Source organism: Panthera onca, chromosome A1 (genome assembly GCF_046562875.1).
Source record: "Panthera onca isolate mPanOnc1 chromosome A1, mPanOnc1 haplotype 2, whole genome shotgun sequence".
Classification (NCBI taxonomy): domain Eukaryota; kingdom Metazoa; phylum Chordata; class Mammalia; order Carnivora; family Felidae; genus Panthera; species Panthera onca.
In genome coordinates this window covers 126875204-126945439 of record NC_138339.1, presented here as the reverse complement: position 1 = coordinate 126945439, position 70236 = coordinate 126875204, and the positions used below count along the sequence as shown (strand labels likewise).

The window sequence follows — 70236 nt, the reverse complement described above, 5'->3', positions numbered from 1 at the left end:
AAAAAATATTTTTTATTTACTTTTCCCTGTTGTAAACAACACTGTGCTAGATATGTTAAAAAGCCATATCTCTGTAAGTATCCTCAGTCATTTCCTTGGAAAAAAAATTCTGTGAGTAAAATAGCTGGCATCTTCTTGATTCTTATGTGTTTTTTGAGTTTTTAAAGAGAGCTTGAGAATGAGCAGGTCAGAGGGAGAGAGAGAGAGAGAGAGAGAGAGAGAGAATCTCAAGCAGGCTCCACACTCAGTGCAGAGCCTGGATGCAGGGCTGAATCCCACAACCCTGGGATGGTGACCTGGGCAGAAATCAAGAGTCAACACTCAGCCGACTGAGCCACCCAGTTCTTCGGTTTTTCTGATCACAGATGGAGATCCAGTTCCTTGAACTGAGTCTAATGTTCGGTTATTAGCTCAAAAAAGGCAAGCCACTTTCTGCCTCTGGCTTGCCTACCACCTGGGCTTGCCCTCACCCTCACCTGGACCAAAACTTGGGTGCAGGCATACTACAGATGGGAGATCCAAGTTCTCTTCTGCTTTTTAACTATCTTGGAGGCTCTCCCTGTGGTTGGGAGCTCTAAGGCCTGTTTCTAACCCCAGATGTAAAACAGATGGGAAATGGACCCTGTGCCCTGCTCTTAGGAGATTTCCCCCGCAACCCTACCTTTGCCTAGTGATTCTCTGAAAGCTGTTCTCCCTTTCTGGAAAAAGGTACATGGGGACTCATGGGGCCTTCCACCTCCACCATCGCTTAAAAAAGCCTCTCTCCTCCACCCTGAGTAGCGTGTGACTATTTTAAGAAAAATTCTTTAAGGGCTTCAAAGAGTAATAAGATAGTCTTCCGGGATGACTATTAAAATTCTTGAATACATTTAAGGGATTTACATTTTCAAAGAGAGAATGTTTTCTGTTTGATGTTGAAAAAAGATGATTTTTTTTTCCATCCCTGTGAATTTAAATTATTTGCTTGACTTTCTGGTGGAATAACCACAGTGTTCTTACATTCTGGATGCAGCATTTGTTAGGATTCTCCATGATTGACTGCAGGGAGATTGTGTGTATAAATGATTTTGAAATATGTTTTCAAACCAACAGCCATCTGTAAGTTGTCAGCTTAAAAAAAATGGCATCTTCCTCGCATAGGGAAATCTCATTTGAGAGAAATAGTCACACACACACACACACACACACACACACACACACACACCCCAGAAATACCAGTTTGAAATGATCTTTAATGATGAGCCAATGGAGACCTTTCAGAAGAAATGGAATCAGTCTTCCCCCTTGTGGATAACTAGGAAAATGCCTATTTTCCCTGCTAAAGGTTACATGTAAGAGTCTTGAGGGAACCATAGGGTATATGATGTTTTTCTATCTCATTTAAAAGTAATTTTAAGTGTATTTTATCTAAAATTTGTGTTAAAGTGACAAAATATCTCTGTAATAGGTAATTGGCTTTATGACTAGAATTTAATTTTTTTTAATTTTAAAAAATGTTTATTTCTTCATTTTGACAGAAAGAGAGAGAGAGAGAAGGCAGGGGAGGGGCAGAGAGAGAGGGAGACAGAGAATCCCAAGCAACCTCCACACTGTCAGCGCAGAGCCAACCCAGGGCTCGAACTCACGAACTTTGAGATCTTGACCTGAGCCAAAAATCAAGAGTCAGATGCTTAGCTGACTGAGCCACCCAGGCATCCCATGACTAGCATTTTAAAATGAAACACAGAAAATATAAGTACAAGGGGTAGTGTGAGACATATATATTTTTATATATAATAGAATGTTTATATTATATATATATTCATATATACATACACACACATATATACATATGTATATATGTATACATATATGTATACATATATACATATAAACAGGGAACTCTAAAATTTTATATATAAATATAAAATTTTACATATGTATACATATATGTATATATGTATATATATATGTATATATATATGTGTGTATATATATGTATGTATATATATATAAAATTTTAGAGTTCCCTGTTTCACATGCCCAGAGTATTGGCAACAGGTAAGTCAGTCTTTTTTTAAAGTTTTTATTATTATTTTTTAAATATTTTTTAAAGTGTATTTAATTTTGAGAAATTCGAGAGACAGAGTGCAAGCAACAGAGGGGCAGACAGAGGGAGACACAGAATCTGAAGCAGGCTCCAGGTTCTGAGCGGTCAGCCCAGAGCCGGACGCAGGGCTTGAACTCACGAACCGTGAGATCATGACCTGAGCCAAAGTCAGACGCTAAACGGACTGAGCCACTCAGGCGCCCCTAGTTTTGTTTTTTTTTTTTTTTCCTTAATGTTTATTTATTTTTGAGACAGTGTGTGTAAGTGCGGGAGAGGTGGAGAGAAAGGGAGACACAGTATCGGATGCAGGCTCCAGGCTCTGAGCTGTCAGCACAGAGCCCGAGGCAGGGCTGGATCTCATCAACCGTGAGATCATGACCTGAGCTGAAGTCGGACACTTAACCGACTGAGCCACCCAGGCATCCCATCAGGTAAGTCAGTCTTCATGTCTCTGTCTGGATCTTGGAAGCTGGGAAGTTTGGGAAGAGCTTTGGGGACTCATAGGAGAGGTGACAGTAATGATCACCATCATTTGGGAGCAGGCTACTATATGTCAGGCACTATTCTTACCCTTACTGTCTAAATTAAGAAGCGTATGCTGTTCTTGTCCACAAATGACAGCTGAGGGATTGGAGACTCGGGCTTTCTTCCCCAAAGTGGCACTGTCACGTCATAGAGCTGGGATATAAACACCCACATTTGGATGCATCCAGAGGGTGCAAGGCAAACTCCCTCCTGGGTACCAGGAGACACCAGAACAGCCCTGGCTGGTAGCTGAAGCAGGTGGCCTGGCTCCTGCCCCTGAGAGATCATGGCCCTTCTGTCTGTAACACAGCCTGAGGGGCGGGGACAGAAGAGGGCTGAACACCTCACAACCCAAACAAACAGAAAGCAAAGCAAGGTGAGAACCCCTCCAACCCTTGGCTGAGAGGAAGCCAAAGACTAAGTCTGAGGATGGAGAAGAGGATCTAGAATTTCTAGAGTCCACCTCAGAGGACTTTATAGGCTAAATTGTGTCCCCTAAAATCCGTGTGTTAAAGCCCTAACCCCTCGCACCTCAGAATGTAACCCTGTTTGGAGATAAGATTTCTTTACAGAGGTAACTAAGGTAAAATGAGGTCATTAGGATGGGCCCTATTCTAAGATGCTGGTGTGTTTATAAGAGAGAAGGACATACACACAGAGGGAAGACTGCGCACAGACCAGGGGGAGGCTCAGCCTCCAGAACTGTGAGAAAATAAAATTTCAGTGTTTAAGCCCCTCAGTCTGGGGTCTTGTGTTAGTTGGGCCTAGGAAGTGAATATAGCACCCGTGGCCACCTGGGCCGTGTCTTGGGAGAAGGCTGCGGGCTTGCTCAGGCGGGAGCGTTGCCCCACATCAAGAAAAGCACAATAGGGCAACGTGCCAGCTTTTAGGGGCTTTGCCAAATCCAGGGTGGCTGAGGGGAAATTTGCTTTGCATAGTAGAGAGGCAGCTAGATTGTAAAAGCCCTGGGGCACCAGACTGTATGGTTTGGATTTGCTTTCCTTTTTTTTTTTTTTTAAATTTTTTTTTTAACGTTTATTTATTTTTAAGACAGAGAGAGACAGAGCATGAATAGGGGAGGGGCAGAGAGAGAGGGAGACACAGAATCCGAAACAGGCTCCAGGCTCTGAGCAGTCAGCACAGAGCCCGATGCGGGGCTCCAACTCAAGGACCGCGAGATCATGACCCGAGCCGAAGTCGGACGCTCAACCGACCGAGCCACCCAGGCGCCCCTGGATTTTCTTTCTTAAACCAGAGGGACCCACCAAAGGTTTTTGAGCAATGAAGCGATAGGAAAAAATCAGAATTTTAGGAGGAGATGTCTGGCAACATGTGTGGTTGGCAGGGGAGCATCTGAAGGTCGGAACCAGCTGGAAGGGACTGCAATTGTCCAGGATCAGAGTTTTAAGTGTCAGAATGAGCGTGGCTGGAGGTCAGGGTCACATGTAGATCCTGGAGAAGAAATAGCTAATACGTGACATAGAGACCCTGGGGCGGGGGCGGGAGGGACAGGGGGTGCGGTGCAGATGATGCTGATAGGCAAAGAGGTGTGGAGACCAGAGTGGGCAGGGAGGTGAGGGTGGGAGAGAGCCAGGCTCTCCAGTAAGAGCTACAACACTCTCAGGTGGCCCTGGTACCATTCCTGGGACTGCTGTCTGTAAACGCATGTCTTTGGTTTGCCAGTGTTGTAAAGCAGACAGTCCTTGTAAGTGAAGTTCTGTCCTAACAACTGCAGACTTATCTGGATTGCACAGAAGGTGGGTGACCTGCTCACCTGGTGGCCTGGCCGAAAGGGGAAATTAAACACATCATCAATCCTTGTGGGAAGAGATAAACGACATAAAAAGTACTGGATGATTATTACATCTTGAAAAGGCCCTAGGAAACTTGGCCTGCTCCTGCCCTGAGGTGGCTTAGAATATCAACTGTACTGGAGCTTTTCCCTGGAAGACAAAAGAAGATGAGAACATCTTGAGAGAGGTCAGAAGACACTAGAAGCTTGGGGGAGGGCTTCCCAGAGGCAGGAGGCAAGTTCCACCCCTGGAGGGACCCTCAGGGCATCTATTTCCCCTCCCCTATCCCCCCCCCCCCCCCCAGAGCAGCAAACCCTGGGGGCAGCCTCCAGGTGATAAAGGTGTCACTCCTGGCCTGGCCTGAGGAGGAAAACACAAAGAGCCATTTTGGCAGCAGGAGCACCCAGGGAGTGGACGTTGTTTTTTCCCAGCGAAGAAAACAAGGTTGGCAGTTGACACAGAATCCGCCTAGTGGTTGAGCTCCAGATTTTAGTCTGACTTCTCATCAAGCGCGAGGTCCCCATGTGCCCTCTGCACCCTGGGCCCCCATGTGGCCTCTGCACCCTGGGCCTTGTCCATGCTTTGTGTCCTCAGCAGGGACATTGCAAGGGCATTTGTTCCTCATGTACATTCCCTGGTGGGACAGAGTCACTCTGCCTGCAACCTGGGCCCTTGTGCCTCCTGCGGGTGGCTTCGCTGGTCACCCCGCCTTCTCAAATCTCTGCTTCCTCATCTGGATTGCCCAGGCAGCGAGCGTACTCCTCCTGGACGACAGGGGCTAAAAGCTCAGGCTGAAGGGCCAAAGGGACCTGGAACAAGACACTCAGCCACACTGGCCTCACGTGCCACATCTCCAGAACAGAGATTTGAATCCCTGCCCCCGGGATTGTGAGGGTTACAGGGGAGGGTGTGTTCCAGGTGCTTCCTAGGCGCAGTGCTCGTTACCCGGTCCTCGCTCCACGTTCTGTGACTCCAGAAAAGTCAGTCCGCATCTCTGGGCCCCGTCGTACCAGCTGGTCCACGAGTGTGGGGATGGAGAGGGGATATGCAGTGAAGCCACAGAAGGCCCATGCCTCATGAACTGGCGGCAGCCCCCAGGGGATGGGTCCCCAGTGGTAGAGGCTCTGCTGAGCCAGACGCTTGAGCTACAGTTAGAGTAAGTGGCACAGCAGCTGTGAGGAGGGGGCCCTCTAGAAGTCGCCTGAAACTTCTTGCACCTGGGGAGGAGCACCAACCCCACGGAAAGGCCAGAGGGGCTGGCTTTAAACTATATGGAGGGGCACCTGGGCGGCTCAGTTGGTTGAGCGTCCGACTTGAGCTCAAATCATGATCTCAAAGGTTCGTGAGTTCGAGCCCCGCATCAGGCCCACTGCTCTGAGTGCAGAGCCCGCTTCGGATCATCTGTCCCTCTGTCTGTCTACCCCACCCTCACTAGTGCTCTCTCTCACACGCAAAAATAAAACATTAAAAAAAAGAAGACTATACTGAAGGGGACGGGCTAAGTCCAGCACATATGGAATGAAGAAAGCACATTGTGACGCCTGAGTCCTTTTATGTAAAATGAGTTACAGTCATCCACGTCTACAGAGGCACGTGGACACAGGGGCCAAACTGGAAGGGGTGAAGTGTAGTACGTGTGGCCTGGAGCGCAGGTGTTCTCACGTCACCTGTGTGTTTTTGCCGTACCTGATGACAGCCTGTGATCAGTATGCAAGGAGACTCAGCATTTTATTGAAAAACAGTCTACCTTAGTCTTGTCCCAGGCAGAAACACCTGAAAAATCATGGCTTTGATGGGACAATTATATTTTTTCTAATATACGGTAAATCAACTGTATTTGCTGTTAAAATAAAAACTGATCACATGGTCACCTAAAATAATTTTCTTTTTTTTTCTTTTTTTTAATATGAAATTTATTGTCAAATTGGTTTCCATACAACACCCAGTGCTCATCCCAGAAGGTGCCCTCCTCAATATAAAATAATTTTCAATGGCAAAGTGATTAAATACTTTGGCCTCAGCATCCGGCTGCCTAAATTTGAATTCCAGCCCTGCCATTTACTGGTGGCCTTTTATTGCCCTCTTTAAACCTCCTTTCCTTATGTTTACAAAAGGGTAATAATGGTACCTCGCTGATAGGATTCTTAAGAGGACATAAAGTAATCAACAAAAAATGACTAGCATGGATCCCGGCCTAGAGTGACCACTGAAATAAATGTGACTATTAAAAACTGGTTACAGCGATTTCTGCTTCTAATCACATCAATACTGCTGGTATTAGTTGTTCTCCCACTGTGAACAACTAGAAAACTGGATAAAATAGGAAGCCACTATTTGAAGACGGTGGAAAACAGAAAGTTCTGGACAGTGATCTAGGAGGGAAAGGGAACAAATGAAATGGGCCCTAAACCCCCCCCCCCCCGCCCCCGGCTTTCTGCCTGATTGAGAATGCAGCGAGAAGGGACACTGGTGCAGACTCCGTGGCCTCTGGTAGTCCAGAAGGCAGAGATCTATGTTCTAGAGGATGGGAGACTGGAACTTGCATCCGATTCTACTTATGTGAGTTTGGGGAAAGGCAAAACCACAGGGACAGAAAGATTGGAGGTTAAATAGAGGCGAGAAGGGTTTTCAACTGAAGGACAGAGTGAGTGGTGCCCTAAGAAGCAGCTTACAGGTGCCCAGTCCGCACCTCTCTTCCCAACTGCACATTTAGTGATGCCGTGTCAGCAGTTTGAAACTGGCCAGGGTGGGAGTGTTGACACCAGGGAAATGAGCCAACAGTCAAGGCTTAGTTGTGTTGTCTTCTTTGTTTGTTTTTGAGAATCGGTTTACCAGCACACCACTGGGCAAAAGGGAATTTGGGGAGTAATTGGACTGGTCTTTATCTTGATTAAGGTGGTGGTTACTTGATGGTATGATTGGTTAAAATTCATAGTTCTGCAAACTATCGAAGGGGTAGATTTTACTAACTAAAAAAAGAAAGTGCAAAAAGCTTGAAATTTAGAGATAAATTCAACATAAATTTCTATGAAAGTGTGGACATAGGCTTTTGAAAAGTATTTAATATGAATAATGTGTTAACATTAAATATTTAATATTATTTAATATTTATTTAAAATTTTTAAAATATTTAATGTATTTTTTTTGAAAATTTTTAATCTTTATTTTTGAGAGAGCGCACGCGCACACACAGAAGCGGGGAGGGGCAGAGAGCGAGGGAGACACAGAATCTGAAGCAGGCTCCAGGCTCCAGGCTCCAAGCTGTCAGCACAGAGTCCAACACAGGGCTCAAACCCAGGAACCGCGAGATCATGACCTGAGCTAAAGTCCGACAGACACTTAACTGACTGAGCCACCCAGGCACCAGTGAACTATTTAATGTATTTTTTAAATGTTAAAGTATATTTTGAAAAAAAACAAAATTGGCAAACTACTCTAGCTGATTTCAAGGCATAGAGTAAATTTGAGCTGTCCACAGGACAGCTCCCACATCAAAGAGTAATCTGGCTCAAACTGTCAATAGTGCCAAGATTGAGAAACACTGATCACAGTAATCAAGAAAATGCCACAGTATTGGTCAGTTGGACAGAGCAGAGAGGCCAGGATGAATGGACCTGTGTGTATAGTACTGATTATGAGAAACAGGAAAAGTCTTTAACCAATGACATTGACATAGTGGAGATCTAAATGGAAAAATAGATCCTGATGCCTACCTCATACCGTATCAATTAACTCAAAAACAATTATACGAGACCTAAACATAAAAGGTAAGGGTATAGAACATCTAGAAGAAAACATAGGAAGAAATCATCACAGTCTTAGGATAAGCACGTGTTTCTTCGGATACCAAAAGCCCAAATGAGAAATGCAAATTGGATTTCCTCAAAATGAAAAAAATTTCCTAGAAAGACATTGTTAACAAGATTGAAGTCAAGGCACAGCCCGGTAGAAAATATTCGCAATACATATTTCTGACAAAGGACTTGTATCCAGTATATATAAAGAGCTCTTACAACATAACAATAAGAAGACAAAAAACTTTATTAAAAGTGGGGGAAAGGAGCTTCCAGTGTTGGCATGGTAGCCTAAGCTCACTTAGTCAACTCCTCCCACTAATTATAACAAAAACTTTGAGCCATATTAAAAATCCAACTACCGGAGAACTCTAAAAAGTAAACAAAAACAGATTGTGGAGATGACGCTTCTAGACAAGTGATCCATGCAGGGGGAACTTTCCCATCTTCTCTCTCTCGGTCTCTCTCTGTCTCTGTCTTTGTCTCTGTCTCTCGCAGTCTCTTGGCTTTACCCAGAGGGCAGGCTCCACTTGCACAGCAACAATGCAGCAGTGGCAGAAGGGGGGCCCTGGGAGGACGCAGAGTGTGGAAGGAATCCAGGAGGAGAGCGAGCCAGGAAAGTGGTGTCTTAATTCTGTGAATCAGTGCACACGGATGGCCTAACCTCTGAGCTCTGCCTGAATGGGACAGACCCAAACCAGCACAGCCAAGCTTTGAAAACCAAACTGAGCTTTAAACCATGTGCACGTATCTTTTTAGCTCAATCACTAAATAATTCATGCTCAAGAACAGAGCCAAGCCAATACAGCACAGGCTTAGAGAACTGAACTGAGATTTGAGTCGTTAGGTACAGAAGGCAAGACAGAACATGCAGCTTGAACCTAACCCAGTTGATTGTCTGCTAGAACAAAAACATAGACTTCTCTGGAGGATTATTTACAGGACCCAAAGTCTACACAACATAACATTCACAATGTCTGGGACAATTCAAAATTAGCCAACATACAAAGAACCAGGAAAATGTGGCCACTTCTCCAAGGAAGAAACAATAAATGCCAATGCCAAGGTGGCCCATGCATTGCAATATCAAACCAAGAGTTCAAAGAAGCTATTATAACTGTGCTCCATTAGGTCAAGTAAAACACATTTGGAATGAATAAAAGGATAGAAGTTCTCAGCGTAGACACAGGACCTATAAAAAAGAACCAGATGGAAATGTTAGGACTGAAAAATACAAAATCGGAATTTAAAAAATTTACTGATTTCAATAGCAGCTTGGTGATGAAGAGAGGGCGAAAAAACCTATAAACTTCAAGATAGATGAATAGAAATTATGCAATCTGAAGAACAGAGAGAAAAGAAAATTAGAAAAAAATGAGCAGAGCACCAGGGACCTGTGGGAAAATATATTTAAATTTTTAAAGGTTAGTCAAATTTAATTTTTTTCTTTTTTTTTTTTTTTTTTTTAATTTTTTTTTTTCAACGTTTTTTATTTATTTTTGGGACAGAGAGAGACAGAGCATGAACGGGGGAGGGGCAGAGAGAGAGGGAGACACAGAATCGGAAACAGGGTCCAGGCTCCGAGCCATCAGCCCAGAGCCTGACGCGGGGCTCGAACTCACGGACCGCGAGATCGTGACCTGGCTGAAGTCGGACGCTTAACCGACTGCGCCACCCAGGCGCCCCAATTTTTTTCTTTTTTAATTTGATAGAGAAGGCATCAAGGATGTGTCATGGAGAAGAAAGGGGCAATGCTGAGGGACTGGGCACAGACAGGTCAGGAAGGGTAGGCATCTAGGTCTGACCCTACCATGGGAGGTCCTGGAGCCACTCCAGGGAGGGGAGAGCCCAAAGATCTTGTACCCAGTCTGCCCTGTGACTTCAGTGGGACACTGGCTTGGAGAGGGGCAGATGGTTCTTAGGGTCACAAACATCAGGAAGAGGCAAGAGCCATAAAAGGGATAGTTAGAAGGCCCAGGAAGAACTCCCAGCTCCAGAGATTCTCCAACAACCCCCACTGCCATTGCAGCTCGGTTCCTGTGCCCAGCCCCCACCCCATCCAAACAGCAAGGTTCTAGACCAGCCCCCACATGAGTCCATGCTCCTCAGGGTGGAAGCCCAGAAACAGGGGCTAGGTGGTCCCTCAGAGGTGTCACTGGAGTCCCAGCAGGAGAGGAAAAATCAACTGCAAAAAAACATTGGAAGAAATAAGCCTTCCAAGATTTGGTGAAAGATGTAAACTGATATATTCTGGAGGCTCTGCAAACCCCCAAAGGATAAGGTCATTGGAAACCATGCCTAGACACATTATAAATGGCTGAAAATGAAAGCTAAATACCATCAAAATAGCTGGAAAAACATGACACGCTACATATTGTGGAATAAGGATTGTGATACATCCATACAATGAAACAGCACTCTGTAAGAAAAAAGGAACAAACTATTGGTACATGCAAAAACATAAAGGAATCTCGCAAATATTATGCTGTGTAAGACAAGTCAAAGTAGGGGCATCTGGGTGGTTCATTCATTTGAGCGTCCAGCTCTCAATTTTGGCTCAGGTGATGATCCCAGGATCGTGGGATCAAGCCCCACATCATGTTCTGTGCTGAGTGTGGAGCCTGCTTAAAATTCTCTCTCTCCTCCCCTGTCCCCCTCTCCCCCATGTCCTCTCTCTCTTTCTCTTAAATTAAGAAAAAAGTTAAAGTATCTGGTGTATGATTCCATTTATGTAAATTTCTAGAAAATACAGAATAATCTATAGTGACAGAGAGCAGATCAAGTGGTTGCCTGGACATGGGAGGGACAGATTACAAAAGTGCATCAGGAAATTTGGGGGACTGATAAAAATACTTGGTATCCTGATTGTGGTGATGGTTTCCCAGGTGCGTACATATGTGAAAACTGGGCAAATTGCATACTTTGCATATATGCGGTTTGTTATACTTTATAACAATAAAGTTGTTAAATACGCAAAAGATTCAAACACTTAACAGATGAAGGTATATGAATTGACGATATGCACATGAAAAGATGCTCAACATCACGAGTCGTTATCGTAAACTAAAACCATAATGCTGTCCTTGTACATACCCACCAGAACGGCAGAACTTTTAAAGTGATGGAGAGAAACTCCATCTTTCACACACTGCCCCTGGGAACGTAAAAGGGCGCAACCTGGCTTGGGAATCAGTGCATCAGCTTCGTAAACACATGCTTACTGTGTGATCAAGCTATTCACATCCTAGGTGTATGATCAAGCTATTCACATCGTGAGTGCTTACTGAAGAGAAACGAAAACTTTGCCCCCACCGTCTCGTACACTACCATGCCCAGCAGCCTAATTGCTGATGGAAACAACCCAACGGTCCACCAATGAATCAACAAACACACTGTGGTGTAGAAAGGTGCAAACAGAATGCCGCCAACGTGGATGAATCTTAAAAACAAAATGCTGAAAACAAGGAAGCTGCGCACAAAACTACGTACTGTGTGATTTCATTTATTCTAGAACACTCAAAATGAATCTCTGGCATCAAAACGCAGATCAGTTGTTGCTTGGGGCTGGAAGGCCGGTGCAGGGGGTACTACGTGAAGAGAGGCATTTCTGTATATTAATTTTGGGGTTGCTACATGGATTTTTAGGTTGTGAATGATATGCTTTATAATGTATATAAACTAGACCTCAATAAAGCTGATTTTTTAAAATATGGCTGTATAAGGGGGCGCCTGGGCAGCTCAGTGGGTAGAGCATGTGACTCTTGATCTCAGAGTCATGAGTTCAAGCCCCGCATTGGGCACGGAGCCTACTTATTTTTTTTTTTAACGTTTATTTTTGAGAGAGGCAGAGACAGAGAGACAGAGCGCGAACAGGGGAGGGGCAGAGAGACAGGGAGACACAGAATCAGAAGCAGGCTCCAGGCTCCAAGCACAGAGCCTGACGTGGGGCTTGAACTCACAAACTGTGAGATAGTGACCTGGGCTGAAGTCGGATGCTCAACCGACTGAGCCACCCAGGCACCCCGGAGCCTACTTATTAATAAATAAGTAAATAGGGGTGCCTGGGTGGCTCAGTCGGTTAAGCATCTGACTTCAGCTTAGGTCATGATCTTGCAGTTCATGGGTTTGAGCCCTGCGTTGGGCTCTGTGCTGACAGCTCAGAGCCTGGAGCCTGCTTCGGATTCTGTGTCTCCCTCTCCTGTGTCTGCCCCTCCCCCGGTTACACTCTGTCTCTCTCTCTCTCTCAAAAACAAACAAACAAACAAACATAAATAAATAAATAAATAAATAAATAAATAAATAAATGTATAATGTATGGAATTGGTACCAAAAGAGACAAAGAGGGACAGAGCAATAAACAAATTAGAGAAACTGACTGGAGTTTAAAATAGTTACAATCTCAAATGTGGTTACTCTGGCTTTTCAAATCAGGTTGGTGGAGAGATCCATTATTCATAGATGATATTGAATCAACACATATAACTCATAAAATAAAATTAGAGCCTTATCTGTTACCACTTACAAAACATACATTCCATGTGGATTAAAGAGTTAATTCTATAAAACAAGAAAAGCAAGCTTTAATGGCCCCGGGGTAGGGGTGGGGGGTCCGGGGCCTTCCTGAGGAGCCCTGCTGGGTCACACTGTGCTTGGAATCCAGCAATGGAGAAGCTTGAGGTCCTGGAGATACCAGGGCCTTGTGGCCCTCGGCTGGGGTTCTCCAGTCTCCAGCCCTAAGGCTAAAGACTACCTCTGAAGGCCGTCCTAGCGGAGGCTCAGCTCTCCAGTCTGTAACACGGCACAACAGTGGTACTATTTCTAACTTGAAGGTCTGTAGAGAGGGCTGCATGTGGGGAAATGCCCAGTGCAGCAGCTGATTCTTGGGAGGTGACAACAAAGGCTGGTCTCTTCCCTCTGTGCGGGACCATCAGGCCTGGGACATAGCTGGGAAGGGTGGATCTGTGGGGGAAAGTGGGCATTAGGCTTTGTGTCTCACTCTGTGCTCTCAAGTGACTGGGAAAGACCCACAGAGGAGAGGGGGCTAAAGTCAAGTGGCAAGAGTAGAAACCCAAGGGGACTGAAGCACTCAGGTACGGAGCGGTCTAGACAGCCTGAGACAACAGCATGAATCCTTGGGGTGCCCCCTCACCTTCCTGGGGAGGCTGCTGAGGCGCTGAGGCACTGAGTCTCTGGGCACAAGTCCTTGAGTGAGCTCACTGGATCTGTCATGGAGAGCTGTTCTGATTCCAGAAGATGCCTGCCCTCCCTTTGTATCCCGCAAGTCCCAGGGGGGAGATCTGGATTAAGCTGAATTAAGAGGCAGGTGATGATCACAGGTGTTGGGTGCTTGGGCGGGGGTCTCCTTGGTAACGGTGCCATCTGGCTTTCTTGCCTGGAAGCAGGCCTTGTGACTTCATGGTGGAACCTTCTCTGACAGGCAGAGGGGGATTTGCCAGGGGGAAGAGCAGGCCAGGAGGAAGGGATCTGCCAAGGGCAGCTTTGTCTTTTCCATCAGAGTCTGAAGATTAACCTTGATCATGGCACGACGTGGGGCTACCACTGACTCCAGAACAGATGCCGAGACGGTGGCCGAGGGACAGCATAAGCCCCTCTGGAGAGTAGGTGGGGACATACCTGGCCTCCTTGAATCCAGAACCCACTGGTGAAGTGGAGCCAGGGCCCAGGCGGGCAAGACTCAGACATGGGAGAGCCTCTGGGCCAACACTTCTGGATGGCAGGAAGGGTAAGGTCTAGGGAGACCCAGCCCCTGCAGAGAGACTCTCCCCATAAACTGCTCATGAGGCTCCGCAAGCCTTCATTCTTGTGTCGACTCCCTTCACCCACACAATCAGCCATCCAACCCACCTGTATGTGTGAGTGTCCTGGGGCTGCTGAAACAAGTCACCATAAACTGGGTGGCTTAACACAACACCAGTGTATTCTGTCACAGTTCTGAAGGCAGGCTCCTTCTTGGGGGCTCAAGGAGAAGGTGTTCCTTGCCTCTCCTAGTTCCTGGTGGCTCCTGGCGATCCGTGGCATCTCTTGGCTTGGGCAGCATCCCTCCCATCTCCCCTTGTGTCTGTGTCCAAATTTCCCTCATAAAGGACACCAGTCATTGGATATAGGGCCATCCTAATCCAGTATGACCTCATTTTACCTTGACTGCATCTACAAAGACTCTCTTTCCAAATAAGATCCCTTTCCCAGGTACCAGGAGTTAGGACCTCAACATATCTTATGGGGGACACAGTTGAGACCACAATACCATGTAGGTCATTGTGAAAAGGGCACAGGCTTCAGAGCAGGGTGGGCTTGGCCTCCAACCCTGGCAGGGCCTCCACACCATCTTGTTCCCTAGGCCCAGCAAAGTTGGGAGGGGGCTCCCGTGGTCTACCTACAGAGGGGCCGTGGTGTGTCTGGGGAGGAGGAGGAGGTCTGGTCCCTGCTCTTCAGGAGCTCACAGTCTGTGGGGCCATGGGCCGTCACCAAGGGTTAGGACTTTCAAAAGGGACAGTGGTGGTCAAGCTGCACACAAGGAGTTAGGACAGGCATGACCACACATGTGGCTGGGGTGGGGAACTCAAGGCCCAGAGACCCCAGCAAGGATCAAAAAGGCCAGGGCCAGACCCTAAGTCCTTCCTATGGGACTCAGAATCCACGGGGTACCCCTGCACCCCACATGTACCCATGGGCTCTGGGTCTGACCCTGATGGGCAAAGGTGTAGAATGGGTTGTTTTTTCACTGACGGGTGCTCTGGGCTTCTGTGTCCCACTTTGGGCCTGGGAAGTAATTCCTTATTCCCCTTTCCAGCCTCCCCACAAGACCTGCCTTCCCCTTCCTATTGACAGGGAGTCTGGCAAGGACTTTGCTCCTGCACAAGCCCAGTTTAATATTCTCTTTCTTCCTCCTTCTCTCCCACCTTTCTTTCCTTTATTCCAATATTTGGTATCTGCCATATGCCAAGGCTGTTCTAGGCCTTGAGGATACAGAAGACAGATGGGCCTAGCCTCAGTGGAATTTATAACTGGAGAGATGAGAGATATTAATCAAGTCACCATGCAGATGAATGTTTCACAGCAGAGGTGTGGGTGCTCTGAATGAGGGGCATCAGGGTGGTGGGAGTCAGCAACAGAGTGAAGCAGCTAAACCGGGGAAGGATGGGAGCCTGGAGCCACGAGCTGAAGTTGTCAACCAGGAAAAAGGAGAAGGAAGAGATTCCAGGCAGGAGCATTAGCATGAGTGAAGGGCCTGTGGCAGGAGGCTGCTTGGCGAGTTGAGAAGGACTGAGAGGTCTGTGTGGATGGACTGGACAGTGCAGGGAATATGAGACGGCCTGAGAGTCAGCAAATTAGCCCCATCATTGTTGGAAAAGTATCAATATTGCATGCCCACAATGAGATGAGACCACCACACCCCAGAATAGGCAGACTCAGACCAAGAACGTTCCAGAGGGGGAGATGTGAGGCTGGAGTGATTGGGAGTCAGTGCAGGGATTGGGGGAGGCAGGGGCTGGGAAAGCTCCTTTGAACTGAGAGGGGAAGGGCAGATCTGGGCATAGGTTCTAAAGCAGGGCCAAGCTTTGTGTGACCAAGGAAGGGCAAGGAGGCCTGTGTATAGAGTGGAACCAGATGTGCGTGGGGGAAGGATGCAGGTGCTGGCAGGGCCAGGCCCTCCAAGGCTCTTGGGTAACCTGACTGTGGCTGGCAGCTGCCGCTGGGTTCTCCTGGAGGGGAGCACACTCAGGTTTATGCTTTGGAAAGACCCCTCTGGCCTCCAGTGTCAGCAGGAATGGGAGAGGGGGCTAGGGCGTGGGGACTTTGGGCTGCGGTAACAGGTGGAACACCATTCTCTTTCCAGTCATCCCAGAAGAGCTGTGAGCCTGAGCCCAGCGTCTCGGCTTCCCAGAGCCTCCTGGAGGCGGCCGGCCCAGAGCCCCTGTCCCAGCACCCACAGGCCAGCCATTCAAGGGGCAGTGAGCCCCTCAGCAGCCTTGACCTCTCCCATGGGTCTCCAGTGGCCTTAGAGTACCTGCCCTTCTTTCGCACCTATGGGACTCTCCTGGCTGTGGGGGAGCTGGTCCCACAGCCTGAGGCTTGCAGGGACCAAGAAGGAGACCAGACTGTCAGAGATCCAGCATTCCATGAGGACTCAGAACCGCCCAGCGGCTTCTTCCCTTTCTACCGCTCCAAGGAGGAGTGTTTTCCCAGGCTGGCCCTTCCTGGCAGGTCGTGCTGGGGCTCCCGAGACCCATGCACCAGGAAGGAGGCGCTGGCCGGCTGCGTCTGCAGGATGACCGTCAGCTGCGCCTGCTCTGTGAGTGGGCGTGGCCCCGGGGAATGTGTTTAAGCCCCTTGAGCTTCAAAGTCCTTACAAAGGGAGGCAATAGTGGAGCTACTGGGGGAGCCATTGTGAGAATTACGTACAGTAACGCGGTCATTACACCAGGCTTAGCCGGTGTTCCCCGACGGAAGCACCTGTGTAGTCCTTATGACTCGCTCGGCACCCCAGCCGATGCTCCAAGTACATCATCTCACCTGTCCTAATAATAGTCCGATGAGAGACGGCTGATTGCTGCTCCCACATGACAGGGGGGAGAAAAATGAGTCTCAGGGCAGTTAAGCGACTCGGTAGCAAGAGCAAACCTGGGCTCCGACCCCAAGCCGGTGCCCTGTCATGTCACTACCAGTCACAGAGCTGGGGGCCGTGCCGTGACCACAGAGACAGAGCAGGCGGGATGAGTGGATTGTGATCCCAGATGTGCTCCTTCCGGCCGGGAGGCCCAGGGGGCTGAATGATATTGCTCACTGTTCTCCAGTCTGCAGAGTAGTCATGCACCCTGCCTCCTTCCCTACCGCTGCTGGGGTGTTGCAGGCACAAGGCCAGCGCTGGGTTTCTAGCCAAACTTGGGAGCCTAGCTGACCGTCTTGTCTCCTTCCCACACAGGCTGCCTCGGCAAGCCCAGACCACCTCCCTGGGTCCTCTCGCTCGCCACCCTGCTGCCCCATCCTGCTGGTCCCAGAGGGGCACTGCCATGACAGCGGCCTGACTGCCCCTGCCTCCAGTGATGCTGCCTTCAAGGACCATGCCCTCGGTGCCTTGGGATTCGTGCCTTACTACAGAACCCTCGAGGAGGAGCTGCGCGCCAGCCCTGGGCCTCCAGTCTCTCCGCTGGGGAGCCAGGAGCCCACAGGGATGCTGCCCAGGCCTCGTGCAGCTACTTTGTGAAGGAGTGTGAGTTACTAGCAGCTGGAGCCGCTGAAGATTGGGCCCCAGCACCTGCTCATCTGCAAGAGGTGAACGTGGCTGGGGGTGAGGCTTCCAGAACTGGCCTGGGACCACAACTCTGCCTTACCTCCCCCTCTGCCTGGGTGCCTAGGAACCACGGAGCTGGCAGGAGGAGCCCAAACGCGGGCAGGCCTGTCCATCCCCTCTCAGTCTACTTGGGTGGGCCAACAAGAAGATCCTGTGCCCTGCCAGGGTGTACCTCCACACCAGTGTCCGACTGAGCAGGCCTGGGGCAGGAGCAGTCCTTCTCCTCGAGGACTGGAGGGGAGATGCTCAGCCTGTGCCCCCCGCAGCCACAGCCTCAGGGAGTGACCCCACAGCCCTGGGTGCTCCCTCGGGCCTCCTAGCTGGAAAAACTGCCCGAGGCCAAGGGGACAGCAGCAGCCCCCAAAGGCGCTCCACCAAGGAGATGTCTGCCCGGCCCAGCGCTCAGACCGTCCCACGGTCCTCCTCTGCGGTAGCCTGTTCCAAGCTCAGAGGAAGGGAGCAGGACCAGGGTCCTCTGAACAACTGAGGGATGCAGACCAGAGACTAAATAAATCACTTCACTACAAGGATTGGAGTTGGTGCGCTAACGTGGTGCTTTGGAGTAATGCGTGCAGCTTTGCATTAAGTGAGCATTTGCTATGTGCTAGGCACCTTACAGAGACCATCTCTCTATCCTCATGGGGGTAGACCCTTGCATCAGCTCCATTCTCCAGATGAAGAAACAGGCTCAGAGAGGTAAGTTGCCTGCCTGGGCTCACACAGCTCACAGACAGCAGAGCTGGGGTTCATAGCCAGGGCTGTGTGGGCTCAGGGCCTGAGTACTTAAAACCCTTCCCTACACACCCCTCCTCAGTGGGTCTTGATGCAACAAGGAAAGAGCCAGCTGCCAGCCATGGAGCACCGTGAAGGCCACCCCACATCGCCTTTCCTCCTTCCCCCTTTCCTTCCCTGGCTCCCCATGCTTTGCAGCCGCGGTAGGGGGGAGCAGCATATGACACATCTACTGAGGCCTTGCCCTCCCTGGCCTCTCTGGATACCATTTCCTGGTGCCCCAGCCTGACCCCAGACTCCAGGCTCACCCCACACCATGGCATATGGCTGTGAGGCTGCAGCACGTGGTTATGACAACAGCATGCGCTCACCCACCCCACCCGCTCCTGGGACTGGTGCACCACGGTACCCACATTCACAGCCACTCTGTCCCGGTGCACTGGTTCCATGGCCCCCCTCCTCCCTCCCCTCTCCGGTGACCTGATGGCTGCCCCTCACCTGCTTCCTAGTCCTCCTGAGGACGGTGAAGTTGAGAGGCCATGGGAGAGAAATCATTGGTCATGCTTCAGTTATGTCCAAGAGTTTCTTTTTTAAAATGCACTTTTAAGTATTTCTTGAGGCACTCCTATGACTTCCCTTTGGGCTGGGTTGGCAATATGGTGAAGAAATATATGTGCCCTCGCTGCAGGACTCCTTGGCTTTGTTCTTGGAGGGGGTGACTGGTCTTTCCCCTCTTAGATTCCCCATGGCTGGGTCCAACCAGCTGGCATCCCTGGGCTGTCACTGCCCTCAGAGACACAGATTGGGTGGGGAAGCGTCTGGCTGTGTGTTAGAAACTGGGGCCACTCTCTCCCCGTACAGCCCAAGCTGGGTCGGCCATATGGCTCCCTCTTCCCATACACGTGGCCTCCCAAGCATCAGCAGGGCCCAGAGCCCTGCAGGTTCTAATCCCAACCGTCCTGAGGGGAGATGCACAAACCTGACTGGCTAGCAGGCTGAAGAGAACCTCCAGTGTTCAAGACTGAGAGTTTTCTTGAGGGAGCTATTTGCAGGAAGGATCTGGGGCAGGAGAGGTCCTGGGTGAGGGAGTGAGCTTATCTGGAGGACCAGTCTGCTTCTGGTCGGTCCAGCTGGTGTCAGCTGCGAGTTGTTCTGTGCTGACACAGACCAGGCATGAGCACACATCAGGATGCAGAGGCCTAACAATGATAAGAGCTAACTTTCATTGTTGGCCCTGTGCTGGCCACGGGGCTGAGAACTTCACGTGCATTGATTTTCAGTTAAGAATGATTTCATGTAGGGGGGCCTGGGTGGCTCGGTTGGTTAAGCATCTCTTGATGGCGACTCAGGTCATGATCTCACGGTTCCTGAGTTCGAGCCTCCCACTGGGCTCTACACTGACAGTTCGGAGTCGGCTCGGGATTCTCTCTCTCTCTGCCCCTCCTCCACTTGCAGTCTCTCTCTCTCTCAAAATAAATACACTTAAAAAAAAAAAAAGAATGATTTCATTTAGGTACAAGTAGCACCCCCATTTCACAGATGAGAATGTCTAGGCACAGGTTGCTTAAACGGCTGACTGAAGACTACAGAGCCAGAAAGCAGTAGAGGCAGGCTTTGAACGTATCTAATGTAAACCCCATGGTCTTGACCATTATGCTTAGATATAATACACGTTAATAAATGGTGGGCTTACATTAGCTTATAGTAGACCTCTAGTTCTGTGTAATGATAAGTCATCTCAAAACATAGTGGTTTAAAATAACGACGTACACGCATTTTCTCACTGTTGTGAGGGTCGGGAATCGGGGAGCAGCTTGACTGGGCTGTTGTGGCCTGGGGTTTCTCATGAAGTTGTGGTCAGGGTCTTGGGCAGGGCTTGGTCATCTGAGGGCTTGATGGGCTGAAGGCTCTGCCTGCTCACTGCCTCGGCTGCCAGGTTGGTGCTGGTTGTTTGGGGAGAGCCTCACAGCATCGTGACTGGCTTCCCCAGTGACCCTAGAGACTGAGACAAAAGCTGTCATGACAGTTACAACTTAGCCTCAAGAGTCACATCTCACCGTTGTCATACTCTGTTGGTCACGCAGATTAGCTGCAATTCAGTGTGGAAAGAGACCTCACAAAGGCATGGATGGTAAGTCTGGGGGGCCCTGTTGGAGACTGGCTGCCATAATGGTCTAAAACAAGATAGCCAAATTCTGGTGATTCACGGGGAGAGCTCATTCACCGCGGCTGGTGCACAGGAGGAGAAGGGGCAGCTTGGCAGGCAGGAGCCCTGCGGTGGAGAGGTAGCCGGCTGACGTCATAGGACGTCGGCTACAGCAGAACCACGCAGGCTTGGGGGCAGTGGGTGACTTCCCTTCTGCCCCCGCCCCAAGTGGGCTTGTACCTCATTTAAGTCTGGTTCTCCTGAGCCTTCTCCCTGGCCAGAGCTTTTGTCACTTTGCAAATCTCTATTTTGGAGAAAATCTAATCCATATGGTTTGGGGATTTTGCTCTTTTAAATTTTTCCTTTGTACTTTGTACAAAATTGAGAGTTCTTTGGAGTCCTTTAAAATCTCTCCTACCTCAACAACAGGAAGTGTACTCTTTGCCATGTACACAGGGACCCTGGAGCACAGAACAGTGGGATTTGGGTGGGTTCAGAGCTGGGGGGTTTGTCATACCCTGTGTCTTTCCTGAAGGTGACTCACAGCAAGTGGGAAGACCTGTACTGTCCCTGGAGGTGGAAAGTAGCTCTAATTCCTGCCTGTCCCTCCCCCCAGTCCCCGGTCCTGGCCCCCGTTCTCACACAGAGGGCGTTCAGATCACACGTGCTGGGGTAACAGTGAACTGCCGAGGCAGCTGCGGGGAAGGAGACCACAGCTCAAGCTGGTTTGCAAGGAGCCAAAGCCTGCCTCGGTGTGGGCCCAGGGAGTTTGTCTCAGTGAGATGCAGGCAGATGGCTGCAGGATGGGTCCTATGTCCACTTGCAGGGCAGCATGAAGACTGAGGACTGCCCACAGTCACTTTGCTGGCCAAGGTCCTCTGCCATCAGACTCCCAGCCTCAGCCTCCCCTCCCACAGCAAGGAGCATCTTCCAGGCATCCTGCTTTCCCCGCTTGACATTGTCCAGCCTCTTCCTTCTGGCCACCTGTCCTTCTCTACTACCTTCATGGGTCAAAACCCAGTTCATCTTTTTAGGACCGGCCCAAATGTCACGTCCTTCCCGAGGCTTCTGAGTCTGCCCTCAAGACTTTCCCCTGTCCCTACTGGCCTGTTTTCTTTTCAGGTGAGGCAGGGTATGGGGTTTTCTGGCCTCCCCTCAGGGTCCTGCAACTGATGCTTGAAGAACACATTATGGGGGAGACCTGCCCATGACGGAGCAGGTAGACATCTTCAACACAAACTTGTCTCTGCTATCGGCGTCTCACGCCCTCTGCACCCCCAGCAGGCTGGCTCACGGTAGGTGCTCCACAGGGGCTTTGGGATGTGATCTCAACTGCTGTACTGGATCCTCCCCCCCCCCCCCACCCCACAATGTCCCTTTCCTCCTACAGAAACTCCTCCAGTCTAGATCTACTGGTCCCTTGACCTGCCTGGCCTCCACTTCTCCTCAGCACCAGCCCACGTGCGTCCATCAGTTGAGAAGAAAAGGTCAAGGAGAGCCAGGCTTTCCTTCCTCTCAGATGAGCACAGAGCCAGCAAGGCCCATGGGAGTCTGTCAGGAAGGATTGGATGGAGGGTACCCCAGGGTACTCCCCTTGATGACCATGGCATCTGCTCCAGAAGCCCTGAGAATATGAGTGTCATTGGCAAATGTTAATACCAGCTTATTGATGGTGGGGAAAGTGAAGCACAGAGGTTAGGACATTTATACAGAGGGGCCAGGGCAGGGATGGGAGCAAGGGCTTTGGGGAAAGTCACCTCCACTTTCTGAGTCTTGGCCAAGAGGCAGCACCTTGGTTAAGAGCTGGTCCTGGAGTCCTACACCAAGTGCATAATCCTCCATTCATTGCCTGTGTGGCTTTGGGGAAACTGCTTAACCTCTCTGAGCTGTACTCTTCTCACCTATAAATGCGGAATTTCTTCACAGAATACGATGAGATGGTGTAGGTGGAGTGTATGGTACTGGGCCAGCTTAGAGCCCTGGTTAAAAAAAAAAAGACCGTGGTATATTTGAGGTCTTGATGAATCAAGGCAGGTGAAGAGACTGGGGCTGTCCCCTCTCTTTACTGAGGCATTCTCCCTCCAAGTACAGTCAACTCCAAAAATTCCCCGCTGGGTCCTCACCAGTCCCCTCTGACACCCTCAGACTCCTCTGAGTCTCCCAGGTCTGCACCTCTTTCAGTGCCCAAGTGCATACTCTGCCAGCCCAGGGCAGAGGAAACCGGACCAGAAAACTCTCCCCACTGGGGCAGCCAAGCGGCTTTTTCCCCACCTCCTGGGAGTCCCAAGTGCTGTACAGCAGCGCCCTCTGCTGGCACATCTTGACAAGACACGCATAGCTGGTGGTGCTGTGGCCCAGAAATTTCAGACCTTTTGGACACCACCTAAGAGGGAACTCATCTGCACTCTCTCTCCAAAAGACAGAGGGGGAAATTGAGGCCTGGACTTGCCCAAGGTGCAGCGGCAGCACCAGAAGCAGAGCCCAGGCCGCCCAGCCTCCCAGTGGCTGCTTGGCCCCACTTCACAGCCCTACACCTCTTTTCTTGACTTGGAGTCACATTGAATAGATGCTGCGCCAAATACAGTCTGAACATGCTCTGAGTAGACTTTCTCAAAGAACTGTCAACGAGAAGCTCAAATAGCAGCTAGGAAATCACCGTATGCTCCTTCCTTTCCCGTCAGAATCAGGGAAGGGACCCGAGAGCTCCCATTATCTGAGGCCAGTGCAGGACTGCTGCAGCAGGTACAGCTGGAGTGTAGATGGGACGGGGCAGAGGGCCTCTGTCACCATGATCCAGGCAGAGACATCAGGAAGGGCTGCACGTCAGAGCCATGGAGGAGATGGCTGTTGGGATGGGGCCCAGGGAGAGAAAGGAATCGCAGACGGCATCCAGGATCCGGCCTGGGTGACTGGTTGGGTGGGGACACGGAGTAAGGCATGCTTGGGGAGTTAAAACGGTCATCAGGGATGTGTCACATGGGAAATGCTGTGGGGTCACCCAAGTGGAGGTGTTGAGTAAAGATAGGCAGGCTCAGAAGTGAGGTCTGAGTGGGAGATGAGTGCTGGTTTCCTGGCCTCCCCCCTCTCCCCTCCCCCCCTCATGGAAGCACCGGGGAGGAAGCACCAAGGAGTGAGAACAGGGCAGCAGAGAAGGGGAGAACAGCTGAGTGGTGGGGGGATGGGCTTCCAGGAGGCGAGAGAGCAGGAGTCAGGGCCACGGTCACAGATCATCAGACTGACTGGAGCAGCCGGCTCAGGACTGTGCTGCTCTGCTCGGCTCGGCAGGTGGGGAGCGAGGGCTTTGCCGAGGGAGAGTTGAGGAGCTGGAGCCGTGGGCTGGATGGACTCAAGGGCAGCTGGGAGACTCGAGGCCTGGGGGCCTTCCCTGAGCCCTGCCTGCCACACAGTGCTCCCACAGCCACCTCCGTGTGGCAGCTCAGACAAATTGTCTCCTCTCTTACAGCTCCCAAGAACAGAGGCTGGCACATAGTGGGTCCTCAGGCAAGTCCTTACCTGAAAGGGCAGATGAGAGGTGGGAAGTGGTGGCTGTCAAACGTTAGCAGCCCATCCCGTGTGCACCACCCCCAAATGCTCCTCGGGGCTACCTTCCAGGAAGGAGTTGAGGGAGCAAGGAAGTGAGGGGTGTTTTTCTTGCCCTGGCAACCCAGGAAGTTGATCTGTCTGTGCCTTAGTTTCTGTACCTGCTCTCTCCCGAGGGCAGAAGACACGTGTGTGTGGCGACATGGCAAATGCTCCAAAGCAGGGAAGCCAGGTGTAAGTGGCAGGCCGGATCCCACAGCCTGGTGGTCTGGGATTCTCCAGGCCTGGCCCTTAACTGCCACTGGACCTGGGTCCTCCCCCTGCCTGTCGGTCGGTGTGCCTCATGGGCAGACCTGTGACATACATTTGGGAATGGAACATGGACTGTGGTTTCTTCTGGAAAGGAGTCTACTCCTTCCCTCCTGCCGCATTCATGAACAGTGCAAAGCAGCGGATTTCGGGACTCAGGCGGCTGTCCCAGAGCTGCCGGAGCCACTGCCTGCCAGTTCGTGCTGACACGGGACCAAGGAATGACAGTCCGCCTTAGCACCCCGTAGGTGGTCCTCCAAGAGAGTGGGTCTTTCAACCTGTTGACTTGCTCAATAGTGACGGTAAAAAAAGGGCCATTCTTTGGAGACCTTTCATTTATTCTAATGTCCGGGCATACATCGCAGGCCCGGTAGGTAGGGCAGTGCTGATGGTCAGCCCCGACTCCTCAGCAGCCTCTTGGCCCTTAGGATCAAGCCTCAGTGGTCAGACTTTGTCTTGCTTGGGAAGAAGGAGGCCTGGGTGATGTGACGTGGATGTGCTGGTGGGAGAAGAGCAGGCCCAGCAGAGCCCCCTTCTTCTAGACCATCCCCTCACCATTTTGGGTGCCAAGGTTGGGTTCCTGCCGGGCATTAGCATCGAATCATCTTCCTTCTTGGAAGGGGATCAGGAACTCCCAGTGCACCAAAAGAAGCCTCTCCACACAGCCAGGCCAAGCTGGGTCCCTGCTGGGTTCAGGGCCTCGCTGCAAAGAGGATACCTGAGGAAGAGAGGACTACCCCTCTGCCTTCCTGGGAGCCCAGGGTGGAAAGTGTAGGCTGAACCCGGGGCTGGAGGGAGCTGGGCCCCTGGAGAGCTGGAAATTAGACATGACCCTGAATCCCCAGGTCTTGCTTGGGCCCAGGATGCTGAGTGGGACCTGGCTGTGTGACAATAAGCATCACCCGCTGAGGCTGGGAGGGGGAAGAGAAAGCCCGCAGCTGATTGGAATCTGTACTGTCAAGATTGTGTCAGGTGAACAGAGGGGTCTACCAGAGAAACAATCAGCAGGAGACATATATATTAGGTAAGCGTGGGGTCTAGCTGGGAAAATCTGAAATCTGGAGCACAGGCTGGAAGGTTGGGAATGCTTAGGAGCTGACATTGCATTCTACAGGTGAAATTTCCTTTTCCTCACGGATGCCTCCATTTTGTTCTTTAAAAACAAAACGAAACGAAACAAAAAGCAAACAAAAACATTGGGGACACCTGGGTGGCTCAGTCGGTTAAAAGTCTGACTCTGGCTCTGGTCAGGATCTCATGGTTCGTCAGTTCGAGCCCTGCATCAGGCTCTCTATCCCCTCTCTATCCCTCCCCCACCAGGATTCTCTCTCTCTCTCTCTCTCTCTCTCTCTCTCTCTCAAAAATAAACATTTTTTTAAAAGATTGTATTTGTAAGTAATCTCTACACCCAACTCACAACCCTGAGATTGAGAGTTGTATGCTGTTCCAACTAAGCCAGCCAGGCACCCCTCCATTTGGCTTGTAAGGCTTTTCAACAGTTTGGGTGGAAGCCACCCAGATTATCAAGGATAAACTCCCTTACTTAAAATCAGCTGGTTTTAGGTGTTAACCATACCTACAAAAATACCTTCGCGGTCCATTAATGTTTGACTGAATCACGGGGTGCTGTTGCCCACCCAGCCAAGTTGATACAAAGCTGACCCTCACTGGGGGTGATAGTAATGCCTGCTCACAGCTGCTATGAGGGGGAAGCAGGACCACGCATAAAGCACCCCCCTCCTTCCACGCACAGACCCTGGCCTGAAGACATCCTCATAGCTAATGTTTATTTAGAGCTGACTTGGAACCTAGCCTGGGGCTAAGTGCTTTCCACACACTATTTATTACTCATGGATAGATGGGGTTCTGCAACCTGGGGCTAGGCAGAGAGGTGTGGAGGGTGTGTCGAGAAAGAGTCCCTAACCTCTAAAACGGGCATGGAAAATCGTGTGTCCTGTGTCTAGTGAAACTGTCTCTGGCTTCCAATCAGATCATCACAACTAAGAACTTGTGGCCCAGCTGAAAGCCGCTCATTCCGTTAGAATTCTTTCGGTGCTCTTTTGGAAAGAGGATGTGTCCTCACAGGTAAACAATCCTATCTCAGGTCTTGGTATTTGTAATCAAATACTTCCCGACCTTGGATAAGGCCTTTCTACCTCTTGTCATGAGTCCTGCCAAACTGTCCCGGACACCACTTGCAGTGTCTCGGAGGAGTGAGCGAGGCAGGGGCGGGCATCTGAGCCTCAAGGCGCCGAGGACGTGTGGTGGCAAGGAGTGGGCGCGGGAGAAGGGCGGGCTAAGGGAACGCCCCGCGCGGGCCCCAGCGTCCCGGACGGGCGAGGTGCGGCGCCTTTAAGGTCCGCTGGGGGCGTGCTAGCAGCGGCCACGGGCCCTTGGAGAGGTGAGCGCTGGCGCCCCGCGGGTCCTGTGCTCGGAGACGGGACTCGAAGTAGGACCTACGGCGCGCCCGAGTCTCCCACCTCCTCCCCCGAGCGCGGGCCGGCGGGTGGTACGCCCCGCGGACTCTCACTGGGCACCCACCCGGCTGCGGGAGCGCGAGGCACTGCTACTGTGGCCATGGGCAGCTTCCAGCTGGAGGACTTCGCGGCGGGCTGGATCGGAGGTGAGCCCGGCCCTGGATGGGAGGGAGCCCCCCCACCCCCACCCAGGAGGTGAGTGTGCTTGTGGGAGACGCCCGGGCCAGGGAGAAGGAGAGAGAGCCGGCCGAGCTCACACACGGTGCTGGGGTCTGGGGGCTCCGCGCCGGTGCGCCTCTGCTTGGCGCGCAGCGTGCGCGCCGCCTGCTGCCCGAGCGCCCCTCCGCCGCTGGCCTCGCTGTGCTCGCGGTGCCTCGCCTGTTGCCGGGGCTGACCCCCGCCAGCCTCGCAGCTACTCTCTGAGCTGCGGCTTTGCCTCAAAGTGAGGACCCGCCCAAGCGGCTCCGGTAACGATTAAACCGGCCGTCGAAGCCGACAGCCAATGGAGAGTCCGAGCGCGCACACACCCTTCGGAGACTCGGTGTGTGTGCCTGAGGTTGGGGTCCTGACTGCAAGAGCTTGTGGGTGAGGGTGGCGATTGCTCCTGGCGCGGGAGGGCGCCTGGCTTAGCGATCCAGCGGTTCCCAGGAGGAGCACTGGCCGAAGCGTGCCGGCGGTCTGGGAGCCCAGCCCCTGGCGGCAGGTGCCCGTTGCCAGATAGGAGGAACGCTTCCCGTTTTCAGCCTTTGTCGGCTGTCCGGTCTCTCCTCCCAGCACTCTTGGACGAGGTCGTCCCTTTGAGCGGCTGCTGGAGCCGCTGTTTGCTGGACCTGGGATGGGCTTGCGTGGGCGAGAGTTGCATTGATTTCCTTACTTCTCTGATCTTCTCTTTCCAGTAGATTTAGTTCTCCTCTTTTCTCAGCTACTGACCAGGTTTGGGGAGGGTTTGAGAAGGACTTCCCTTTTTGTTAAGTATTAGCTTTCTTTTGGCCCCATCTGAGAGGATCATCAGAAAAGGGGTGCTGGCAAATGCAGCCGCTGCCCAAAGACAGAATCCAAAACAAAACTAAAAACCTGAGGGACTGAGGCAGAGGCTATAATTAGCATGTTTGTGCCCCACCAAGAGTTTTGGAAATGGAGAAGACCAAGAGATTTGTAGGAAAATGAAAATGAAACGAGAGCCACAGACCAGATAGTATTCCCGCCCCCCCTTCTGTCCCATTCTGGTGGCCCCTCCCACCTCTGTCCACCCACAGGTGGCTGCAGGGCCCCTGCTTCTCCCTGTCATGAGCAGAGGTCTTTTCTTCTACCAAAAGCAGGTTTTTTGTACAGGCTGTCTTGAGTCAGACTGAGACCACCGTGTCCTAACTTTACCATGGGGGGGCGAGGGGGGGTCGGGAGGCTGTACCCAGAGGCTCATTGGCCATATCCAGGCCCTCTTCTTTTTTTTTTTTTTTTTTTTAATGTTTTTAAAGTTTATTTCAAAAGAGAGCGAGTGAGGGGCAGAGTGAGAGGGAGACAGAATCCCAAGCAGGCTCTGCAAGCCAGATGCCCAGCTAGAACTCCTGAACCTCTGAGACCATGAGCCAAAACTGAGTCAGATGCTTAACCTACTGAGCCACCCCTTTGGCCAACCATCACCCACCCTGAGGGAGAGCCTTCCCTGATTAAGGCTGTCCACTTAAGTAGCCAGACCAACTTCAGGAGGGCTGCCCCTGGCTGGGTTTGAGAAATGCCCTAGAGGGTGAGGCTGTCAGAGTAGCTCTAGGTCTGTGATGACTCAGGGGCCTTCCCCAAGTCACGCAGTAAGCAGTGGATGGTCCTTTATTCTGCGATGGTCCTTACTTTCTTGTTGTTAACATTTCTTGTGTTTTGCTCTCGGGGCTTTCTCGCTTCTGTGAAGTGAGGAGAGTGTAATAACTGAATACTTAGTAGGTAGCAGAGGCTGTTTAAGTGCCACATGTTTTTTTTAATATTTATTTATTTTGAGAGAGAGAGAGTGTGTGAGCTGGGGAGGGGCGGAGAGAGAAGGAGAGGGAGAATCCAACCACACTCCATACCCAGTGTGGAGCCCAAAGTCGGGCTCAGTCTCATGATTGCAAGATCACGTCCTGACTGAGCTAAAATCAAGAGTCAGTTGCTCAGTGCAGGGGCCCTCACATGTATTTTTTAAAGTTGTTATTTGTTTATTTATTTATTTAGGGAGAGAGAGAGCAATTGCTAGTGGGGGAGGGTCAGAAAGAGGCGAGAGAGAGAATCCCAAGCAGGCTCTGCGCTGTCAGCTCTGAGCCGCATGAGGGGCTCGAACTCACAAACTGTGAGATCATGACCGAAGTGAAATCAAGAGTCATTCAACTGACTGAGCCACCCAGGTACTCCCCACACACATGTATTTTTAAAACAACTTCACTGTGGGGCACCTGGGTGACTCAGTTAAGTGTCTGACTCTTGATTTTGGCTCAGGTCACGATCACAGGGTCATGGGGTTGAGCCCCTCATGGAGCCCATGTCGAGCCCCACATCCAGCTCCATGCTGAGTATGGAGCCTGTTTGAGATATTCTTTGTTTCTCTCCCTCTCTCCCTCTCTCCCTCTCTCCCTCTCCCCCCCTCCCCCCTCCCTCCCTCTCTCCCTCTCCCTCCCTCCCTCCCCCTCTCCCTCTGCCCTTCACCCACACGCATGCTCTCTATCAACATAAATAAATAAATAAATAGTAAACAAATATTAAAACAACTTTCTTGAGGTTATTTTACATATCCTAATATACACTCATTTCAAGTATGTAATTCCGTAATTTTTAGCGACTTTACCAGTGGTGCAGCCATTTACCATAAATTTGTTTTAGCCCATTTTCTTCCCTGTGAGATCCTTCATGCCCGTTTACAGTTAAATTCCATCCCCTCCCTCTGGGCCGCCGTGAATTTCCTTTCTGGCTGTATAAGTTAGCCTTTTCTTGGCATCTTATATAAATTGAATCATACAATGTCTGGTCTTCTATCTATTTATATATTTCTTTATAACCCCAGTGAGGTTTTACATCCTCATCGTACAGATCCTCATTTTACAGACGAGGAAATGGGAACAAAGGGGCATCCAGTGACTTGTCCAAGGCCATGTGTCTGGCATGAGCAGAGAGTCTGATGCCAGGCCATCTTAACCCCTGTACTCATCTGTACCTATTTTCTTTCTTAATGAACTTGCATAATAAAATCTCACCATCGTATCCTTTACATTTTGTTTGAAGTTTCACTGGTCTGTGAGGTCCTCGGGTCTGGAAACCACTGGCCTGATTGTCTTGTTTCTTATCTTGCATTTCCTGCTTTCAGGTGGGTGGGCTAATGAATGAGTAGGGAGACACAGGTCCAAGATGGGCTCTGGGTCTGTTTCCCTGGGCCAAGAGACACCTGTAGTGAAGGCTGCACTCACTAGGGAGGAAACAACTGGAGTCTGGGACCAGAGGTCCTTTCTTCCCCTGCTGGGAGGGGTTCCTGTAGAGTGAACTTCCCGCTGTCACCTTTCTGCCTCTGCCCACTTCTGTGGGAAGGAGGGGCTGAGAGGGATCTGGAGGTTCTAGACCAAGGGTACACCTGTTCTGGTGTTAGCTGCTTCCTCTGCCCCTGTACCCATCTAGTATTCCAGCACTGTTTTACCTGATGAAATCACGGCTGCTAGCAGAGAAACTTCCTCATCTGGGTGACAGGGAATTTGTCATAGAGGATTGATTCCCATTTCAACCTCACAGTCACCAGCTTCTATAAGGGCGTCTTCATCTGTGTGGCCTCGGGGCAGCCTTGCTTCCCTCTGAAACTGCAAGCCTTGTGATTATGTGTGTCAATTGGCATTTTTCTGTGAGAAGAGAAATCCAGAGTATCCTTTAAAGGAGAGGCCTTCTTTAAAACAAAACAAAACAAAACTGGATAGTGGCAGCATCTCTCTCTTTTTTTTAATTTTTTAATGTTTATTTTTGAGAGAGAGAGAGAGAGAGAGAGAGCGAGCGAGCATGAGCGGGGGGAGGGGCAGAGAGAGAAGGAGACACAGGATCTGAAGCAGGCTCCAGGCTCCAAGCTGTCAGCACAGAGCCCAACGCGGGGCTCGAACTCAAGAACTGTGAGATCATGACCTGGGCCAAAATCAGACGTTTAACCGATTGAGCCACGCAGGTGCCCCCGCAGCTCTCTCTGCTGGTACTTTACAATCATTACCTCTCTTCATTCTTACAATGGAACTGTGAGGCAGGTGCTGATGCTACTCCCACCTACACGTGCTAAAAGTGAGGTATCGAAAAGATGAAGTAACCTTTCAGGTAACCGAAAAGTTTCTGGGTTTTCTCCTCACACCCTCCCCTTTTTATTTGAGGTGACATTCACATAACGTAGAATTAACCATTTAAAGGTGCCCGATTCACTGGCATTTCGTATGGTCACAGTGTTGTACAACAGCTCCCTCTGGTCTAGTTCCAGATGTTCCTCACGCCCAAGGAAGTCTCTGGACCCAACAAGTCATTCCTATCTCCCCTCTCTCCAGGCCCTGACAACCACTTGTCCACTTTCTGTCTCTGTGGATTTGCCTATTCGGGATAATCCACGTAAACGGAGTCAGATGATACGTGACCTTCTGTGTCTGGCCTCCTGCACTCAGCATCACATCTTCAGCATTCATCCACGTGATGGCGAGCATCGGCCCTACATTCCTATTTATGTCTAACAACATTCATTTTATGGATTTACCTCATTTTATTGGCCCACTCACCCCCTGATGGGCATTTGGGCTGTTTCCACCATTTGGTCATCATGAATAGTGCTGCTGTGCTCATATGTTCATGGACATGTCTCAGGGCCTGTTGTAGTTCTTTTAGGTATCTATCTAGGAGTGGAATTGCTGGGCCATGTGATAATTCTTTGTTTAAGTTCTTGAGGAAACGACACGCTGTTTCCACAGTGGCTGCACCATTTTGCATCTCCACCAGCAACGTACAAGAATTCCAGTCCTCCATATCCTCGCCAACCCTCTTATTTTCCTTAAAAAAAGAAAAAAAATTAGGGCCATCCTAGTAGGTGACAAGGGGGACTGTCTCTCACTGTGATGTTGATTTGCGTTTCCCTCATGACTCGTGATGTTAGGCATCTTTTCATTTACAGGTTGGCCGTTTGTATATTTTGTATTTTCTTTGGAGAAATGCCTATTCAAATCTTTTGCCCTTAAAAAAAATCCTTTCTTTTTTTTTTTAGTTGTAAGTATTCTTTATAAATTCTGGATACTAGAGCCTTATCACATATATGATTTGCAGATATTTCTTCCCAGTCCATAGGTTGTCTTCACTTTCTTGATAGTGTCCTTTGCTGCACAAAAGTTTTTAATTCTTACAATACCCACCTCATTTTTTATTTTGTTATTTGTGTTTTTAGTGTCCTGAGAATCTGTTGCCCATCTAAGGTCGTAAAGATTTCCTCCTGCATTTTGTAAATGATTTTTATAGTTTTTTATAGATTTTTATAGTTTTAGTACTTCCATTTAGGTCTTTGGTCTATTTTGAGTTCATTTTTTGTGTATGGTATGAGGTAGGGGGTCTAACTTCATTTTTTGGCATGCGGGTATCCAGTTTTCCCAGCACCCTCACTGTCCTTTTTTGGGGTGCTCGTTTCTCGAGGCAGAGCCCAGGTTTCACTTCCTTTTCTCTGCCTTCCTCAGTGCCTTTGCCAGTGCCCGGCACATTGCGGGTGGGGGAGGCAACTGGGCATTGAGTGAATGAGTGAATGTGAGTGCCTGAGCCCCTGTCTTATCCCAAGAGGCAGCCCGCGCAGGTGAGAAGCCCAGGGGCTGAGTGACGAGGTCCTTTTCTTTGATCTACAGGTGCAGCCAGCGTCATTGTCGGTCACCCTCTGGACACGGTCAAGGTACTTCAACCACGTTTGCCATTACCTCTTGGAAGGGGGCCTGGAGTGAGTCTGCCTCCAGGAATGCATCTGCTGTTTCTGATCCCAAGACAGTCTCCAGCCCAGGGAAGATTCTGTGTGCCAGCCCAGGGGGGGTGGGGCGCCAGGAAGACTGGTTTGGATCATCCTTCTCCTCTCATTACTTGGCGGTGATTTTGTTTTTGTGAATGTTCCATTTCTGCCTTGAGGTTCTCATGGGCTGTGGGGGAGGGGGCCAAGGCAATGGTGAGTATCCCCTTAGTCTCTGTGGAACTAAGAAACTGGGAAAGGCTTCAGATGTGAAGTGGCCACGGAGTCCAAAATGTAAGGTTGGGTTTTAGGTGATTAGAAAAGATATTCTAGGCGTGGAAAGCAGTGCGGGCAGAGGCGGAGATGGGGACACTGCCTGGGGGCCACGCCTGGGAAAAGCGTGGCCAGTGTTGCTGATGCATCAGGTTTCTGAAAGCACCTATAGGATCAGAGTCCAGGAAAGGTGGGTCAGCGCTTAATCTCTGGAAGCCTTCAGTATCATGTTAGGACTGTGGATTTGGGCTGGGGTTGGCAACTGTTGTAAGGTGACGTAGTGCATGGAGTGTGAGGACTCAGTAGAGCCCTCTGACATTGGGATCATCCATGCTCCTTGTTCTACAGATATAGAAGCTAGCCCGAAAGGGGAAGGGGCTTGCCTTAGGTCAGACAACAGATTAAAGCATTGAAGAGTGAGGTGAGTGACCCCCATCCTTGCCACCTGTCCCCAGGACTCAGAGCCTTACCCTAAGAGCATGGTCACGAATAGTGCCTTCTCACCCCTGAATTGAACATTCATGTCTAAAGCTCTGGCTGGATTGTGCACAAAGAGGAGCTGTTCAGGCCCTTCCCAGCCGGCTGCTACAGTCCCTTTTCTCCCCGTCTTCCTCCCTTTGGGACAGTGCGCCCCTCTTAGGTCAGAGCCCCAGCCTGCTCTCTTCTTGACGGGGCGTCAGCCCATTTGTCTTGAATAATTGAAGATATTTCCTAGCTCCTTGTATCCCCCTATGGCCCTGTCTTTTGCTCATACATCAAGCACCTACTAGACACTTGTTTTTGCAGGCAGTATGGGGATAGCAAGGCATCAGTAGGAGACAAAACATGTCCAATCCCTGCCCCTGTAGGCCTTCCGGCTACATTCCTGGCACAGGCAACCATTGTGTCTCCCGGGGAGAGTGTCCTTCCCTTACCCTCAGCGTGACCAGGGGCTGGTGGAGCTTGTTGGAGGCATGCCCTCCCCACACAGGCAAGTCTGGCCACCTGAAAAGGTGGAGCTGTCCTCCTCTCCACTTTGCCCCTTCCTGATACATCAAATCCAGTCTCTGCCCAGCCTGAGAACCTCTTCACTCAGCACACCAGGCTGGTGATGCCAGCTTGCATGGCTGGCCTTGCATGCCATCCGGGGATGTGGCCCGGGGCCCTCGTAACTCCTCAGAACGAGGAGCCTTCCTTCCTTTCTTCTGGCTGATGTTTTCTCTGAAGTTTCTGAGAAAGGTCCAGGCAAGAGGCTCAGAGTCTGAATTACCTGGAAGACAGTCTCTGCCTCCCCACCTATTCTCCCGTGCCCAGGGTACAGCCCTTACCCTCCCCACGCCTTGCTTTTCTCATCTGAAAAATGGGCAAAGAGCATCCCCCGGCAGGGCTGTCGTGAAGATTGTCGCCGTGGCACCGAGGCTGGAGTAATGAGTGAGACTTTCGCATCCTGATGAACACCCCTGCTGGGATGTCGGGAGTGCGTTGTGACTTGTCCGAGGTCCCAGGGCTTGCCCTTGGAAGAGCCCAGCTAAGAGGACCTAGTCAGGCTCCTTCCCCTGCCCTTGGCTACCTCACCCAAGTATGAGAGCCAGCCCGTGGCTGCTTGCTGGCCGTGGAGCTGGGATCTGGATTCTCACCTGGCTCTCGGCACACCTGGGGCATTTGGGGTATATGCCTGATGCAGTGTGACTTACCAGGGTTTGCTAATCAGGGTTCAGCTGCCTTTAGACCAGCTAGTGAACTATGGGAGAGCAAGTAGGCATTGTTGTAAGCCGCTACGTTTGTCATAATTCGTTACAGTGGCAACAGGAAGCGAATAGAGGAAGACAGCTTTGTCCATCTGTGAAAGGGGATAGTATCCATGCTGCCTAGTGTTTGTGGGGTTCCGTGAGAGAAGTTCTGTAGGATGCCCCATGTGTCCCCAGGAGTGCAGTTGTCCTACACTGAATACAGGCACCTGTTATGATGGTGCACTGTGCTGCTGGCCACAGGGGCAGCCTCCTCAGGCGCTCAGCATGGCGGGGAGACCATCGCTCCATGGTTTTGAAACTATTCTGTGATCTGGGTTTGACTCATGTACGGTTTGCTTGAGTGACTCGAGCCCGTGAGTTTTTCAGTGGAACTTGATTCTTCTCGGGGACTCAACCTTTTTGTGGATTCGGTACCCAGGGGCATCCCTATCAGCGCTGGGGCCAGTGGGAGAGGGCATTCGGCCTGTTTATGCCAGTCTTAAATGGGGACGAGAAAGAGGCCCGTGCCCACCTCCCCTTGCCTACGTTCTCATCCTGGTTGGGGATACCCCACCCCCAGGTAGACCTCTGTGGGTCTGCTTAATGGGAAGACCATGAATGCCCTGTTCTCATCTTGCTACACCTTCCGGGGTGTCTTCACCTCCACCTGACTTAATATTGCATTTCCTTCAACCAGCCCACACTCTTGACCCTGGGTCTCTTTTTCTCCATGGCACCTGTCATCATCTGGCATATATATTTGATTGGGAATTACCTTTTATTGGCTGTTTTTTCCATCCCCACTTGGGTATAAGTTCCAGGAGGCCAGTAAGTTTGTTTTCTCTACCGCTGAATTTCCTGAGAGTAAATCAGTGACTGTTATAAAACAGGCGTTCAATAGTACTGGTTGAGTGAGTCCATCGATACATTTCTCTGATTATGAAAGCAATCTTTATGAAACATAGGATACCATTTGCGTATCGTACCTGTAAGAGCGCTACAGATTGCCTGTGGCCAGCTGGGTTTCTAACACTGTTGTGATGAATGTCGAGCTCTTAGCCGTGCTGTTAGCCATGGTTATTAGCTCAGAGGGGGGGTGCAGAGGGAGAATGTTGGAATTTTTTTATTAAGAAAATGTATTCCCACGTGAGCTGTGCACTGAAAATTATTTTTAAATTATGTAAGCTAAAAATAATGAAAGTAACTCCTGTCTATCGTAGGAAAGTTGGAAAATGAAATGCAGTTCAGTGCAGAAAAACATCACCCATGATTTTCCCCTCAGAGGCTGTCACTTTTATGATGTGTGTTCTGCCTAAGTTTCTGCTACTTGTCTACAGACTGAGCTCAGGCTGTTAGTGTAGAGTATTAGTCTGCCCGTGGGTCTTCGTGGTCCCTGGACCCTGGATTCTAGGGGGCAGGGTCCAGATCATTCCTTCTGTGGTTCTCAGGGCTCCTTCTTACCAGTTTCAAGGGGGGTGCCCTGGCCCTTTTGTGGGCTTCCTCAAACCCTCTGTGGCTGTCAACTCATGCCCCTGATCACCAGAGCCAGTCTCCATCACAGGACACCACATCTTCCCCTCCAGCCCCTCCTTCATCCAGTGCAAAGGGGACACGTGGTAGGGCCATGCTCAGCTTGGGGACAGGAGGGAAATATGAGACGACCCTGCCATAGAAAGGGAGCCCAAATAAGCCATAATTAAACAGAGAAAGGACACCATTGCAACATTTAAGTTCAGACCGAAAAGATGAGCAGGAGCTGGAGGAAGAGCCTTCTGGGGGGAAGGAAAGGCTGATAGAAATTTCAGGCAGGGAGGGGAAGGGGGAAAGGGACATTCTAAGGACTTGGGGACATGCCACGTGGTGGGCACAGACAGCAGGGGCATGGAGAAAATGACACGCAAGGGTGAGAGGCAGGCTGTCCCAGGCCTCCTGGGCACTGGCAGAGAGGGTGGGGTTTACTCTAGGTTTGCTGGGAAGCCACCAGTGAACTTTGAATGGCAGTGGTGCGATTCACTGTGGTTGGAAGAGAACAGCGTGACTGCTGTGCAGATGCAGGTGAAGGGGTGGGAGGGAAGCAGCAGGCCAGTGGGGAGACCAGCCCATCCTCCAGCGGGGAGATGCGGGGGTTCCAGGGGGTGAGAAGGACAAGTCGCTCTGCGGACTGAGGATAGCAGAGTGTGGACAGCAGACAGAGCAGGGCCACAGATTAGTTTTTGTAGTCAAGAGACAGGGATCACATGTTGATCATTCAGGCATCACTTTGGAACAACAAACGGGCCTTTGTTCTTCTCTCAGACCAGGAAGACTTACGCTATGTTCAGCAAGCTCTGAATGGGACATTGAGGGACGCGGTAAGGGTAGAGGACAGAGCACAGGCCTGGTGCAGACAGAAACCCAGCCCTCCTCACCGGCCAGGTCACTTGGGGCAGGGCCTTCCCCTCTCCGGGCCCCGGCGCCACAAGGTCAGCGTCTCTGGGGCAGCGGGGATGTGAATAATCCCGGCCTGGGCCCTCACGTCACTGCATCTCTCCGCAGACTCGCCTGCAGGCCGGCGTCAACTATGGGGACACCATCAGCTGCATCCGCACGGTGTACAGGAGGGAGAGTGTAAGTGCCCCCCGCCCCGGGGCAGGGCCTGGAGCCACACCCGCCAGGGACTCCCACGAACGAACGGCTCGAAGCCTGCCCAGGCCCCGGACACCGTGGCCACGGTCCTGATGCCAGCCCATCGGGCAGGAGGCCTGATCATTGCTTTTGGCTCAGCGTTGCCTCCTCCCTCCTCATCTCACACCACCACACCTCAACTGTCGTGCGTCACCTAAACTTAACCCTGCCACCTCGTGCAGTGTTACTGGAGAGAGACCCGATTTTGTGTAACCTCTCTGGAGAAATTCTCAGGAATTTGGAGTCACAGGAAGGAGAAGTCCTGTGAAAACAGGGTGACCCGTCCATTTTCAAAGCCAAACGAGAGGCCACTAAACCACGCGCTCACTGGCTTCCCTTCCTGTGGCGGGAGCCAGGCCCTTCTGATTCCAGATGTCCAGCACTGACTTGTACCTCAGGTTTCTTGAGACCAGGAGGCCCAAGATTTTCCTTTTCCAAGGGGAAAACTGAATAATATTTTTTTAAGTTTGTTTATTTTTGAGAGAGAGAGAGCACACACATGCATATGAGCGGGGGAGGGCCAGAGAGAGACAGAGAGAGAATCCCAAGCAGGTCCCACCCTGTCAGCGCAGAGCCTGACTCAGGGCTCGAACTCACAAACCCTGAGATCATGACGTGAGCTGAAATCCAAAGTCGCACACCTAACTGACTGAGCCACCCAGGTGCCCCAGTTTTGAATAATATTTTATAGAGGGTATCAGGTACCCTTCTTGAGAATTAGCGTGTGCTTTCCGAAGACTTTCTCAGGCCCCTCTTTGGGGAGTTTAAAATACATTTTCTGATTTGTGATGAAATGACAATTTATTTGTTTATTTATTTTTGAGACAGAGAGAGAGAGCATGATGGGGGAGGGTCAGAGAGAGGGAGACACAGAACCTGAAACAGGCTCCAGGCTCTGAGCCGTCAGCCCAGAGCCCGATGTGGGGCTCGAACTCACGAACTGTGAGATCGTGACCTGAGCCGAAGTCGGACGCTTAACTGACTGAGCCACCCAGGCGCCCCTGAAATGACAGTTTAAAGAAGCGGTCAGTTACAAGCCCCGTGGCAGCCCTGGGCTTTCCCTTGAGTCCCTGGAAACGTGGCCCCATTGCTGACCACCACCTTTTCCACGGCCTCCATCATAGGAGGTGCCCTGGGGCTCGGGAGCCTCCCATCCATCTGCGCTCGGAGATTTTCCTCAGAGGTGTGTTTTTTGTTTGGGTGTTCTAACTCTCTTGATAGGCTGCTTGACAACGGACTACAAACCTCACTCTCGCTGTTCCCGGCGATGTGCAATTCGTCACTCCCCTGAAAGGTGGCCATCAATTCTGCTTTTTGGCACACATGGTCCCCATTGCCTGCCAGCCAATGTCCCAGCGCCGGGGGGTTTTGTGGGAACTGTGGGCGTTCCTTGGAGACTCAGCACTTTGGGGCTAAGTGATGTCCCACATTATCTGGAGGAGCTTGTCTTGGAGGGAGGACCTGAGGCAGGCTGTGTGTGAACGTGTGCGTGGGAGGCGTCCTGCCTCTGACAGGGCGCAAACACCTAGGTCAGGATTAGCAGGTTTGTGTTGGTCCTGGAGTTTGTACAACAGCTTCCTGGTGCTTTTTCGCTTTTGGCACAGAGCTAAAAGTATGTGCTGGCCTAACTCCTCCAAGGGCCTCTGGAATTTTCTAGGTTTCGGAGGAGTGTCTGTGATGTTCCTCAAGAGTGCAGGGTGGAGGGGAGCCTGGGTGGCTCAGTCGGTTAGGTGTCCGACTTAGGCTCAGGTCATGACCTCACAGTTTGTGGGTTTAAGCCCTGCACTGGGCTCTGGGCTGACAGCTCAAATTCTGTGTCTCCCTCTCTCTCTGCCCCTCCCCAGCTCGTTCTCTGTCTCTCCCTCCCTCTCTCCCTCCGTCACTCTCTCCCTGTCTCAAAAATAAATAAACATTAAAAAAAATTTTTTTTAAAAAAGAGTGCAGTGTGGAAAGGACCCTCTCCTCAGCCTGCAGCCCCCTCTCCTGTGGTTTCTGTGTATGTGCAGAAACCTTCTGAGGACTCTGCTCCCCTTAGACCCTCCCCATAGGCTTGGCACATTGAATTTTAGTCACCTGTCAGTTTGTCTGGCCCTGTCCCCCTCCCCTTTCCTGCACCCAGAGCGTAGGCTCAGTGAGGGCAGCGAGGATTTCTTATGGTGTCCCCATGTCCCCCTGGCACCTGGCAGATGTTTCAGAGAATGGTGCTTGGCAAGTCTGTGCTACCCTCTAGGGCTCCTCACAGCCTGGTATCCGTCCAGCCCAAGAACACGGCCACCCTGGTGGCAAATACGGATTCCAGGCCCAGGACACCTAGACTCAGGAAACAAAACTGCATACACGCGCTGATTTCTCCGCCCAGGGCAAGAGTGCCCTGGAGAGCACCCCCTCACCTGCCATGGCTCTCCTATCACTCAGCATCCTCTTGTATTCTTGTCGCTGTCATAATGATTTATTTTTCCTGTAGTGTCACCTCACCAGCCTGCGGGCTCCCAGGCGGGCAGGGACTGTGCGGAGCGCAGCGTGGGGAGCTCGGCGCCTTGGCCTGCAGACGTCCCCGGGCCCTCATGCTCCACTGCCCTCGTTTTCCCACAGGTCTTCGGCTTCTTCAAGGGCATGTCCTTTCCCCTTGCCAGCATCGCGGTCTACAACTCTGCGGTGTTTGGGGTCTTCAGTAACACGCAGAGGTTCCTCAGCCAGCACCACTGCAGGGAGCCCGGGGCCAGCCCGTCCGGCACCCTGTCTGACCTTCTCCTGGCCAGCATGGTGGCTGGCGTGGTCTCTGTGGGGCTTGGCACGCCCGTAGACCTCATCAAGATCCGGCTGCAGATGCAAACACGGCCATTTCAGGAAGGTAAGAGTAGGGGAGGGGTCCTGATGCCTGGGTACCTGCGACCCTTGGCTGGTTCGCCGGTCTGGGATGCAGCTGTTAATGTCCTTTTCATTGAGCAGAGCCTCTGCATGGTCACGTGATAGTCTATAATTATTCTTCTTATCTGTAGTATCTATCATTAATTAGATGATTAATCAATTGTTCTGTGCCAGGTGCCTACCTAGAGCCCTGTGTATGTTCACTTAATTGGTCTTCATAACAATTGTGTAAGGCAGGTGCTATTACTGCGTCCATTTTGCAGAGGAGAAAACCAAGTCTCTCAGAGGTTGAGATACCTATACAACGCCACACAGCTAATGACCGGTGGGTGAGGAGCAGCTACATAATTTGCAGTGTCCAGTGTGGGAGGAAAATGTGGGATTCCTTATCGAAAACTTATTAAGAATTTTCAAAGAGCATCCCAGAGCATTAAATCAGGCATGGGGACCTGAGGAACTCACAGACGGATCTCAAACCCACACACTTGTCCACAACACCAGGGTGTGCAGCCAGGACGTCTCATACCTAGACCACCAGCTGTAGGGGGTGAGGGGTCACTCCTCTCCCCCTCCTTGACTTTGTAGTTAGAGCTTCATTTCTTGGTGTGCTACACAGCAACCCTGTACCACATGCCGAGTCTGCTGCTTCCTCTCTGCTGAGAAAGGAGTTTCTGTGTCTTTTCCTGGGAGTGGTTTTGCTAAAGGAGGATGGAAAGAACGGGAAGGCGCTTGGTGTGCAGAGTAGAAAGTGCCAGCTTGCACGGAAGGACAAGCTGGGGGCCTTAGGTTTCAATCCCTCCACGTACGGTTCTTGACTCTGACTGCACTCTGTCTCGTCAGGGTAAGATATGCCCCTGCCTGGGCCGCCGTCTCCTTTCTGTATAATGGAAGGGCTGGATCTGTGGTGCTTCCTGACACCTCAGATGGCTGGTCTGGGCTGACAGCTCTCAGGATAAGACTCCTCTCCCTGGCAGCCTTTTGAATGACCTATATGTGATGTCTCTGCCCTCAGAGGCTGGGGCTCGGCTGGGCTCCACAGTCAAAGCCCTGTAATACACTGGGGAGCATTCCAGCCAGCTCAGCAGCTCTTCTGCCTTGATTCAGCCCGCACATCTTGTCCAGCCCAGGATGTATTCGGGACAAGGCTGTACATTACCTGAGCACGATGCTGGTATCCCCACTGGGGCATGTGGAGGGCCTGGGACCAGCTGCCCTAACCAGTTGCGTCATGGCTCAAGGACGCTCAGTACCCTCCAGGCCCACGGTCACTGTCATCATGTGGGTGACACAGGGCAACAAACAGGTTGGCTCATCCGGAGGGTTACAGCACACCCCTGTTGGGACCACTAAGAGACCTGCGGGGCAAGGGGATCCCACCTCCACCTGTTGGACATACTGAGTCATGTCTTGGTACAATTTAGTTGAGTCAAAGGGTTGCACCTCACAGAAATGTCTGAAGCTTGCTGATCTGGTCCTGTCCCAGAGGCAAAGGCAAAGATGTAGAGGAATGAACATCATGAACAGACTGAGAACAGGGAGTCCTGGCTCCCAGCCTGGTGTTTTCTCTGTCCTATTTCAGGAAAGCTTTATGTCCGTCTCAGGCAGAGAGGAACTCTCTCCTTAAGTCTTAAAACTCTTTGGGATCAGATGTTGGAAGATTTACCATTGATGAGTCTTCTGCTCCTGGGGGCAGACCTGCGTCCTTCACAACCTGGGCACTTTGACCCCAGAAAGGGAGGAAAAAGGGCTAGGCGTGCATGTGCCTACTGGGGGAGGCGAGGCACAGCCAGCCCGGACACCGGGGGAGGTGTTTCTCAAGAAATGCCTTCCTTAGGAAAGCCTGGGACATTTGGAGGCAAATTAAGTGATTCCATCCTCTGTCCTGCCCTCTCCCACCCCCAACCTTCCCCACAGAGGGTGCTAGAATGGTGGCTATAACCTGGCAGGCCTGAACCACAGGGGATCTTGAGGCCAGGCTAAAAGCCTCTGGCTCCTGGAGGAAGGATGGGAGACAGTCCAGGAAGGGCCAGACCCAAGAAGGGTCCCAAAGCTGGGTGCAACCAGCCAGTTTTAGGGAGCTGGGCAGCTGCAACAGCTCACTGTATGCCTGACCGTGTGTGTGCCATTCAACTCACACCGCAGCTCGACACTGTAAGGTCTGTATAGCTGTTAGCCCTGTTCATTTACCCAGCACACTAGGTATGCATGTGCTGTGGGCCAGCACAGCACTGAGGGTCACCTGTGCTTGCTCACCAGCAACCAAGAGAGCCTGACGTATAGCCCTCCCAGGCTATAGCCCTCCCAGGCTGTAGTCCTCCCAAACTGCCCACCTGGGAAGTCCAGACCCTTCTGGGGCCTTGTCTCCTGGATAAGCTCTCCGAGCAGTGACAACATGGAGACCAGTGTGCCCTCCCTGTCCCTCTCCACCAGGATGTGGAGGAGGAGGAGGGATGTGATTTCTCGGCCCAACTCCTGTATGGGTGGAACCCTGCCCATAGCCTTCTATGGTGAATTCATTCGGAATGCCCGAAGGAAACTCGTTGTCTTTAGTCAATCCCTCGAGGCAGCAACAGAAAATGAACATGTGTTTATTCTGTCCTTTTCAATGTGCCAGGAAACTGGCCTTTTGTGGGCTCAGGGGAGGCTCTTAATAAGAGGACAGGGGAATTTCCTGCAGGCAAACATTTCTCAGCTCTGCAGTTCTAAGTCTTAGCACCTGGGCCCCCTGGGGCTTAGCTGGCAGGTGTGAGGACAGAGGCGGTTTACCTGAGCAAGTGCAGGGAGGGTAGAAACTAGGAATGCAGCATCCGCCTGAGCTGTGCTCCCCAAGCCTCTCGTCTGGGCTCAGCCAGATCACAGCAGTGGGGGCTGAGTAGCTAGTATTAACTGAACCTGTATCCTGTGCCAGGCACCATGTGAAGAGCTCTGTGTGAGTCTCATCTTCCTAGCAACCCCGTTCCTAGACCTTTACAAAGGGGAGCCCGAGGCATGTCCTGAGGTTCCTCCCCCGGGGGGAAGTGGAGTGACTCAGGGCCCACTGGTGCTGTTTCTTTGTCTGCCCGGATGTAGAAGCAGCTTTGATAACACTCCTCGGGCCTTGGCACAAAGTTACCACAAATCTAGCATCGGTCTTGAGGGAGAAAGTGGGCTGGGAGCATGTCTCCAAAAGGACATTGTTTAAAGTAATAGGCCCCGCTCCTGGAATCCAAGGGATGGGTGTGAATTCTGTGTCTGCCTGGTCTGTTGTTCACCCCCAGTCCAGCTGCCTGGGGTGGGAGAGCGGGGGTGGGGCTGGGGGGAGGTCTTTGGTAGCTATCTTGCTGCAGGGTATGGAGCAGAAGAGGCTGGCCCTGTGCCCCCAGGCAATACTTTGCGCCAGGAGCCTCTCCAGGAAAGCGGAAGGACGAGGCTTTCTTTTCCTCCTCCCTCAGAAACCCTCTAGGCCAGAGATGGAAGGCTCAAAGACTCACTGAGACCTGGGAGGTACCATAAGTGAGCAGAGGTGCCTGGAAAATGTACCCACTTCCGTTTTCCTTGACACCCACAGCCCTCCTAACCTACATTTCATTTTTCCTCTTTTGACTGAAACGTGGACACAGAACACGTTTCACTTTCGCTATCACTGCCGTTGCAAAAGCAGCAGCTCAAGCACGAGTCAGCTTTGGTGCCAGGGAAGGCAGCAGGGAGTGGTGGGGACTGTGGCAAGGGTGGCTCACATCCTGTCTGAGGGGTCAGCTATGACCCCATCCCAGGTCCCAGTTGCCGCATGGCCTGGATTGGAAATTGTCAGGCAAACTAATTAAAAGCAAAACCAGACACAAACACAACGCTGTGAAGCCCGAAGCACTGTGTGGACTGGATCAGCGTGTGGCTGGTCCTGACTTACCGGCTTGTGGTCTTGGTTCTGGGTCAGGCCCGCTCCGTGTGGTGACTGTGCTGAGCTGGGCGTTTGCAGGCAGCCTTGGGCAGGGCTTGTGGGATTGTCCACGGTTTGTGGCTTTACCCCAGAATTGTCCAAACCACTTCCTGGGTAGAGACGATGGGCCGTGAGAGACTGTGCCCATATACTGAAGCTGGGTGCGGGGGGTCTCTGGCATCTTTGCTTTGGGACATGTGACAGGTAGAATGGAGGCCACGTCAAGGTCAGAGTTCAGCTCAGCTGAAGGCTTGCAAATATAGCACCAGGGAGCTCATCCTGATTATCTACCAGTGGTGACCCGTGGTTGAAAAGGTACAAAAGACATGAAGCCCCTGGGTGGCTCAGTCAGTTAAGTGTCTGTCTCTTGTCTTGGGCTCAGGTCCTGATCTCACAGTTTGTGGGTTCGAGCCCCGCATCAGGCTCTGTGCTGACAGTGCAGAGCCTGCTTGGGATTCTCTCTCAATCTCTCAATCTCTCTCTCTCTCTCTCTCTCTCTCTCTCTCTCTCCCTCCCTCCCTCCCTCCCTCCCCCACCCCCCCTTCACTCCCTCCCTCCCCCACCCCCCCTTCACTCCCTCCCTCCCTCCCCTTGTGTCTCTGGCTCTCCCTGACTTGTAGTTTGTCTTTCAAAATAAATGAATAAACTTAAAAAAAAAATGTACATAAGACAGAACATTAAATGTAGAGGGAGAATGTCCAAATATAATCACTGTTACTACAGTAATGTGTGTCTTTTTCTAAATAAAGTATATATTTTAATTAAATATTTAAATATAAAGTATTTTAATTAAAATATTTTAAGAGGTTGTCCTTATGTAGACAGTTTCATATTCTGTTTTAAGTCAATATTATAACAAATATTTTCCATTTATGAAAATGGCATATAAAATTACTTAAAATAGATGACTAATATTTAAAATCGATGTGCATCTCTGTGCACACAAGGCCCACAGACACACATGTATCGAGAGGGATGATACAGTGTGGCAAAAATGCAGTTTCTGGAGTTAGACTGCCTGCTTCTAATCCTATCTCCATGAGAACCCAGGACCCCTGGGTAGCTCTCCTAACGTCACCCAGCCTCAGTTTCCTCATCGGCAAAGCAGGCATAACCATACTAGCTACTTCATAACAGGGGTAGAACGGAATGATGTATCACACGTGACTATTTTAGCACAATGCCTAGCTCGTTGAAAACATGAAATAAGTGTTAGCTGTACTATTAAACTTCTGTAACCACCTTTCCCGTGATGGACGTTTAGGTTTTTGACCGTTTGTTCTCTTTTGAAAATAGTAATGTGCTCAGGCAACGCGTCCATAAGGAGTTGCTTTCAGTTAGGGTTGTTTCCCTAAATGTGTGGGCTCTTTGATTCATGAATGAGTCAAAAGTTCTGGTCATTTTTAAGATTCTTGGCACATACTGTGAAATTGTTCTACAGAAGCGTTTTACCAAATTACATCAGCAGTTGCCGAAGTTGAGAGGGAAGTTCTGTCTGGCTCTGACTGCCGCTGCATACTAAACAGCAGTTACCCCGCACGAAAACTCTTGTAACTTAGCAGAGGTTTTCTGTTGGTGCCCCTGCCGCCTGGCCAGCAAGGAAAGGCTGGCCTGGGTTCAGCTGGATGTGGCCTGGACTGTAAGGCACCTGTGAAGAAACCCTCCCTTTTAAGTCATCCTTACCCTGTGTGTGGGCATGAGCCTCCCTGGGTGCCCTACCAGGCCTGAACTGGAATTCAGGGCTGTGGTCCCAGAGGCCAGCAATCCCTCTGCCGCCTGGGCCAAGTCATATCCTGGAGGTCTATGGCCATTCACACTCACTTCTCCATCTTTGAGCTTTCAGGTCTGTGTTTTAACCAAGAGCCTGATTAATGTGCGTATCACAAAGACCTCAACCCCCCAGGAGGGCAGAGTTTGGGGCCTAGAGGAGGAGGGCTCAGCATTAACTCTGTGCTGACCAGCCTCTAATTTCACCAGGCCCAGTTGAAGGCAGAGAGCTGAGTGTTATACCTGTTGGAACACAGTCTCTGATTCTTTCATTCACAAGCCTTTCCTGAGCTCTTGCTGTGAGCCATGCAGAGTAGATAAATCAGAGGTATCAGATGCACAGCCCCTGCCTCCAGGGAGCACACAGTCTGGTGGGGTGTAGCAAAATGAGAAGGGCCTATGGAAGGCTCTGGCACCTCGGAGTCTGGCTCTGCAGGTCAGGAAGACTCCAGAGAGCAAGTGGCCATTGATGGGGTGTTTGAATATTGGCTAGGCTTTGGAGAGGAAAATGTGGTGATGGAGAGGGGTTTCAAACAGAGGAAACCTGTAGGGACAGGGTCAGAGGCAGGAAAAAGCAGGCATGTGACAGAACGAGTGAACCGTTCTTGGTTGAGGCAGGGAGGGGAAGGTGCAGGGTGAGTTGTGAACATCTTGGATTTCTTTTTTTTTTTTTTTTTTTTTTAATTTTTTAATGTTTATTTTTGAGAGAGACAGAGTGTGAGTGGGGGAGGGGCAGAGAGAGAGGAAGACACAGAATCCGAAGCAGGCTCCAGGTTCTGAGCCGTCAGCACAGAGCCTGATGTAGGGCTCGAACTCACGAACTGTGAGATCAAGACCTGAGCTGAATTTGGACACTTAACCAACTGAGCCACCCAGGCGCCCCTGAACAGCTTGGATTTCTTACCCGAGGGTGGGCTAAGGTGCCCTTCAGCAGGCAGAGAGGCATATTGGACACCAGAATGACCATGCAGAGCTGTGTGGTAGGAAGGTGGATCTGGCCTTCAGAAGAAGGAGAGGTGAATGGGTTGTTTTGGGGGCTGTAGCCTTAGACCAGGGAACAGGGGGCCCAGGGCTTTGGGGACAGAGGGGAGTGGTCCATGGGAGGCATCTGTGATGGAGAATCAGTGGGCCAAGCAGGAGAGAGGGAAGGGTCTAAAATGACCCAGGACTTGCCATTTGGGTGACTGTCAGGGAGGAAGCCTCCCACACGGGGAATTAAGCGGCACGTGAAGTATGTTGAGGCCGCGCTTGGCGTGGAGCAGGTGACCCGTATACACTTCTTGTCCCTGCTGCAGTTTTGGAGACTGGCAGGAGGGCAGGCATGAGTGAGAACATGCTGAGTTTGGCTGGGTTCCTGTGCGAGGTACTGCAGCTGGAATATCAGGGTGGGAGCAATAGTCAGGGGTGTGACAGCAAAGTGACAGCTGAGGTGAGCCGCAGAAAGGAAGAGGGTGGAGATGAGTGGGAAAATGCCAGGAAGGAGCTCCCGCAACACCAGCAGCTGTACAGTCAGCAGTTACTGAGCCCCTACCACGTGCACCCCGCCTTTAAATCATCATACCATTCTCTGTATCTTACAGATAGAGAAACTGAGGCTCAGGTCGTGTAACGTGTCTGTGCTCCCTCAGCTGTTACATGGTGTCTCGGGGCATTGCTCCCGGCTGTCCACCTCCATGGTCCCTGGAGGCAGAGTCCTGGGAGGCCCCTGTCACCAATATCGTGTAAAGGGAATCAAGAGGGGAGAATTGATGAAGAGGACGTGACACTGGGGACAGAGACCAAAGGGTGGGGAAGGAAAAAGCCTTTCCGTTTCCAGGTTGTGAGAGAAGAGCAAAGCAGATGATGCAGGGCCAGAGGAAGGAGGTTGAGGGAGCCCTCATTGGAAGGCCTGACTCTACCATGTTCAAGATTATATGAACAGAACGAAGGGGAGAGTGTGGCCAGGATTTGAGGAGAAGAAGGTCCTGATTTCCGAACATGCCTAGGTGAGATAAATAGGGCTGGAGTGGTGACAGCAGGGAGGGCCACGTGAGGGCTAGATCTGGGCAGGCAAGATCATCAACCACGCACCAGCATACAAAGCCTGTTTGGGCTTCAGGATCTGCATGATGACAAGATGGGGTAGAACCATTTGTCCGATTTTTCTGAATCTTCAGAGATGTCCGGCTGGGAAAGTCGCCAACTGTGTCTGGGAGGCCCTGACTACCTCGGTTTGTCTCTTTGGCAACAGAGTTTTATTGCCACCATAAAGATGTGTGGCTGCCAAGAAAAACACTCTTCTTCAGGCAGGTTGGCCTTGGGGAGGAGCAGCCTTCTGATAGAGCAGATCTGTCAAGACTTTGCCATTGCAGGGCAGGAATTATTGATGCTAAACTCCCTCAATCTTGGTCCATTTAACTCCTGAAGAAGAGGGCCTGTGTGGGAGGACAGGCACCCTTGGAGCATGTCAAAGGACTGGAGACAAGCCAGGACCGTACAGCCTGAGCCTTCTTCTTATGTAGGCTGTGAACTGCCAGTGGTACGTGAGGGCTGGAGCAATAGCAGCCCTAAAGTGAAAGGAGGAAATGTGTGCAGAGGCCAGGCCTTTAGCCATGTAGTTCAAGAGGAGTCCTTGAATTCTGGATGGTTTGGCTGAATCTTTTCCAAACTGTGGTCCCACACCGCTAGCAGAGATGAATGAAGGTGCGTACAACATAACACATGCCACTGTGCAGGTGATATACCTGGGTGACATATCCATTTGGTCTCTAAATCAATTGACAAGGGCAAATAGTGTTCTGATTTCAGACTTGACGTTAGCATTGGTAGTTTCTGGCCCTGCGTGGGCGTCCGCAATCTCCCACAGTAGGTTTGGCCGCAGGCCACTGCTGCCCGAGGTTGGTACTACCAGCACTTCGAGAATCTGGAGTCGTATCAGGATAGGGGCGCTAAAAATAGGAGTGACTATCCGCCTCAAGTAAAGTTCATTTGTCAACATGCTCACTCAATTTTCACAAAAGCCAAAAGAAATTGACAGGCTATTTATCCTTCCCCTTTTGTAGATGATGAGGAAACTCAGGGCCAGAGTGGTTGAGTCTTTTCCACCAGGTTGTACAGTAGATGGCAATTGAGCAACAAAGCAAACCCCAGCTGCTTCTAATCCGGGGCTCTTTCTACTAAACCATCTGCCTGTCTTGGACTCTTCAGACCATAAGGAAACTGCTGGACTCATTGGAAACAGGAAGTGAACGAGAGCTTCCCGGTTGGTAACATTCCGAAGAAGTGCCCTGAGGGGTTTGCCCAGCCTGCGTAAACCCACATCATAGAAGTTACACCCGGCTTGTCTGCTGGAGGATGTATATCCACAGTATGGCATGCTTCCATGACATTCTGGAATAGCGCAGTAGCCGGGACCATGATTTGGGAGTTTCTTCCGGTATCTACAGCTTCAGGGACAAGGACCAGACAGGACCAGGACTGGATGAATGCCAAGCTAGGGAGGGAAACTTTGGGAGGCCTAAGTCCTGAGAGCTGCCTGGTCAGATGCTCAAGTGTTGACTGAGTGGATATTGAGGCACAAAGCAGACACTGTGTCAGGTACAGGGTCACGGTGCTCTAGGACAGGCCGTAGCGTGGGATTCCTGTCATCAGGAAACTCCTTGCTCGGTTAGGATACAACAACATGTTCAGAAAACAGCAGCATCTAGAACAGAACTTTTAATAGGGGGTAGCGCCTTTGCAGGCACTGGGAGGGGTGATCCCAGCTTTTCCTAAGAATACCTTTAAAATACAGGGGCGCCTGGGTGGCTCAGTCGGTTAAGCGGCCGACTTCAGCTCAGGTCACGATCTCGCGGTCTGTGAGTTCGAGCCCCGCGTCAGGCTCTGGGCTGATGGCTCGGAGGCTGGAGCCTGCTTCCCATTCTGTGTCTCCCTCTCTCTCTGCCCCTCCCCCGTTCATGCTCTGTCTCTCTCTGTCTCAAAAATAAATAAACGTTAAAAAAAATTTATAAAAAAAATAAAAAATAAATAAAAAATAAAAAAAAATAAAATAGCAAGCACCTATGGCAAGAAGTTACTATGGATAATTAGTATATTTAGGTACACTTTTGTCATGTCCCCCCCAATAACGCCTACACATAAGAGAAAAATGGTTATACATGTATGTGAGATATTTTAGGAATTATGTGAATCTATAATGCTAACCGATTTGTAGGTCCCTTGAAATAAGTCCATGCTCCCAACTTGCTAGTCCGCTAGCCTAGAAGTATTTGAACACAGAAAACTTGGTAAACCTGCATGTCACTGACTGGGACCAGCAGGACCTTGTCCGTGGATGGCTTATTTGTTAAGGATTTTCTGTAGAAAATGACCTGCCGAGGGGCGCCTGGGTGGCTCAGTCGGTTAAGCGTCCGACTTCTGCTCAGGTCATGATCTCGCGGTCCGTGAGTTCGAGCCCCGCGTCGGGCTCTGTGCTGACGGCTCAGAGCCTGGAGCCTGTTTCAGATTCTGTGTCTCCCTCTCTCTGATCCTCCCCCGTTAATGCTCTGTCTCTCTCTGTCTCCAAAATAAATAAACGTTAAAAAAAATTAAAAAAAAGAAAGAAAGAAAGAAAATGACCTGCTGAGAAATAATGTTGTGTTCCCATCCCATCTCTATGCACCCACGGGAAAGGTCTGGTGGCTCTGTCCCTTCCAGAGAATGGCCAGGCCTTTGTGTTCCTTGTGGCTGGTCCTCTTACCGCTGTGGATCAGTGACCCGCCATTGTGTTTCAGCTGACTGTCCTGTTTCCACAGTCATGGCCCATTGAAGAACTTAAACAGCACTATTTGAGAAGGGAAAGAGATGAAACTGTTTGGTGTTTGTGTCTCAAAAGGGCCCAGCAGTATTCTGTGGCTGTGTCCCTGGCTTCTGAGAAGAGGGGCAACAGTGGCAAATCTGTGGGGACCCCAGCCTGCGTCTGGGTTGCTTCAGCCCCTCTGAAGTGGGAGAACTCCCAAGAGGTGGCTGCGAGGGTACCTGTTAGGATTGGCCAAACATGCAAACCCCCACCCCGTGCAGAGGCATCTGCCTTCAGAGGAACCTCTTGGCCCTGGCAGGGACCAGTAAGCAAGACACCTGACCCTGGTGTGGAGCAGTGGAGCCAGACGGCCTCACTGTGTGGCCTAAGGAGTAATGTTAGGGACCCAGCTAGACAAGGTGAGGGAGCCTGGAGGAGAAGCGATGTTTTTAGGACTGTATAGGCTCTCCTCTGCTCCTGGATGAAGATGACGAGCATGGTAGGGGTCTATTTCATTGACTTTGAGCATCCTGCCTGTCTTGGTATGGGGGCTTGAGTTTGTCCTCACTGAATTTGGGAAAACAAAACCACAGATGCCCTGAGTGTTTCGGGTATTTAATCCACACCTGTCATAGTAAAAGGTAATAGGGTCTTGATTTAGGGAAAAAAAATATCAAGAAAAAATGGTCTAGATAGCAAAACCTCATGATAAGAAATCAAAATTTGATTTATAATTTATCCTCATTTTAGAACAAAAAACTCTAATTAGAGAAACGAAACATCTTTTGTCCTAGAAGGAAATATGTCTAATGTGAATCCTTTCACATGCACCTGTACACCCCCAAGCCAAGCCCTGAAGGTTCAGGAACAGCAGTCTCAGAGCTGGTGGTTCAGTGTGAACAGAGTACTGACCCCAGCATCTCACCTCCTTTCTCCAGTTCCTTCCACAAACAACATGCAGGTCCACGGATTTCAGTTGTGCACATTTCCCAGCGCTGCTTGCCGGCAACCTCCCAAGTCGGCTTTTAAAGGTCATCCAAGTTTGTTCTAAATAGAGTTAACTGTGAACTCTGATTCAGCGCTTTTCTGAGGTCTGCCAAGCCACGCCTCCCCAGGACCTGTCTTCCAAGCCCCGCCCCCTGGACTCCGCCTCCTAAGCCGCGCCTCCCTGGACCAGCCTGTCAAGCCACGCCTCCCCAGGTCCTGTCTCCCAACTTCCTGCCTCCCTGGATCACGCCTCCAAAGCCCCGCCTCTTTAGGCCATGCTTCCCGGGGCCCAGCCTCAGAGCATCTTTTGGCTGGAGCAGCTGATAGGAGTTCCCGCTGTTTTCTGCTTTGTGGTCCCGTGTGAATCATCACGCCCCTGTTGCTAATGCAGATGGGCCCTAACAACCATCGTCCAGTTGAAAGATTTGCTTCTCACTGAGTGACACGTCATTGATGCCACAGAGTTCTTTTACCTTGTAAAGCAAGCAGGAGAGGGTAGGTAGGCTTGGGATCTTCACTGGGACCAAAACAGTTTGTTTCAAGTGTAAGACGTCATTTTTTCAGTAAGGTGTGTTGACCCAGGTGCATGCAATTGTCACAGCTCATTAACTGTGCACCTATAAGCAACATCTTTTATTGAATGTAAATTATATCTGAATTAAAAAGGAGACTAATAAAAACCAGGATACGAGGCCAGAGAAGATGACCAGGGGCTCCTGAGAGTCATTAGTCCTCATGGGAGAAGAGGTGAAAACAGGGAGGAAGTGCAGTGGAAGAATGCATCATCTCAATGAGATAACAAGGAAACCTCAAACAAACCCCAAATGAGGAAGGGTCTATTCATCAGAAGGGAGGCAGCATACTCTTAAAAAATGCCTGTGTCATTAAAAGCAAAGAAAAGCTGTAAAAATGATCCAAGTTAAGGAATCTGGGGGCGCCTGACTGGCTCAGTAGGTGGAATGTGTAGACTCTTGAGTTTGGGGTTGTGGGTTGAAGCCCCACATTGGGTGTAGAGTTTACTAAAAAATAAATAAAGGAAGCTTAAGAGTCATGACAACTAAATGCAGTGCCTGGTTAGACAAGATCCTGCCCTTGGGAGAGAAGGAATGCCATACAGGTCAATATGAGATCAAGTGATAACTTGAGTATAGACAGTATATTAGGTAAAGGTATTGTGAATATAGATTATGACTCTGATTACTGTAGCAGGTAGGACAATATTCCTATTCTTAGAAAACACATACTGAAGCATTTAGGAGTAAAAGGCCATTTTGTATCTAACCCTGAAATGGCTCAGAGAATAATATTATGTATGTATGTGTGAAAAAAATATATACACGTATGTACAAAAGAATTTCCTCATTGCTTACCTTGGGGAAAAGAATGAAAAAAGTACAAGCTTGGGTCTCGTTGACAATGCCAGTTCAAAGTTTGTCAAGTATTTTTCCAACATGGGCACCTCTAAACAAGGAAGATTTTTATCCAACATCTCCTATCAGTAACTCCTGGAAGCCACATCTTACCCGTAGCTGATTCATGAAACCTTTCATTCTGGGTCAGGTCACTGTTACCTGGAGAAGAACACAGCCCAGGCAAAGTTTATGCATTGGGACAGGGGCATCTGTTCAGTGATAAGGGAGAGGAGGGGAGAGGAGGGGGGGAAGAGAGAGAGAGAGAAGGGAGGGCAGAGGAGGAAGGGGGAGAGAGAGAGAGCACACAAACCATACATTTTACAAATGGTAAGATGTTAGCAATAGGTAAATCTGGGTAAAGGATATAGAAAGGTGTTCTTTGTACAGTTTTTCTTTTTTGCACTTTTTTTTTTTTTTACAAATTTGAAATTATTTCCAGATAAGTGTATGTGTGTGTGTGTGCTTTACCATTGGTGATGAGGGAGCTGGAAAGAGTTCCAAGGCCTTTGCAGCATCAACTGGTGTCCAGAAGGCATTGGCTGCTGGTTCAGATTCGTGTCAGTATTCCAGGTGATGGTAGTCACCATGGCAATTATATTGCTTTCATAGTCATAAATGGATATTTCTCAAGCAATGAAAGCTAGGTTGCTTATGTTACAAACCTGGGAGAATATATGAGAGAATTTCCTTATCGCTTATTCTGGGAAGAAAAGGAAAAATGTTCAGGTGTTTTGTTGACAAGGCATGCTGGAGGTTGGGCAAGTATTTTTTTTAAACATCCATGCCTCTAAACAAGTGGAATATTATCAGGACACGCTCCTTCAATCAGTGCCTTCTGAAAGCCACATCATACCTTCAGTTGATTCATGAACACCTTGACTCCTGGGTCAGGTCACTGTTATTTGGACATAAGCATGACACAGGTAAAGTTTATATGTTGGTACATTTACATCTGTTCTGTTTCATACCCAAATTTCCCAGGATGACCCTAGCAGCATTATAGTGGATTTGGGAAAGGAAGGGGTGTCCAGTGACCTCTCAGTGGGCTTCCAAAGACCATAGTGTCTGACCTTGCTCTGAGCTCAGTGGACCCTTTGCCCCCAAAAGTGGCCACGACCCCTGCTCACTCCCTGGGGGATCTGCTATGAAAGTGGATGGGACTCTGCCTCCTGCCCACACTGTAGTTGGCCAAGCACACATGACAGTGATTATGACTCTCTTCCCCCCCACACAAAAAGAAAATGTGGGATTCATTTGTTCAGGCACACTTCACAGGCAGATAGGAAGTTCCCCCTGTACCCCACCTCCTTCTGGGAGGGGTAAAAGGACAGGTTGCACCTGATTCTCAAATCTGCAGTTTGGACTCTGGAATCATGAAGCTGAGTATTTTCTCTCAACCGTTCATCTGACAAAGATGGACTATTTGGGGAGCTTAGAAATTCAACTGTGTAATGAACGTTGCTGCCTCTTTGTCAGCGTGTGTAAAACCAAACTGAGGTGCCACATTCAGGGAACTAAACCCAGGTGGCAAAATAGGTGTGTGTCACAGGCAGGCTTTCATTCTGTGTCCTTCCTGGTCATGCCATGTGAGTTCTTCAAGAAGAGAGTGTTGAGAATAAGAGTCCACTTTATCTGCAGTGGGTCTGGGAGTCCTCTCTGGTCCTGAAGCAAAGCTGAGCCAAAGGGTCTGTGGAAGGGGAGATGAGCATCAGAGATGGAGACGGTAGAGCCAGCTGGAAGGGTTATATGGAAGAGACGGAGTCGCTGCTTGCTGGCTGCATACAGCCCTAGAAGAAGCTAGGGACACCATACCCCGTAATCTGCCAGTAGACACCCCAGAGGTAGACAAGGAGATAGTGGCCCTGTGCCCCTGGACTTTGAGGAGCCAATGGCATCAGGGCTGCCCTCCAGCTGTTGCAGGGCACAGCCTGACCAGGGCTGGAGTTACAGAATGTTTGGCCCTCCAGCCCCTGTATCCTGCCCCCTACTTATGCCAGTCACCTCAGTCTCAGTAATAATCTGTTGATAACTTATTCCACTCCTACAATGTACCTGAGCACTTTATAGGTGTTACCTTATTTATATTCACCTGTTATCTTTTTTCCTTTAAAATATTTTTCAGCTTTATTAGGATATAATTAACATTGATATAAATAACACTGCGTAGGTTTAATATACATGTGTGTTTGTTGAATGGTTACCAAAGTGAGGTTAGCTAACATGTTCATCGTGTCATATAGTTACCATTTGTGTTTGTGAATTGAGAACTCTCAAGATTTACTCTCTTGGCAACTTTGTATACAATAAATATTGGCCTGTTCTCTTTTTAAAGATAAGGAACCAAAGGCTAACAAAAGGTAGCTTACCAAGGTTGAAAGGTTTTTAAGTAGTGGGTTCAGGATTTGGAACCAGAATAGTCTGGGTCCAAATCTCTTATGCTCTTTTACCACACTGTGCACAAGTACACACACCCACACCCACAGACAACACACACACACACACACACACACACAGAATATATGGGACTTTGCAACCTCTTTTTTAAGAGGGAGCTTGGTACAGCTTGTCATATTTGATCCTAGACAGTCTGCAGTCCCTGCTGCTTACAAAGACATAGTGATGGTTGACCAGAAACCTCTGGACATCCTATGGCAACTGGTACTTTATCACCTGGCAGGCATTGTCTCCAATCTGGCTACACATGTTGGCAGGGGCTTTCTGTTGGGACTTGAGAATCTTGGTTTGAGCTGCCAAGGTCAGCAGTTTTGGTAAAAACCAACAGGCCATGTGAGTGGAAACTGTCAGTGGGCTGGGCTGGGTCCGGTGCTGGAGAATGGCCAGTCTCTTGACCTCAGGTCGCTTGCCATCTTCTCCTCCCTGTCTTTGCAGCCAACCTTGGTTTGAGACCCAGGGCGATGACTCTTGGGAAGCCACCAGTCTACCAGGGGCCTGTGGATTGCATTGCAACCATCGTGCGGACCGAGGGCCTGGCAGGGATGTACCGGGGTGTTGGCGCCATGCTGCTGAGGGATGTCCCCGGCTATTGCCTCTACTTCATTCCCTATGTGTTCCTGAATGACTGGATCACACCCGAAGCCTGCACAGGCCCCAGCCTCTGTGCTGTGTGGCTGGCGGGCGGCGTGGCAGGTAAGGGCAGCCATACTGACCCCTGCACTTGTGCTGATCCCCTGTATTGGGAAGGCTGGGGAGCCCATCATGCCCTTCTCTGCCCCAGGGAAGGACACAGTTCACCTAGCTACTCATCCAGTGAGTATTTGGTAAACACCTGCTATATGCCAGACCTAGCCAAACAAAGGAAGGGCTGGGAATAGAGAATGGTCTCCCTCTTTTCTGCATCTCCTTCCCTATGGACCTATGAGAACAGCAAGTCCCTATTTGGGATCGTTGAACCTTCGGTCAGAAGATATATTCTCCCCTTTCATTCTGGGTCAGGTCTCCTTGAGCTCTGAAAAGGAAATCTGTTATCATGGTTCACCTTTTTTCAATGTCGGCACATAGCAAACCTTTCTAATGTGAGCATTTCATTAGCTCTGTAAGGGAGGAATCAGTCTCCCCATTTGTCAGATGAGAAAACCGAGGTTCAGAGAGACTAGGTGACCCACCCAAAGGCACACAGCTAGTGCATGCAGACAGTACAGCAGGGACTCTGTAGTCAGTGAGATCCCAGTTCAAATCCATACTTACTCAGCTTGTGACCATGGACTGGTTTCTTCACCCCCCTTCTCAGAACTCATACAGCATCCCCATTTCCTTTAGGGTAAAAATCAATGTTCCTGCAGTGGTTTTCAGTCCCTGTATGATCCAGCTGTCTCTTGCCCGTCTGCACTCAGCTCCTGCTCTTGCCCCTGTACGTGCTCTGCTTCAGCCACGCTGGTCTCCTTGCTACGGCATGACTGTGCCTGGCTCCTCCCCACCACGAGGCCTTTGCACCTGCTGTTCCTGCTGCCTGGATTTAGCCATATGTAGGTCATCAGGGACTGTGACAAGACCCATGTTGGTGAAGGGCGTGAACACCCAATTGAAGAGAGATCGAGAGAGAAGGGGATGGAAGAAACAGGACAGTCCAAGTACACACGACACCTCTGAGGGGCTTGGTGGTGCTGTGAGGGGGACGGGGTCGAGAGGTATGCAGCTAGAGCCAGAGCAGGGTGTGGAAGCCAACAGGGGGTTGCTTCTTAAGAAGGCTGAAAACGTGGCATGTGTGATGCTGTGGGGAAAGGTCTGGAAAGAAGAAAATCGTCGTTGCTCCTCCACTTCCTGCTTCTCCTCCCCCTCCTCCTCATTAGCTATGCTCAAAATTCAGCAAACACCTAACAAAGCCCATGTCTTAGCCACCAAACACCAGTGTCCAGCCCGCTGCCCCCGTGTGTCTGCGGCCTGGCCGGAGCCAGCTCCTAGTAAGGGCTTAGCACTTGCCGACTGAGGACAAACAAGGCCCCATCCGCTCTCATTTCTGGTGAGAGCAGGTATGAGGGGCCTGGTAGGCAGACCTCACTTTGTAATACCCTCGCCCATGAGCTAAGGAGCCAGGGAATATGCCAGGGCAGCACCTGGACAGACTCCAGGAGAATCAGCTTTGTTATTCTGGCAGGAGTCAAGAGGAAGGGGAGGTCCAGAGGGTTCCCAGAGGGTCACGGGCAGGAGGCCATGGGGGTTGGAGGCTGGGATGGGCAGAGGGCCCAGGGCAGGCTAGGGCCGCTTTTGGGAGCTCCTGGGCAGCAATTACAAAACCTTGCAAACAGCTGCCTTGGACTTTGGCATCAGTTTGTTTTTCTCTTCCTGTCCACAAATGTGCCAATTTCTGTGTTTATACAATAACCTGGCATTCTTTTCCTAGAGTCCTTTCAAGTCACAAAGGTGCTCAAACTGCGGCACCTGAGCTTCTCCACCAATGATGAGCCAGGCTTGTGTGGTCCCAAGGCCTCTGTGTCACACCTCTGGAAAAGTCACAAGATTTCTAAAGACCTGCCCCCTGCTCTTTTCCATCTTTGGGCTGGTCCCTCCCTGGCAAGCAGCCTACCTGCAAGTGTTTGTTTAGCTTCTCTGTTTGCAGAGTCGCTTCTGTCTCTGGGGAGCTGCAAGCCTTCAGCCTCAGGCGTCACTCTGGGCTCTCACCCTTGGTGTCCTGGAAGGGCGCTGCAGAGTATCGGTGGGGCCTGTTCCTGCTTCTCCAGTAAAAGCTGCTAATAAAGGCATCCACTTAGGAAGCTCTGGCTGTGGGCCTGGCACTGTGCTAGATGTTCACGTGCATCCATTTATTTGTCCTCACAGTAACCCCATGAAGATGGGTGCTGGTGCCCCACTTTACAGATGGCAAACCCAAGGCCTGGAGGAAGAGACTTCTGTAAAGTCCCACACACAGCAAGTGACGAGTGAGGTTCAGAGAAACCTTTGCAGCTCCTGACTGAACTCTTTCCACTTCCCCCAGCAGCTTGTTAAGCCTGTTAGTGGTGGAAATGGGCAGGGAGCCACATCCCCTCCAGATCCCAACCAGCCAGTCCCTGACACTTGTTTGTCTCTCTCTTTACAGGAGCAATTTCTTGGGGGACAGCGACTCCTATGGATGTCGTGAAAAGTCGACTCCAAGCTGATGGGGTTTATTTAAACAAATACAAAGGTGTCCTGGATTGTATCTCCCAGAGTTACCAGAAGGAAGGTCTTAAAGTAAGCCCCACAGTAGTCATGCGGGGTCAGTGTCAGTCCCTGGAAGGTGGGCCAGACGTTTGGGGGGTATATGAGGTTACAGAGAGGGGAATCAGGAAACTAAAATGCTCACAGTTACCATATCAAGCACGACTTGAGATTCTTGTCTCATTTACTCCTTGCCCCAGGCTGGTGGAGGAGACAGAGGTTCAGAGAGGACTAGTAACCTACCTGAGGTCACACAGCTGGTGCATGGCAGAGCCAGGACCTAGACCCACATCTGTGTGTCACCAAAGCTTCTCTTTCATAGGGATAGGCTGAGAGCTGCTTCCTCACTCACTGCTCAGTGCCTCACTCTCCTGCAAGCTGGGGGCCCCAGAGCTACCTGAGTCATCACATCTCCCAGTGTCTGGTCACTTGGTCTGTCTTCTCTCTCATCCCACTTGTCTCTCATCCACTCATCCTTACACCATCACCTCTGGTCTCAACTATGAGGCAGCCTCCAACATGGCTTGTCTCCCTTCTCTTTCCTCTTCCCTGCACCCAAAGGGCTCATTTAAATCCATGCCCCTTCCAGTCAGCAGACTCAAGTTTAAAGGCAGCCTGGCAGCCTGAGCTGGGGGGAACATCCAGGCAAGTTGCTTCACTGCTCGGCCTCTGTTTTTCCAAGGATAATCATCCCTACCGTGAACAAGGGGGATATTTGTCAGTGAAATACAAAAAGTGCCTAGCTTCGTGCATAACACAGTATATTTAAAAAGAGTTACTTGTCATTGGCTTTAGTATTAGTAGTTTAATTAGTGCAAATGTCACTACTGAGCATTGGGTCTTTGCTTATATGTGTCGCATCCCCAAATATATGCATACGTATATATGTATATATGTATGTGTATGTATGTGGATGGATAAGATAATTTTTTTTTTGCTTCAATGGAGTACTGGAACTTCTCTGGAAACCTGGACTTCCACAAAGCCTCTTTTGTCTGCACATACATCTACTTGTATATGTATGCATACACAGACACACACACACACACACATATATATACACACATATACTCACATATATATACATATATGTGTATATATATGTTTATATATGTATACGTGTATGTATATATACGTGTATGTATATATACGCTTATGTATATATACGTGTATATATATATATATATATATATATATATATATATATATATATATGTATATTGGGCTTCAGTGGAGTGCTGGAACTTCTCTGGAAACCTGGACTTCCACAAAGGCTCTCATCAGTAGGTGACTAACCAAGGCAGTGTTCTCGAGGTGCTCCCAGACAGCAACTGAGGGGGCTGGAGCCAGGTCATACATAGGCTGCTGCAGGTTCCACTGACAGTACTGAAGTCTGTCTGCCTAGTACCTGATACACAGAGGGACAGAACTCTGGGGTACTTGACATGTGGTCCTGGATCCCATGACTCCTTCAGAGGCACCTGTCTTTGTGGATGGATGTCCAGTTTTTGTTGTTGAGGTGGGGTCAACACAGGGACGTCTTGTACTGCCATGATACTGACATTACTCTATGTATTTACTTTTATTGAGGTCTTTAGATCTTCATACAGCTTCAAGTTACTCTCTAGTGCCATTTCATTTCACTCTCCAGGAGAACCTTTGAATATTTCTTGCAGGATAGGTCTTGTGATAATGAACTCCTTCAGCTTTTGTTTATCTGGGAATGTCTTAATTTCTCCCTCAGTCTTGAAGGATAGTTTTGCTGGATATAGGATTCTTGATTGACTGTTTTTTCTTCTTTTAACACTGAATATGTTGACTACTGCCTTCTTGTCTTTCAAGTTTCTAATTAATAATCTGCTGGTAAACTTATTGAGGATTCTTTTTATGTAATGAGTTCCTTCTATCTTCCTGTTTTTAAAAGTTTATTATAATGTGTCTTGGCTTGGATCTCCTTAAGTTTATTTTGCTTGGAGTTGGTTAAGCTTCTTTGATGTTTATATTCATGTTTTTCATCAAATTTAAGAAGTTTTTAGGAAGTAATTTAGGAAGTTTTTGGCCTTTATTAAGGAAGTTTTTAGCCTTTATTACTCCAAATATTCTCTGCCCCTGTCTCCTTTTGCCTTCTGGGATGTCCACAATGCATGTATTGGTTTGTTCGATAGTTTCCCACAGATCCTTTAGGCTATTTTCACTGTTCTTCAATCTTGTTTCTATTTCTCAAACTCAATAATTTCCGTTGTCTTATTTTTAAGTTTGCTGATTCTTTTTTCTGCCTGCTCAAATATACCTTTGAATCCTTATTGTGAATTTTTCATTCCAGGTATTGTATTTTCAGCTGCAGAATTTTTGTGGGTTTTTTTCTGGGTTTTCTATTTCATATTGATGTTTTTGTTTTTGTTCATATATTATTTTCTTGGTTCTCTCCACATTTTCGTGTAGTTCTTCAAGCATCTTTAAGACCCTTGCTCTAAAGTCTTTGTCATGTAAATCTGCTGTCAGGTCTTTTTTAGGGACAAGTCTCTTGACTTATTTTTTCTTCTTCTTTAAATGGACCATACTTTCCTGTTTCCTTTGAGGCCTTGTTATTTTTTATTGGAAACCTGACATTTGAATCTAATAATGGGTTAACTCTGGAAATCAGATTTGGTGTCTTTTGTTATTATTTTTGTTGATTGTTACATTTTTGTAATTGTTTTAGGCGGTCTCTATGCCAAAGATCAGCCTGAAATGTAAACTCGAGGTCTTCTCAGGTCTTTTCTGAGCCTTTCTCTGGGTATGCACGGTTACTTTCTAATTTTCCCCATACATGCAGTTCCTTTTTAATGTCATGGTCTATAATGTCTATCTCCCAAAGAGGAAAAAGAGAAAAACGAAGGGGGAAAGGGTCATCAGCCAGAGGAGGAAGGGTTTGCATCAGTGAAACAATAATGACTACCTCCCTGTTTACACCTCTGTGATCAGAAACAGCAGTCAGTGATCAAAACATAGATCTCTAATATTTGGAGAACAGGGTCCTTATTGCCCACTCTGGCTTCCACAAGCTATGTGTGCAGGTTGCTCCTCCAGCGTACATCCAGCTGCCTGCCACAGGTCTGGGGGTGAGGGAGGGGTAGCTGCTACCTTGCTAAGAGCTAAAATTGGCTGCACTTAACCATATTTACTGTGCAAACCTTCTCCTGGAAGTTGTAAGGATTCGCCAAACTGTAGAATTTCAAAAAAGTTACATCAGACGGATTCCATCAGTGCAAATTTTATCTTGGTAAGAAAACAGTTGGCTGGCATTTCCTATTCTGCCACCTTCCTAGAATCCTCACCTCACTTGTCTTTTGTATTATTTTAGTAGAAGCACAGTTTGTGATTCAGTCAACTACAGAGGGACACATAAGAGACATTCGCATAGGATGCTTCTTTATTTGAGATACTTTGTCTGCTATTAATTATTAATGTTTCAAAAAATTCAAGTTAATGTATCAAAATATTAATGTTATAATTCTATAAAGTCTATAGAGGCTAAATATATTGCTGATATTATTTCCTCCAAAAATTACTTTGCTCTGTTAAAAACAAAGTCTGGGAAGGCAACTGAGGTCAGATTATAGATTTCTTAATCTCAGTAGCATTTGGTTCAGTTTATATTCAGAGACAGGTTTTAAACAGAGGCAGCCGTATTTAGCTTGATTAACCACTCATTGACTGAAATTAATTTTTTTAATTTCTATTCATTTTAAAAATGAATAATATATGAACATAGGAAGCTTCAAAAGGTAAAAGATGATATACTGTCTAAATGTCCCTCCTTGGTCTTCAGTCTTCTCTCAAAGATAATCACTGTTATGAGTTTCTTACAATATATTCCAAAAATAGTCACAGCCAGTGTGAGAATATATGTGGATAGGTATATTTATATATGTTTGTATTATGTGTTTGCATATAAACAGAAATCGTAACATGAAGAAAACATCCCACACAGTCCTGGACAGTTGGGTTGTCTCACAATCAGATTTCTGGCAGCAAGAGGAATGACTTTTCCTGGGGCCTAAGGGGTGTCCCCAGTGACAGATGGCTGTAGCACTGGCTCTATGGGCCACCCACTCCCAAATAGTTTTTACTGCCACTCACTGAGGCATGGTAAGCCAGCCTGTTCCCATTTTACCATGGAAGAAGAACTCAGTGAAAATAAAGAATTAGAATGGAGTAAAATAATGATGATGGTACCCATATCTGGTAGTTCTTTGCAACTCACTTAATGACTACCAGTAAAGCATTCCCTTTTTGATAGAGGGAATTAGAAGTCTAGGACTTTGGGGGCATTCCCAAATCAAAAAAGAAAGCTCTGGAACTTTTGGGTCTACTCTGCCTGCTGTGATGATCGTCATGGGCCACATGGGCCGTTGCTCACATTTGGAGAGCTACCATCTGAAATAAGGAGGCCAGAGGAGTGACTTGGCATCTTTGAGCTGCACAGAGAGGGCTGTTGTTGAGGGGGTTTGTGATAGTGGATTGAGAGAGGTGGAGGAGGAATATTTAGGCAGTCTCTATGCCTCCCTAAGGAGAGGTGGAGAAGAATATTTGTAGGAAGAGAAGTTTCCTGAAGCACCAGAGTTGATTGCCCTTTGGTTCTGCCATCCGGGGACTAGAACCCTCCCTCCACTCTAGGAATCCCTCACTACCACTACCACCATCAGCCCTCTTTCAGCTTGGAACTGTTTCCTTTTCGCAACAAGGAATTTGTTCGTTCATTCGTGTGTCCATCCATCCATTCATCCATCCACTGATTCCTTTAGTGAGACTTATAACAGACCCTCTGGGCCAAGAAAAGCATTTGACGCTGGGAGTTCCAAGGTGTAGATGCTGAGGGTTCTAAGGTGTGGATCTGAGTGTTCTTAGGTATAGATTCTGGGGGTTCCAAGGTGTAGATTGGGGCTCCAAGGTGTGGATGCTGAGGGTTCCAAGGTATAGATGCTGGGGGTTCCGAAGTGTAGATGCTGGAGTATAGATGATAAGTTCTGAGGCAAACCACACCGTAGCCCTGCTCTCACTGCCCTGACTGGGATTATTAATGGGGGTACAGACAAATTATGGGTGGTTAGGGACAGTGTGAGAAGTGCTGTGACAGCAGAGATACTGAGTGCACAGAAGACAACGGGCCACATTCCAGCTTGGAGTGCCCATGGGAAGACTGCTAGAGGTATAGCCAGGTTTGGGGAACATTCCAGCAGAGGGAGCAGAAGATACCCAGTGGTGGGAAAGAGCTGGCTCCTTAGAGGAATGACAGGCTGTTAACCTACCCAGAATGTCAGGTATAAGAGGCAGCCCAGATAAAGTGCAAGGCCAGAGCAAAGGGGTCTTGGCAGGCCAGAAAAGGGTGTAGACTTGACACTGGGCAGTGTGGAACTATTGAGGCTTCATGAGGACTCAGTCTGGTGGTTTTGTATTCAGAAAGCTTGGGATAAAAGCCGCCAGGTGTGTGCTTTGCCATCTTCGGGCCTTACAACAGAGCAAACCATAGCTGCTGGAGGGAGGTCATGTCCATATGTCTGAAGAGTCCCATGGTTCCCTCAGGGCCCAGCACTGTGGGAGAGGAGATCCACATTCCAAGCTGGGCCCTGCCTGGCTCAGCCTCACAGAACAGAGTCAAGCCCAGGCCCACAGGGGAGTGTCTGTTGCACCCAGCATGGAATTTTCCTCTCGGAGCTCGAGCCAGTTCCTTGCTGTTATTCAGTCACTGTGGGTGAGCTTGGGGAATTCCAGAAAGGTTAGACGTCAAAGAGCAGCCCTGATGTTAAAGGGTCCTCCTTGCCTTATGCCTGCATCACTCCAGGGTTTGGCTGAGCCACTTGCTTACCTGTGGGGGTCCTTGTCCATCATCTCCCTTCTCTGTGAGGGTCAAACTTCCCCCAAGTTCACAGAAGCCATTCTCTCCCCTTCACAACCAAGCTACATCTTTCAGGCTGCCATGGAAGGCCAAGGTGCAGGTGCCTCTCCTGCAGAAAGACATCCTGACATCCTGACCAATGACAGAGGCCTGTACCTACCCTGAAACCACAGTGCCTGACAGCTGAGAAAACTGGGGAAATATAAAAGGGCTGGATTTCTCCTTCCATAAAATTACAGTATCAGTTCTATTTATTACACTTGGTAAATATACAGGGGTCAGATAACAGGTTTATATCATAGGCTTGACAGTTCTTGGGTCCTTTACGCTTGAGTAGGGCTTCCTTTAGATGTGTTGTCTAGGGAAGACATTTAAGGACCACTCCTCCCCACCACACCCCTCACCAAATCCCTTAGCTGTTCTCATCACATTCTAGATTATATTGTAATTATTCCCAAATGGGGCCTATCTCCCCGCCCCCAGGAGGTTTTAAACTGGGCAAGGGCTGGAACTACATCACACTGATCAGATCTACTCAATGGGAAGATTCAGGGAGGAAGTGAAGTATCTTATCATATGCCCTAGGGATGGAATACAAATACCCTGTTCTTGTATAAAAGACTGAGTTAAGCAGCTCATCAGTACAGGCCAGGCCAGGACCCCTCCGCACTTGTACTAATGATATAAGGTTGAGTGCCACCCTGTGTAAAGATGGCTACTGATGATGATGATGATGATGATGGAGATAGTCAACAGGTCCATGGCAGGTACTGTACAAGCGCTTTAAGAGCTTCTTCTCATTTATTCCCTCAACAGCCATATCAAGTCAATAGTATTATTACCCCCATTTTATAGCTGGGAAGTTGAGTTCTAGAGACTTTGCTACTTGCCCAAGCAAGAGCTATTAAATGGCAAAGCTGTGTCTCGACTTCATGCCTAGTGTCTGAAAAGTATGGCCTGAGTTCTTCCCCACTCTGCCCCTTGGGGGACATCCTGTCAAAATGGTTGGTCCTGACTGGGTGCTCTGTCTACCATTGCAGAGTGAGTGGAGTGCAGAGCTCGGATTTCCAGGTTCCAGAGAATTGTGTGTGTGTGTGTGTGTGTGTGTGTGTGTGTGTGTGTGTGCACGCGTGCACATGTGTGGGGGTACATACATGAGAAATAGCAGCAATTAAACAAGTGTATGTGGGTGTTCATGGTCAGCAGCTTGCCCACAGTATTTAGTTGTATGTGTACCAGGCCTGGGAGGAGAAACCCCATCACAGGTGACATGGGTTGAGACAGGAGCATGACTAGGGGGCATCCGGGGTGGTTTTCGCTTGTAAGGACACTTTGAGCTCTGTGGGGTCCAGCCTGGGACAAGTGGGCAGCATCCCCAGCCTCTCTCTGCACCTGCAGAGGGTCCAGGTCAGTCCCCTGTGATAACATTACCTTCTGCCAAAGGTGTTTTTCAGAGGCATCACTGTGAACGCTGTGCGTGGCTTCCCCATGAGCGCCGCCATGTTCCTCGGGTATGAGTTCTCGCTGCAGGCAATCCGCGGGGACCACGCCGTGACTAGCCCCTGAGCACCAGGTCAGTGTGTTTCCTTCCCAGCCTGTTGTACCTCCTGGGAGCTTGACACTGTCTTCTTTGCCATGAACACGTTGTGACTTTCTGAAACATCCCTGCCATTTGTTTCCTCTCTGAGAGAACTCCATGTGAGTTCTGGGGCTACAGTGGCCAACCTTCTTGTCATCAAAAAGCCCTTCTGAAATGCTCGCCTGTGACTGGTGGTGAGCTGGGTGCTCGTGAACTGAGATGGGCACAGAATTTCCCTGTTTATAGTAAGCTCGCCCATCTGTTTTCCCATCCAGCAGCTTCAACAACCCTTGAAGGGAAGTGTGTTTCACTTTATTATACAAATTCAGTGGCCCAGGCCCAGAAGTGAGGACTTAAGTTAGAGTGTCCACCCCCTGCCACAGGGTACCATCTCTCTATCTTCCTATCTTCTCAGATCGTGAGTCTGAGAGCCAGCAACGGGCTCCCACAGCCCTGGAGGACAGCCTCTGTCCTTGTTCCCTGCCTCCCCCCTCTTTCTTTCTCCTGCTCTCATTGCAGAAAGATCACTACAGCCCAAGGGATCTAAAAAAAGAAACCTGACCAAGTGACTCCCTTAGTCACATGCCCTCAGTGGCTCCCCATTGCCCTTTAGGTAAAGTGTTAGTCCTTAACCCGTCATCACCAGCACCCTAAAATAATTTTCTCACTCTTGCCTCTGGATCTTTGCACATGCTGTCCCTGCCTGACACCCTCTTGTCACACCTTTCCTCTTGTCCTTGGCTTTACCAACTCCTCTCTGTCATCTGGGCTTTGGTCAAGAAATCTCTTCCTCCAGGAAGCCTGCCCCAATGCCTCCGCTAAGATGAGTTGTGCCTGCTCTAGGCACTCCCCAACAGTCCCTTCTCAGCCCCTACCACATCCCCTTGCATCATACCTGCTGATGACTCTCCTCATTCCTCAGCCAGCGTGCAGTCCTGGGAGAGCTGCCACTGTTTCTCCGCCTCTGTGTCACTGGTGCCTCACGCGGAGCCCGACACCCAGATGGCCCCTCAGAAACATCACTGAGAAGACGGGCAATCAAGTGCCAGCGTCCCCTCAGCTCCTCCCCTTCTTTTCCTCCCTGTTTCTCCTTCTCTGGCTCCACACTGGTGTCCTGCAGAGCTGAGAAGACAAGGTGGAATGAGTCACTGAATTTTCTAGTCAAAAAGAAACCATTTTGCTTCAGCCTTGGCGACTACAAATTCTCTCAAGAAGGATTGCTTTTGTCAGAAAGCTCTCACAGTCCTCTCTGCTGCCTTCCCTGGGCCAGCAGAGGCCTGCTAGCATTCGTGGACGGGCCCAGACCCTAGACCCAAGGGAAGGGTGTGATGCATCAGGCCGATGAGACTGAGCCCAGAACAAGGCTTAGAATGCCGGCTTCATCAGATGATTTAGCTTTTCACTAAAGCACCCACATTCACAGCTCTCCCGGCTTTTGGCTCTCTCTTACAAAAGGAAAAGAGTAGTAACACATTTTGCATAATTAAACGTCTTGAGTGGGTTTTGTCCAGGGCGAGGAAGAAGAACGGCCTGGTTCTTAAAGCTTTGCTCAGATATCAGCTGCTCTCCACCTTGAGCAGTTGAAAATAGCTTTCAAAAGAAAAAAATCCTGTCATAAAATCCGTGCCTCTTTATTGCAGAAAAAATAGAAAATACAAACAGAACACAAGAAAATAACCTATTTTCTGCAATATTTTGTAACTCATCCTTCCCATTTAATAGTTCAAGACCATTTTTTCCATGTCATTAAATATTCAGCAGCAAGGTGGTTTTTGTGCCAAGACCTGGCAGATCCCAGAGTGGCTGGACGCTTGCCTGAGCTGTCACACCCGGCAACTTGTGACCGCCCTGGTGGTTGGCTACTTCTGGAGGAAGGAATAAGTTTCTAGCAAGCCAAATTCTGACCATCCTGGATTTAGCCTTTCAGAGCAGCGACCACCCCAGTTGGAAGCCGCCCTTTCCGGAAGTACTCTCACGGTACAAGAGGCACAGATGTGTGTCAGCCTTGCCTCTGCTGGAGTGAGACAGGAGGCTGTGGCCCCCCGGGTAGAAGAAGGGGTTTCCCAATGACTTTTCTGGAGCCTCATCTTGAACAAGCCTTCAGTTTGTTTCAACTTCCTGCTCTAACCTAACAGCCCCAAGGTCCTTTATCAAGCCCTGGATTGGAATTTGCCGAGTAGCTCTGAGATCATGGGCAGGTCCGCTAGGCAGCAGCAGTAGCATCTACTCTTTGAAGACTTGGAAACCACTGCCTCCCTTGTGGTCTAGACTGGGGGCAGAGTGAGAGGTGGTGTATGTTAGAGAACCGCAGAGCCCTATGGTCCCTAATCGGTGGCAGGAGGGTGCCCATCTTGAGTCCCTGGGTGCAAGTGGTAGGATGGCATGGAATGGTTTCCATTGTCTACACTCCATTGGAGCAGCGTCCAAACCACAGTACCTACGGCCTCCTTCCAACAAGCAGGGGCAGGGGCAGAGCTCTCCCTCAGCCCCCACCAACTCCCGTGGAGGAGGAACACTTCACTTTCATTTATCCTCTCCCCCAATTCACACACACGAGTGAACCAAGGACCATGGCAAATCCAGTAAGTGGGGCATGAGGTCATTGTTTGGGATGCGGCTAGTTTGACCTGTTCTCAGGGAGTACCAGACTCAGACAACATGAGAAAGATGACCCTGGGTGGTAGAAGTGGGGTCCCAACCCTGGTCAGAAAGTCAGCTCTTAGGTTTGTTGGAAGCCCATGAGTCCAGCTGGGCCATCCCCACCGTCCCACCAGGATCTCCTATCCCAGAAGCTTCCTGGAATAATGCTAGTCTGCCTCCTGACTTGACATTCTTGCTCCACACCTCATGGATCTACCTTTAAATCCTGGAAAGTCCATTTCCCAGGAAATAAGATACATTCTTCCTATAATACCTTTTTTTGAGCATTTATAGATGACCTCAGACAACCTCCTAGCCCTTCACATCTGCCCTCATGGTGATGCCCTGCCAACTCTTGCTTCATATACACAGTTTTCCCAATGGATTGTTGACCCTTAGATCCTGCTTGATAACTTGGGTTTGATGAAAGCCTTATTTTTCATCCTTTTCCTCTAGGGCCAGCGTCACCTGGCCAGAGCTGGTGTCATCTGACCAGAGCCTCTTTTTGCTACAAGTTGGTGCTGGAGGCATGACATCTCTAGACTCCTCAGTAGTGAACTTAAGAGAAAGAAGGCCTCTCTTCCACCCGTGCTGTGGGTCAGGTGGGCCCTCAGCCATCGGTGCCAACCTCAGAATCCCTTCTTTCCTGAGGACTCTGCCCCTTACCTCCCAGCTGCGGCCACTCAGCTGCTGCCTGGGAAGGAACTGTTGGACCATTGGACCACTGACTGACCACCAGCTATTTCCGATCTCCACTGGCCCCAATACAAAGCAGGATAAGATTGGCCCTGTCCCCATGCCTGCTGTTACACTCACTGGGAGCTCATGGAGGAGCTCAACTGCATGTTTCCAAATAAAAACACTGAAGACCTCTTCAGGTCATTACCGAATCAGATGCTTCTGCCTGGCTTCCACAGGATACTGGCCACTCTCGTTCTTCCCTCTGTTTAGATCTCTATAGATGGTGTTGGCCCAAAGAACCCGCTCCACACAGGTGAGAAGAGAAACCAAGGATGGCCGTCATGCTTCTTTATGCCCTGCTGCCTCTGGTGGGCAAGGAGGGCACCTGACTCCGGTGGCACTTGCTGATGGGGCGCCTCAGAATGGTGTTAGTGAGCGTGCTGGGATGGGCATTCTCTGGGCCTTATTTCCACACGGAGAACAAAACAAAACAAAGTACTTTGTCCACAGCCTGGTTTCCGGAATGGTTTCATTATTCTAAATGTTCTCTCTCACTAGAACCATGTAGGAAGTCCATTGCTCTTTTGCTGTCCTGTGGCCTGTGTCCATGACGCCTCTCTCACTTTTGTGCCTACGACAGGCATCCCTAATCAGTCGTAGAGGCTTTTCCTGATGAGCTGAATGCTACTTCAGAATCCTCAGCTTAGGACCCTGGGCAGCCATCACCAGTCAGTCTGAACTGGCGCACAGATTAATCTGCCATTCTTAGCTTACATCCCAGTGGGGAAAACATCC

General features: G+C 49.8%; 2 protein-coding genes across 8 annotated transcripts; both read left to right on the top strand.

Moving 5' to 3' along the window:
* The first annotated feature begins 13632 nt into the window (after positions 1-13632).
* Positions 13633-18041, top strand: LOC132681521 (uncharacterized). The gene is made up of 3 exons (XM_060636086.2): positions 13633-13944; positions 16060-16515; positions 17146-18041. The coding sequence occupies exons 1-3, from the start codon at positions 13903-13905 to the stop codon at positions 17425-17427; spliced, it is 780 nt and encodes a 259-aa protein (XP_060492069.1). The 5' UTR covers positions 13633-13902; the 3' UTR covers positions 17428-18041.
* An 8434-nt stretch (positions 18042-26475) lies between these two features.
* SLC25A48 (solute carrier family 25 member 48) lies at positions 26476-69958 on the top strand. 7 transcript variants are annotated; one of them, XM_060636083.3, is made up of 8 exons: positions 26480-26864; positions 32568-32611; positions 37177-37248; positions 39898-40156; positions 55901-56158; positions 58563-58696; positions 65985-66114; positions 67047-69957. In XM_060636083.3, exons 1-7 carry the CDS (start codon positions 26819-26821, stop codon positions 66105-66107), a joined length of 936 nt encoding a protein of 311 aa, XP_060492066.3. In that variant the 5' UTR covers positions 26480-26818; the 3' UTR covers positions 66108-66114; positions 67047-69957. The 7 variants fall into 7 exon arrangements, 4 of the variants coding, with proteins under 4 accessions (XP_060492067.3, XP_060492066.3, XP_060492065.3 ...); XM_060636082.3 differs by having other exon boundaries at positions 26481-26864; positions 67043-69957; XM_060636085.3 differs by having other exon boundaries at positions 26484-26864; positions 69217-69947.
* The last annotated feature ends 278 nt before the right edge of the window (positions 69959-70236 follow it).

Bases quoted from the DNA above. Each gene is read 5' to 3' on its own strand.
- LOC132681521 (XM_060636086.2), top strand. From the start codon at position 13,903: ATGGGAGAGCCTCTGGGCCAACACTTCTGGATGGCAGGAAGG. The intron at 13,945-16,059 runs GTAAGGTCTAGG...TTCTCTTTCCAG, and splicing joins ACTTCTGGATGGCAGGAAGG to TCATCCCAGAAGAGCTGTGA. The intron at 16,516-17,145 runs GTGAGTGGGCGT...CTTCCCACACAG, and splicing joins CCGTCAGCTGCGCCTGCTCT to GCTGCCTCGGCAAGCCCAGA.
- SLC25A48 (XM_060636083.3), top strand. From the start codon at position 26,819: ATGGGCAGCTTCCAGCTGGAGGACTTCGCGGCGGGCTGGATCGGAG. The intron at 37,249-39,897 runs GTAAGTGCCCCC...GTTTTCCCACAG, and splicing joins CGGTGTACAGGAGGGAGAGT to GTCTTCGGCTTCTTCAAGGG. The intron at 56,159-58,562 runs GTAAGGGCAGCC...CTCTCTTTACAG, and splicing joins GCTGGCGGGCGGCGTGGCAG to GAGCAATTTCTTGGGGGACA.